A 70814-nucleotide genomic window follows, 5' to 3' on the forward strand; every position below is an offset into this window, starting at 1 on the left:
TAATGTATTATCTATTTTTCAGCTATAATATTAATAATACTAAATTTTTTTGTATTTTAAGTCACTCTAAGTTTCCATTAAGCAATAGTTTTTAAGCAACCGCTTTTAAAAGTAACTTTTAAGATAGTATTTTTTTTTTTTTTTTTTTTTTTTGACATTTAGATAGTATTTATAGTATTTGGTCTTTTCGCAATCATATTAGTATTTAGAGATTTGTTTAAATTATGAAATACTAATTCAGCTAATGATTTCTTGGAATGCGATTAAAATAACTAATTTTCCTATTCCACAGATGTTAAAACAGAAAATTCAATAAAATATTTTGTAAATAAATTAATTTTCAAAATAAACAAATTAGTTAAATTTTTATTTTATAATAACAATTATAAATTTTGCGTTTCACCTTACAAACAAATTCAAATTTAACGATCATCAGTTGAGAATTGACAAAAAGAGGAGTTTGCAGGTGAACTTACCACCAATAAGCCGGTTCTCGTAACCTTATATTCCAAACGCGGACATTTCTACAGCCAATGAATCCAACAAGCCGCGGTCTACATTCGTCTCCCAAACAAGCACCGGTCTGATTCCAACTCACCATTACATTCTTTATCTTATTAAATCTCTGCACAAACTTCAGCCCTTGCCCATCCACCACACCGCCGCCGGTGATCCCTACATCACTAGCGTTTTCCGCTAACACAACGTACCACCTCTCGAATTCCTTTGGATAGTCTTCCATCTTCGTGCCTCCTAATAAAGTGGCGCCTTTTTGAATGTTTAGAATGACTTTGGATTTTAGGCGGATGGTGGCGGTCAGGTAGGTTCCCGGGGGAAAGGTGACGTGGCAGGTGGTGGATGACGAGCAGGCATCGATAGTGGATTGGATGGCGAAAGTGTCGTAGTGGAGGCCATCGCCGGTTGCGCCAAAATCAGTAACGGAGAGGGTGGTGGTTTGGAAGGGAAGTTGAATAGTGGCGATTGGTGAAGGGCCAGGATGCGATTGGAGAAAAGGGAGTAGAATTAGGTGACTGATTAATTGGTAGAGTCGAATTGCCATTGTGGCGGAGAGTAAAGGAGCTTTAGCTTAGGCTTAAGCTTTTCTTTTTGGCTGTTTGTTTGACCTGTTAACTGTTATGGTTCTACTGTCTAAAACAGAATTTGGATAAATCAGTAATCTAATCAAACTTATATATGGCTACAGCCTACAAGCAACTGACAAACTATTTTCTTTTTTTAATTTCTTTTTGCATGGACAATTCTTTATTCTTTTTTCACACAATATTTCTAATTAATTACTATTTTATAGAATAATAATTGGTCACTCGTTCTATGATATTAAGGTTTCATATATTTGATAATTAATTTCTAAATCATAATAAAAAGAATTGAAATTGTGAAGTTTAAATTTGATAATATATGAATTCTCCATCTAGGTAAGTTTATGCGATTGTATTTCCTTTTTCCCATTTTAAAATTAAGAATATTTTTCAATCAGTATCTAATATAATAATTGGTTCATGCTTTTAATGTCTTTTAAGATCAAATATTTTTTATTTTTTTTTCCTTCAAAAAGAAAAAAGATCAATTATTTTTCATTTAAATATGAAAATTCTTAATGCAAATATTTTTCTTCACAAGAAGGTTCAGAGAGAGGGGGGTCAGGGCTTTAATTAACCAAAAGCAATAGACTTTGAGGAGAAATATTTGCAAACAGAAAAAAAAAGGCAACTTCAATAATAGTTGAGGGATGGATGATGAATCATTCCTGAGTCTGATTTTCTACAACATGAATCAATCAATCAGCCATCTCATAAACTGAAGAATTAGATTGAATGACTCTCAAAAGTTAGTATATATATAGAGAGATAGACATATATGCAGTGAATCATATTAAAATATATTTATATTTATATATAAATATAAGAATAAGATTGAAATTTCTCATCTCTATTTGAGAGAATTTCCGGATCTCCAACCCACTCTGTTAAATAGTTGTGGAAACCCGAGATGAATGTCGAGGCCTCCCCCTCTACTTGCTGCTAATTGCTAATATTTGATATATACATGCTATCGATAAAGCTTCATCTTGCCTTCATAGTTCCATTTTCAATTGATTCGAGTGCAGAGATGCTGCATCACGATCAGAATCTGCAGTTAGTCTTAAGGTTTCAACCCATTCATCAACGGGAAGAAATAAGAAAAAGAAAAACCAAATAGCTTTCTCATCCAACATTAGTCTGCATAAATGAATTGAAAATACAAAGTAATAGGTGATATGTAAAATTGGAAGCTAGCAAAGTCAACTACTTGTGCCATCCTTCACATCCAAATAAGGTTTTGTTTATTTCACATACAATTAAAAATATATAATTGAGATTTGGGAGAATTTCAAAGTTTGTACATTTGGACATCTGAACTGAATTCCTTTCGCATTCACAAGAATTCAGACGACAGAGAGAAAATAGAAGTAATAGCCATTTTTTTAGTACTTTCAGTAGAAAGAATTTGAGAATCAGCAAATTGCGATCTACCTGAATTGGCTGAGGAATCATAACTCAAAAGGGAGTTCTCAGGAGTAATGAAGTGATAGCTGTCTTCTCTTCCCCAACTTGGCTGATGAAGTGCATCAAAATGCCATTGCTGTTGATATTGTTGTCTGTTCCCATTAACTTGTACTTCAGGCCATGTGAAAGGCACAACCATGCTATGGAAATTACTGTCCATTAGAGATCCACTCTGCAAGTTTAAAAGGAAGACACAAGGTATCAGCAGCAAGTATAAACATGATCATCAGCAGTAATTATCTAATCTGATCAAGGAAATACAGAAGGGTTATTTCGCTACTATACTTGGTGGCCACATTGAACAACATGGGATCCTGTAATTAACCAACCACATTCATTTCCACCGAGTACCATCGTATTTTAAACTATTACGTATTTGTGGCATAATGTATTCTTCCTTCCCCTCTTTTTTTTTTTTTTTTTGCCTTGCATGAATGACATGACTATATATGATGGAATAGCACATAGATTGGTCACATATCTTTATCAAAGAGAGCCTTTAAACATGCATCCATAATTTGAGGACAAAAGGCCTTTCACTTGGTTGTCACCTTCATTCTAGAGAACAGATAAAAATTATGTAGGCAGATGGAATGGTGTGGCCAAATCAGAAATCTGCTTTGCACGTTGGTTATCAAAGGGAACTTTCCTTCTAAAAGAATGTACGGGAAATTCCAGTAGGAAAAATATTACTATAATAAAATGTTTGTATCAGCCTACACAATCAGGCACACACAATTGTACCCTCATAGGTAAATAATATAGACTTGCATATTAATCAAGTATAAAATAGCATTAGAACTGTATCAAGCAGATCTACTGGATCAGCCTCTCAAGGAACACAGCCCAACAAATAAATAGCTACAAATTGTCTCGATTTTGGCATACTTACAGCATGAACAAGAGGGAGAAGAAAAAGAAGCAGTAAATCTTAAATGTATCCTATCTACAACAAATATTAACAAAGTGAAAATGTATACTTACTTCTGCAGCCAATATACTGTCAAGATTGAAATCAATTCTTGGGTTAACTGCTGCAAGTCTCATTGATAACAACTGAAACAAAAGAAACATTGACCAGAATAAGATAGTAGCATTTTATTGTCACATTATAATCAGAAATTATTGAAGCTTGCCAAATTATCTTGCAACTTTTTCCAACCAGAGGAAGTTCTGTCATACACGATCTGTATCCATGGGTAGAGTGCGGCGAAAAAATGGATGCTATTTTCTTTTTAACAGACCAAATGGTACAGGAGACATCCAAAGAAATCACCAAATCAAATGGTCCAGAATTATCATGCAACATCTTTATTACTGTACCACTGCAACTCACAAGGTGCAGAAACACCCCCTTTACTTGAATGAACCATTATTCACAAATCCCAAACCAGGCTAAAAATCACCCATCTAAAATGGAAGTAGAACTTTCCTCAAATTCAAGACTTTTAAGTATTCTTATAAAATTAGAAAAAAGAAAAGTAAAGTTAATGCCTCAGATTGCAAGTCTGACCTCCACTTGGCTTTGTAGCGACTGTACATGGTTGATGATCTCATCCAATACCAATGCTGTACCAGAAATCTACAAAGGAAGAAAACCTTCTAAATCAACTTATAATTAAAAGCATATGCCGGGCATAGTTAATATTCAAAAGCTCTCAACAGAAAGACATCAGCAGAAAATCTTTCTTAACTAATCATACAAATGAAAAGGAATAGTTTGTGTCTGTAAAGGTTTCTCCATTGATAGTAATACAATAAGCCAGCTCCTTGTGTGACCAAAGATTCATTTTCAATTTAGTATTTGATATGAACATCACTCTTCAAAATTTCCCATGCTGGTCCACTTGGTATAACAGTTAATACTTAATCCAAATTTAAGAATGGCCAAAACTAGACCTCAATAACTGGATATCCGTTCATTGGACAAAATTTTTTGACAGCCTTACACTGGTGTAAGTTTCATGAAATTAAAGCTTCACTTTGTGTGTGCATGCATACATGCGTGAATGTGTGTGTGTGAGAGAAAAAGAGACCTTAAAGGAATATAAATATCAAACCCAAATTTCCAACCAAACCATAATTCTGACATATCCAGAATTTTACTCTCAGACTGGATACCATAAATGGTTATTAAAAATTGTTTAGGTACATCCAAAGTAAATCATAATATTTTTCCGATTGAAGAGACAACTCATGTTGAGCATTGAAAGGAAAGCCTCTAAGAATTCCTCCTAAATTAAGACCCAGTGTGGTTGCACTGCAATTCAAATAAATTCAGGTAGCCACCAAACAAATTTGAAGCCTCATATGCAGCAAGTAGCCAACTGAGTTGTATGTGCTCAAACTATCATGTAAATGCATAACCAATGCAATTTGAACTACATACCAATTAATATCAATAATATGCATAAATTACACCTGCATACATTTAAATGTTTGTGAAATTATTTAGAGGTCCCAAAAAGGAAATAACTTCAGTCTTAGCTTTGATCACTTTTGCAGAATTTAATAAATGAAAATTACACGCCTGTCTCTCTGTGAATTTCCTTGCTATAATGAGCTAAAAGGACATTGTGAAGGCAACCATCAGATTTGTGTTTGCACTCAGTTACATTAATCTGTTGATCAATGAGAACATTTGAAGTTAGGTCTATGAATTTGGCATATGAATTTGTTAGGGCCAATCTCATTTTGCCTCAACCTTTTTTTGTCATCATCAAATATGGATACCAAACTTGTAAGAGAAGCGTACTAAGCACCTTTCCAGTTGAGATCATAGTTTTCCTGTCTATGCGATGGGCCCCCAAACATTTGATTAACACAGACAGAATAACAAATGTTCCAAGGCACATCCAGCTAGCATTTCCCCACCAAAAATTTTAATGGGATTAGGCCATGAAGGGTATTCTTGCCATTTTACAGTAAAGCCTTAATTTCAAGCTTCCAATGCTTTATTCTTTCAGATAATTTCCAGTCCAAAAGTCAATGGATAGATAATTATAATATTTAATTAAAATTAAAAGGAAAAAATGTTACAAAAATAGCAGCATCTGCAGGAAAAAAAAGAGTCATTAAAGAGCTAGTCATAAACAATAACCAAGTATAAGAATGGTGATTGTGTCAAGGCACTACTACTACCTACCATGTGCGGTTTTATGGGTTAAAACCAACCTCAATTTAGCTTTGTAAGTTTTTGAAAAATAACTTCTAAATGAAATTTTGAGAAAAATGTTTTTCTTAGAAAATATTTTCTAAATAACTCATATTCTGTGAGCTGATTGCAACATTGAAAAATAGTTAAAAAGCATTAAAATTCTTAATTTAGACAACTATATAAACGTTTAAAATCAGAAAAACTTCATATTTATAAAATTTTATTTTAAATTAGAAAAAAACACATAAAAGTAGTAAATTGCGGTAGTTGCCAGCAACCAACTGTACTAGCTGGTGGTAGCCAATGACCAGTGTTTAATGACAGTAGTTGACAATAATGACTACAGGTAATCTGTGGATTAACAAGTGTGTGTTTATAAACTTCTTCCTTTGTTATAATAATATCAAAGTACAAAAAATACATTTCTCTCTTTAAAGTGAATTTTATTATTTTTAAAATGGCTTAATTTTCCTTTAATCATAAGAAAAATCCTCTGATGACTAATAATTTTTCCTAAGTATCTCAAGGATAAGAAAATACTTTCCATTTTCTGAAAACATACGGAGCTTTAAATTGCAATTAAGCTGGTTTTTATTTTAAGCCAATTTTAGTGGATTCCCCAATACCAAAATCACCAAGGGCAGTACTTTATTAAAAAGAAGAAGCAGTAACCTCAAATGACAAAACTGTCCTCAAAAAAGACCAATCAAACTAAAACAAAGTATCTCCATCAAAAGGCGAAAAAAGAAACTGCAAAGACAATGAAATTACAAAACTGCCACCCACCAGACACCTCCGCTCGCTCAAGACTTTTCTTGGTAGAAAAGCAAGAGCCACTTTCATGAAAAAGAAGATGGTGACAGAACCGTTAATTAACCCACATAATCCAAAAATGTAATTGCAACCTTTTAATGATAATTTTGGACAGATACCCACTATAATCTAACCCCTAAAGATCTCAATCCAATGATTAATTAATCAATTACCTAAATGACAACTAACCTTGTTGCAGCCTGGGACCAGTTCTTGAAGTAGCTTCATCCTTGCATTGATCTTCTCCCTCCTCGCCTGACAGTGACCCAAAATCAATGTCACAATCAGCTTTAATTCTTATAATTACTCATTATAAAGGTTAATTAACTATTAATTAAGTTGTTAATTATGGGATTATGAGATTACTCTCTCTGCTAGGCTATGGCTATCTGTGGCTTGACCACGACGAGCTCGAACATGAACATAAGGAAGCTTCTCTGCATCTTCAGAGTTCTCATTTGCAGAATTTTTACTCTTCTTTGTTGAGCCTTTGCCCTACAATATCCTCAATTTAAGAGATCAATTAGTAAAATAATAATTTAAGGTTGCTTGAAAGGGGGAAAACGTTGAAACCCTAATTTTGACTACCTTCTTTTCTCGCTCCTTCCTCTTCACTGTTCTCTGGTTCTGCGCCCCGTTGACCATCCTCGTTGGATCAGAAACCAACGGTGGTGATGGATTCAGGTATGATTCGGCCTCCGCGGGTTCACTCTTAACGACTTTCTCGAGATTTGCACTTGAATTTGACGGTACTGAGCTTGTCTCCGGCGAGTTATTGCTAATATTGTTCAAATTCTCGCCAGCGAAAACCGAGAATCTCGCGGCTCGCTCTATCAAACCACTGTTAGTAGGAAAAGTCAAATTTGCAGCATTGAAGTGTGGCTGTAGATACTGCTTCTGGTGATGGCAGTCGATAACCGGTCGGGTTCTGAGACTCGAATCGGGCGAGTGGAGAAGCTCCATGGCTTGAGTGGCCGGCAATTCGAGAAGAGCAGTGAAAGAGCTAGCATTTTCCGGCGGCGCAGTGATTAAGTGTTGAATATCTTCACCAAATTGAAGAGAATCGAGTCCAGTCTCGTCCGGTTCGGGTCCCGTGGGGCTGGATCCAGGTACAGGTCGAATGAGTGGATCCATAACCGGAGCAAAACTAGTTGAAAAGGGCACAAAATTCAATCAAACCGAGTGATAGAAAACAAAATTGGAACTGGGTTTCCAAAAGGGCAGTTGAAGTGGAAGGAGAAGTGGGGTGAGATGTTTAAGCTTTAGAAGAGGTTCTTCAATGGCTGTCAAATGATTCTGTTTTGCTGTAGTTGCTGTGCGTTTTCGCTTGCTGTATATGTGTATGTTTATTTGTGCGTTGGTTTCTCTCTATAAAGAGACTACTTATCAACCATTTGAAGTACATGGAAAGCAACGTCTATGTCTGTGGGGGAGGCTGGCTGTTTAATTATACGGGAATTTTTGAGAGAGAGGAAGAAGACTTGCCATGTACTGTTCCTCTTGCAGAGTTTGTTTGTTGAGATGAAAGGGAACGGGGAAAAGGTCGTTTGGGACCCACCCGAAAAATTTTTTACAGAGAATCAACAACTATCTCTATGAGGTCAAAAGTGAAAATAAAATAAAAGAGAACTTAGGATTAAAAAAAGAAAGAAATATATATATATATATATATATATATATATATATATATATATATATATTCAGAAAATGTACTGTAATAATACAGATAATAATACATGTGTTTGCTCTTTCCCTGATTGAGTTGTCGTTGCTTCTCTTTTGTAAAAAGTTTTGGTTTTGTTTTCTACATTAATAATAGTTGATGGGTTTCTTGGAGAATGATTTGATTTGTAAAAAGTTAAAATTATGGTACCACTAAGCTTTTCTTAATTTATATTATTTTTTCTCCAACTTATAAATATAAATGTAAAATACAATTTAGATAAATAATATATATATATATATGTATATTATCTTAAATAACACTGCTTATTAAGTACAAATTTTATATGAAATTTTAAATAATAATTAATATATAATGTATTTATTAATTAATTTATCTAATTTGTAGTCATTGTTTTCCAATATGTAATTCATGACTTAATTTTTATATTAAGGTTAATTTCATCTAGTAATTTGTATTTGTATTGAAGTAATCCAAAACTTTGATTTTTGTGCTTTTGTAAAATTCTATTATCATGTAAAGTTACAATCAATTGGTTTTAAAGTACTGTAACCTAAATTATTTCATATAAATCTAGTGATATGTAAACTTTATATTCGATAAAGATTTCAAAATTTTAGATTGAAAGTAGATAATTCTCTTAAAGGCTAAAAAGAGAGAGAATAAAATTTAAAATAAAAAAATCATGCCAACAAAAGTTCTGTACTAGTGCAGAAATTTTGGATTCTGCACTGAAGCAAAATCCTTAAACTAAAGTTTATTTTTAATTTTAAAGTAGAAAATAATTATGTTAAGTAACAACTAGAATGAAATTTACTCAAAAAAAAAAAAAAAAAAGAATGAAATAAATATTTTAAATCTGACCCTTTTCTCCAAGGATTTTGTAAGTTACCTACTCCAGTATTATTGCCACCTTCCTCTCAATGCACGACTTGGTAGAAGCAACTTCCTTAATCCTTAGTAAGGACTCTTGTTTTGGATTCCATCACCCAAACAAGACTCTAAATAAACATTCATTTCAATTTGGAAATTCTTATATATATATACATAATCATAATCTTGTTGTTATATTTGTAAAAGGTAACTACTTCATTTTTCATTTTGAAAAATGACTTTTTTTTAATTTATTAGAGGTTTTTATGAGCAGAAATAACACTATGGACTACACAATAGATAATCTTCCTCTTGTCTCACCAAATTGATAAAGCTAACCAAATTGATAAAACTAATTGAACAAGGTAATTCTTTTTTTAGTTCACCAAATTAATGAAAATAACTGTAGTCGAAAGGACCCGAATTCGAAACTTTCGACTCCTCACACAAGTGAAATGACTAACAATATCACTGCTTGATTGGCTAAAAAATGACTAGTTTATCTTCATCTTTTCTACCATTATATATTATTGTCCTTCTATTCAAAAAAATACATTTTTATTGTTAAAGTGTTCTTAAAAAAAAAAAAAAAGAAATATCCTTAAACTCTACTCAGGTTCAAATCTCTATCATTCTTATCACTGAAGCCTACCGTTGTTACTCAACCCCCTAGCATTGCAACCTTCATCTCCACTAATGGCAGCTCAAGCTTTTGTCGTAACCTCTTTGAGGGATAAAATGGTTGAAAAATACAGAAGGATTAGGGGTGTTTATGTCATTACAAGACACTTAAAAACAAATTTTAATTTTTTTTTTACATATAAGGATAATAGTGTATAACGAGAGAAAATATGGGATAAAGTAGTTTATTTTTCAAAAAACATAGACAAAGCAGTAACTTCTAACAAATTATGAAAAAAAAATATTATATTTTTTCCAAATATTATCAACAACAATATATATATGTGTGTGTGTGTGTATGGGGCTTGTAGACACCACCTCAGTTTCCAAATTATCGGTTTTTCAGTTCAGTTTTAATTTGAAAATAGAATTAAATATTTCTTCCAATTTTTTTTTTTAAATTTATTTAGAAAGAATTGAGGGAAGTAATCTACATTTTAAATATTCATATTTATGCGATAGATAAAAAAAAAAAAATGTTAGAATTTTCTCGAAGTCAATTTTAAAAAGGATACTCGATTTCAAAAAGAGATTAAAGTTAGATGCATCAAATCTATCTCTCTAGAAGGAAAATCTTCTAATTACTCTTAACAAAGAGAAAACACAGCAATTGTATATAAATTTGCACACTAAGCCGAATATCCTTTATGCCAATAAGACTGGCATCTTTCAATCATGGAGAATAGTACAAGAATTAGGAATGTGAGGAAAAATGTCAAAGTGTGTGAGCCTAAAAAATCATTTTGATCTTGGTTAGACTTTTTTTTATTACATAATTATATTACATAATTGATAATATTGTTTGGTTAGACTTTTTTTTTTTAACACTGTAATATAATTGAGATTACATATGTAATTTTTATTACTTAAATTGATATAATATTCATTATATAAAAATATATATGTAAAGCCAGTTACATTCCTCAAAGCTCATACCTGTTATTAACCACTATCACTACCACCACCTCCACCACTACAACCATATTATTATTATTATTATTATTATTATTATTATTATTATTATTATTATTATTATTATTATTTTGTGGGTGGTGGTGTGGTGATAGAATGGTGGTGATTGTTTGTAGTAGCGGTATTATAATTACATTTCATATTTACAAATAAATATAAAAATGGAATGATAATGTATTTCATAAATTTTTTTCAATTATATTTCATTACATTATATTTTTAATTGCATTATATTATATTACATCCAACCAAACATAACCTTAGCAAATTACGAGGAGTTAGAATTAATAAGAAGAAGAATTATGGTTTTATAAAAAACAAGGAAAAATTCTGCAATTGAAAGATGGTTAGTGGAAACTTACTCATTTATCTAATTCTTGTATGAAGATAATAATGAACTAATGGGTCAAACCACTGGTATCTAGAACTAAATAAGTTTACTTAAAATCATACAATTTTCTTTAAAAAATTATAACAAAATAAAAATAAATTGATAATTTTATTAATAATCTTCAATTTTATAATTCTTTCTTCTTTTTCACGGTTTCAAATTGAAATCGTTAATTTCACACAAATTATCTGTTTTAATTCTAAAAAATGAAGAATCTAAACTGAAACGTAAACATATAGTTTCAGTTATAATTTAAAAGAGAGAATTGTTAGCCACGGTTTGGTTATAGTTTTATTGATTCAATTTCATTTTTCTTCTTATTGATAACTAAACCGTAATCATCTCTAGTTACTTGAAAACCCGGTTAGTGAGACGCGGGACAAAGCTAATTTAATTTAGTTTTCAAATAATATTGCTACATGAAATATGTATATTTAAATATTTTAATTGTTTTTCTAGAAAAATTTAAATACATCTTTAACGTCCTAATTATAAGAGTAAAATATTTGTATTGCAGAAATACTATTAGCATAATGAAATGATGTTTCATGACATCAATCTAGTTGTGATTAATAAAGTAAAATTTGGCATAATTATTTTCCAAATAAAGAAATAAAAAGTACTAATAATGAAAAAATGATGAAACCTAAACAGTAAACCACTAAATTACATGTTAATAATACCGTAATCCATACTTAATTACAATCATAATATTATCAATCAGTATAAATTAAATAAATTATACTCCTTTTTAGTATCAACTACTTTTCTATTGACAATTCCATTTCAACAAGTTTAGTATTTCGAAAACCGGACCACATGTATTAAACCGCAAATGCAACAAACCGAGCCGTTGAATGTACGGACCGTGGGCCGCAAGTAACTCTTCCTTCGGGGACCGGACGCGAACCAAGGCCCGACACAGTTTTTATTAGTTGAAGATGACTTGTCCGTTTCTTGTATTTATACTCAAAACAAAAGAAATAATAATATTGTTTTTCATTTTTTTTTCCTCTCTAGTTCCTTTTGTCCATATTTATAGAAAACCTAAATTAATTACCATATAATCAATCTAAAAGGCATCTAGTTCAGCCGTTTGATATAGTTGATTCATACCTTAACGGTGCGAGATTGTAGGATATGTTTGGTAAGCTTTTTAATGAGTTCATAGTTGATAAAAGTCCTAATCAAAATCTGATTTCATCAATTATGTTTTAGAATTTTTTTATATGGATTATTAGGTAATCTGTATTTATATTATATTTTTTTAAACTTTATTGAAAGTTTTTATTGGCCGAAATAACAATATGGGCTACACAACATGGGATAGCCATTCTCTTGGCTCTCCAACTTGATGAAAACAATTATAGTCGAGAGGATTTTCGAACGTGAGACCTCTCACTCACATAAGTGAGTGGTATATTGATTGCTTTAATAGCCAATCCAAAATTTCTAGTTATCAATTTTGTGTAAATCATACTACTTTTTTTTTTTTTTTTTGAATATAATCATATTTACATACTACCTTTTTTTTTTTTTTTTTTTTTTTTTGAATATAATCATATTACCTAATTGAAAGCTTGGGTTCAGAGTATATTGATTGACATTTTCAGTACTGAAAATTAGTATTTATATTTTCCAATTATTAAAAAAAGATAAAGGCTGACTTGGAGAAATGGTTAATTGTCATATTGCGGATCAAGTTGGATTCTGATGGAGATATATCGAACCTTATTTTTAATATATAAGTCTTTTTTTTTTTTTTTTTTACTGGTTTTAAGTCTAAATTTAGCCTAATTTGATCATGTGACTTATTCTTTTTCTAAATCTAAATTTGTGAAAGATTTTAAAAGTCTATCTGCCTAAATATTTGATATATTGTTTCTAATATTTCAATTATATTATAAATAATTCTTATTTAATTATAGTTTTTTAATTCTTTTATTTCAATTAGAGAATAGAAGTATATTTGACCCTTTAATTATAAATCTTGATGTATTACTATTCTAAGTATACTAAATATACTTTTAATTCATAAATGAAGATTTCATCTTGTCATTCAATAATAGTACTACTAATTTAAGCCTGAGGTTACACTTATATAAAATTCTTTGAATAAAATAATATGATGAACTACACAAAAGGGTAATCCTCTTCTTAATTCACCAAGATATTCAAACTCGAGATATTCAACTTCTCGCACTAGTAAGAAGACCGATTAAACTACAATCAATTACATTACTTTATATTTCAAAAAATCATACAAGACCCAACATGGTGAAAAAAGGTAAATGATTTTTCAAAATTTTGATATTTTTCAAGTTTAAGAGAAGCACATAAATAGGTATTAACAAATAATACAAATTTAGAATGGGAATAAGCATTTATTCCAATATTAAATCTTATATATAGGTAAGTATTCCAAGTGTATATGAACCAAAAAGATTTGAATGTAGTGATTTAAAGAGCATTTAAGTAAAAATATGCAAGAGCTAGAAAAGTTTAGGCACCAAACAAGTGTCAAAAAAGAGTAGTTAGATTGCTAGATTAAGCAAGTCCAAACAAGTGCAGTAAAAATGGTTGGCTGGTCCAATTTGAAGAAAGGCAGGTTCTGTAAATTAACCAAATTGTATCATAATTGTACCAAACTCAAAAGATGAGAAAAGAAAAAAGTGTAGACACAATAACACACCCACTGTCCAAGCCAGAGTTCATTATATAGTATTAATTGTAGGCAGGAAGGGGACCATTCTTATTTCTTTCCTCTGCTCTAATGGCTACTAGATGTAATGTAAGCTATGATTTGGTATTATTGGGCTCAACCACAGCCAGCGTACTGCTCATATTAATATTTCAGGAACGCTAAATTGAGAGGTACCAAGAAGAAACCAATCAAAACATCAGCAGACATGATATTCAATTAATTGTTATGGGGATTCCCCCATTGGAGTACTAAAGAAAACCTACCACAGATGTAGGATTTTTATTTTTTTGGTTACATCACAAGTGTCCTCGCTCTGCCTGTTTGTTGTTGCCGCATCAGATTTTTAAGGGAGGAAGTGCTCTCACCAAAGAGTTTCTCGGTACACAAACATTGTAAACTCGACTTCTTATTTAAATAATCTTAGTCTTTTCCACTTAGATAAATTCTCCTAGGTACATTTATAGGATTTTGACGATAAATTATTACATAGGATCAAAGTTTGTATTAGGAAAAATGCCAATGCCTCAACATACTAGCAGAGAGAATGACTACATTCCCATTTACAACCTTTATTTATTTGTAAGATTTTCTTTTAATTGTTTTTAAAACAAGAGGGAATGCCGTATGTGTGTATATGTACACATATCCGCTCTCACCTATGTGACTCGAATATTTCAGTTGCTTAGGTTCGTAAACGAACTAATTTATGAGGCTTATTCACCTGCCAGAGCTTTCTATAAGAATATTTATTTTAAGATTTAATGTAATATCTGCATTAGATGAAGTGTTAACTTGAGATGTTAGCTTACCTTAGGTGAATGCCGTGTCGGACAAATACAAAGTAAAAGTGATATATACATGAATGGACAAGCTTTGAAATAGTAAAAGGCCTTTTGAGGGTGATGGATTGTCACTCTTAGGAACAAATCATACAGGCTGCCCAAAAACAGATATCATAATATTTAATTATGATTAAATATTAGTTAACCATACATGTAAGTACCATATCAACCAAAAATGATGATTAGCTTCTATTAGAGTTTAAGAAGCTTCTAAAATTTTTCGTATCTTTTGTATAGTTGAAGGTGAGTTATGACTTAGGTTGCACATACATGAAGTGTGGATATCCCACACAGAGTATAACATTGGTACATTAAATTTTTTAAAGTGTCTGTACATTCAAAATTATGACAACTCACCTCAAAAAGGCGATAAAAATCAGAAAAAAAAAAAGTTTTAATATAATATTAGAAATTCAACTGTAATACGAAAATTTAAGCTCTAATGTTAACTTATAAAAATATCCCAAAAAATCTTTGTTCAATCATGTTAAATTTAGAAATTAAAGATTCATTTTCAGAAGGAAATTTGTTTACAGCAAACGTGGGATTTAAAGCCATCACCAAACCCACACTGGGCTTTGGATATGGATGTGATGCATCAGCAATAATATCCTTTATACTAACCTCAAAATAAGAGAGATAGCATGATTATCATTATGTCTAATTAATATTATCAAAATAGCACACCAAGGCATAGCCTGGTAGTAAATATATATACGATTTGGCAATAGATCCAGATTCGAATCTTTCGTTCCCTCGATCTCAGAAAAATTTTTTTTGTCAAAGTACAACCTGATTATGCTTACAACTATACTATATCTAAGGACTATCCAATTTTTAAAGAAGAAAAAAAGGTCAAAGATAAGCCATTAAAGCCCAGAAAAAGTTGCAGGTAATGGAGCTAAAACAAAGTGGGTGGTAAGTTAACCATTTTTTTCACCATCATACGAGAAGGTATTCAATATCTTAAATATAGGGTAGGACCAAAATAAATAAATAAGATATGAGTATTTTTTTACTGAGTCTATATCTTGGCATCTAGATCCTGGCAACGTTGTACTGCTTCTATCTTTAACAAGGAAAATTCAGACATTGAAAAGGATAAAAAGCTATTTTGGACCATTCCAATCCAGTGAAGAAGAAGAAGAAGAAGAAGAAGAAGAAGAAGAAGAAGAAGATAGTTGTAATATTCTATCCTGTACGTATATTTTTAATATTCTAACTGTGTATCTACAGTTTTTGCATACAAATCCAGTGAAGGTTTGTTTGGAAGATTATAAAAAAAATCTTGAAAGTTGATATTTTTAACTATAAGCATTTGACCTTCCAACTATTAATAATTAACTACGACGGCTAAATCAATAAATTCTTAGTAAATGAAAAGGGTTGATCGTGATATCACCTTATTTTACCATTAAACTGAAAGAAAAAAATCTATATATCGTGATTAATCACTCATAAATTTACTTAATTATCTAAATTTTTTTCCCATTTTCAAACATAAAACATATACAAAAATCTTAAAGAATATTTTTATGTCTTTTTTGGTGATAGAGGATATCTCTTTGGCTAAGGTATCCATGTCTCTAACCTGGGTACAATTTCAGAAAAATGATAGAATCAAAATATTCTGCAGAAACAAACAAATAAAAGAGAAAATATGAAATTTTAAGATGAGCAATGTGGTAGAAAATGCATGGAGATGGATAGGCTAAGGCCAATGATGGGGCGGTCACTTACTCATCAGCCCCACAGCCGCTAGAGACATTGATGATCTGCGGTGCATGGATCACGTTATTTGACAGTACCAAAAATAATTTATCCGAAAAAATATTTTTTTCAGATTTTTTTTTCTTTTTATGTTTGAACTGTTTAAAAGAATCATTTAATGGAAAATAATTTTTCGTAAGATTGTATAAAAAATTCAAATTTCTTTCGGGACAGAGAAAAAAGATGTAGGGTCGTTTGTCTATTTGGCTAGTTAAACATGGGCTAGGGTTCTGAGGTAAGCTTTGGCTAAACCTGACCAATGAACAAGTTCGTTAATCAATATTCCATTTTTCATCAATTCTGTAAGAGCTAAATTCTTGGATTTTCTTTTTGATGAACTGTACAGAAAATGAAATCATTTTTTTTTTTTAAAAAAGATAATTTTTCTTATTAAAAAATTAAAACATTTTCAGAATATTGTCAAACTTATTATAAACTTATAAACACATATTTATAAATCTTTCATTCGCAGTCATTATTAATAATAAAAGCTAATTAACACCGTCATCAATTATTAATATTAATCCTCAGTCATCACGATACGATGAGTATCACAATTTTATCATTTTTATATATTTTTTTCTCCCCTATAATAATGTTTCTTCCTATATACATACACACACACTCAAATGTCAAGGATTTAATTAATTTAACGAACATTTTGTTATTAAATGAAAAAGAAGTCACATCATTTGATATGAACTCAATATTGAAAAAAAATTTCTGCAATAAAAACCCATAGAAGAGCGAACGATATGGTTGGGGAAAATGGCTTTGGACATTGAAAATTGGTCATACATTCCTCAACTAGATTGGATAGATATTTAAAAAATAATAATAATTCGGACCACTAAAAGATTTTGTCCAAACCCCAAAATCCACACGATGAGGACTAGGAGAATATCCACTTGTGTGGGCCTTACTCAGCGTGTCATGCACGTGATTGTGGCCCATTAGTCCATTTAGAGATTAATTACATGTTTCCCTTTTTTTTATTTTAATCATCTCAATTTCTAGACTAATTTGGATTCGTGCCGGCAAATTCGCAAAGAGAGCAAAACATTCCCCTTCGAGTGTACATTTGGTTAAGAAAAAATAGATTTTTGATCTACATCTCACTTATTGGGTTTTCATTTTTCCCTTTGAAACAAATATTTATTTTTATTTCAAGGGAGGGAGGGGGGGGGGGGGTGAGTTTGGGGATTAGGACACTTGAAAATTGACATAAAGCCTGTTAAGGGGCAAGTGTCCATGTCATGGTTTATTAGGGCCCACAAAGGAGGACATTTTTCTCACCTCTTCAAGTTGGCTATGGAAGTCAAGTGAACAATAACAACACATTCCAAAAGGCATATTTGTAAGCAAGCAATGGGCAATAGGGTTGGCGTTAGCTGCCCTCTTTTGATCTTTTAAAGCTATGGTTATTATGTGCTAGGAAATGGTTATGGTGCATCAAAATTTGACCAATGAAAATCTATTTTAGACCCAAACAAATTGGTGAAGGGGATGTTTGAAAGTGGAAGCTACCCACCATTGTTTTGTGGAGCTCAAAGCTGCTTCTGCTTCACGTACTAGCAGAAAAACTATGCCTGCTTTCAGTGTCATTTTTGTGTTGTAAATTCAATATATGATTATTAGGGTTGGTCCCGTGATTATTGCGCCCCGGTGGTGATGATAACGCCAATAGTACTAATATTGTTGCAATAATGATTGATATTGTGTGTATTATTTTCTCTTAACAAGATTTTTAATTATCGAAATCTTGCAAAAAATGTAATTTGAAAAAATTATAATCCTAATATTTATATGGTTTAGAGTTCTGTATTTCAATAAAGTTTAATTTTCGAATAATTAGGCTTTATTTCTACTTTTCTATCTACACAAGAAATTAATTTCTCATCTCAAAAAGTGGAAAAATTAAATTCTATATGAAAAAAAAAATAATATTAATACCCTTAATTGTCTTATTTTTCTGAAAATTTTTTATTTTCACCTAAACATGGTAATTTAACATTCCATACTTACTTTCCCACAAAAAGGATTTGATTATATAAGAAGTAAATCATTGTTTATTCTAAACTCTTCAATTTGAGTATAATTTTGAATGAATACAAAATGAGCTTAAAATTAAGACAATTCACTTTCAACGATTGAGATGTAGTAGGTCTAAATATATAAATTTACCTCTCAATTTATTAATTTAATTTTATGACATTCTCAATTTTTAATTTGATCTATCAAATGCTTCAATTATATAATTATACGTATTAAATATTTTAATTTATAAAATTAAATCAATTAAACATTACTAAATAATTGAAAAAATGTAAAATTTATTGTTTTAAAAGTTATGTTACCAGATAGCTACACATCATTGTTTTTCTCGTGAAAATGTATATAATGTTATAAAAAAAAAATTCAAGTTCAAATATATAATAGATCATTTACGAAATTTAAAGTGTGACAAATGAAAATTACAAAATTGATAGATGAATTCATGCATTTCACCTGTTTAATATCAATAAAAGATTATGTCTCTTCTAATTTAGCAACATAGGTGTGTGTGATAAATAATCTTTGGATAGGGTTTTTCCCTACGAATAATGATTAGGACATCATTTAAGGTCGAAGACATCTTAGTTGGAGACCACCTCATTCATTTATTGACATGATAGTTATACGGTCTAGCTTTCAATTTTTGGAAGAAAACTATGGCACTACGTGGCGGGAATGATAATTTTACCCGATTCCAATGGTATCTAATCCGGTTCAACGATTTTAATGAGTTTGAATATTGAATAAATGAGTTGGAAATGAGTTTGGATTGTACTTTTATTATTCACATCAAGTTTTGATTGAATTCGATTCAACAACGGAAATCCGCTACCCATCATCTATTTAATTAATATTTTAAAAATATTTAAAATAATTATTATTCTTAAAAGAAAATTATATATATACACCTATATTATAATTAAAACTATAATTACATCTAATATAGATATTATATTTTTATTAAGTCAAAATATAAGTTTATATAATTTTTACTTATTTTTTACTCTACAAAATAAAAAATATATATTTTTAATGTTAAACATGTATTTAAATAGATTTGGGTATTTAAACATGTAATTATAATTGGGTTCGTAACACACTCGGATGATAAAAGTGAATTTCTAAAATAATTCGGAACGGAGTTGAGTACCGAATTTGTAATTGGATCTAGGTTTGAATATTAAATTTTAAACGGATATCTTACTCATTACCATCCTTACTACGTAATCTCATTTTCTATTTTTCTGTTATTTAGAATTAAATTGAAATTCTATCTCTCTCTTGTATTATCAGATGGATAATAGACTATTAAATTATAAATCGAGAGATATACTAACTATTATGACTAAATAATGATGAGATAATTATCAAATATAATAAACTATCCATTCTAAAAAAAAAAAAGAAAGTTAAAATTTGAATTGCTTGGTCTCTTATATTATGAAATAAGTATTTTGATTCCTATACTTCAGTTTTACCAAAGAAAAAAAAAATACTATATTAAAAATATAAATTAAAAGTCAGTTGATATTCATTTTCAAATGTAAATTTCACAATAAAAGATTTGAAAATTATTATTTTTTCTAACATTCAAAATAGTGTTTTCCAAAAAACTCTTTCATATTAATCTCAATATCTAATACTTAGAGAAAAAGAGAAAAGAGAAAATTAAAAAAAAAAAAAAAAAGAGGTTATTTTCCTTCTTGTGTTTGGATATAGAAGTACTTTGTTTTAGCTTTTTCTATTATCCTTCTAATTTAGAGAAAAAATTTTGAAATTTGTTTTTATCCCTCTTTATTTTCTTTCCTATTTTCAAACAATGGAAATTTTTCATTACTAGTTTCTTTAATAATAGTTTTTCTTTCCAAGCATAAGCTAAATCATTGAATCACTATTCTATTTCACACGAAAGCATTTATAGCACCCTATATTTTATGTTGAACCTATTGTTTTCTAAAGTTATATATGTTGATAATATCTCACACATCCCTATATTAGCAATAATAATAATATTTTGGTAATTTTATTTATATGTAAAAAATTAATTTAATGTGTGATTATTATAACTGTTGTAATAAAACTATATAAAATATAATGGAAAAGTAATTCATTTTGACAAAAATATAAAAATAAAATAATAATTTTTCCTTTGACAAATAACAAAGTTGTTAAGGGAAGCCACTTGTTCCTATAGGAGATAGATATTTTCTATTTTCACAACCAAGTCTCCCTCATGAAAGAAGCTTCTAGGCTCTAAGCATAGATATAGCAATTTCCTGTCTTTTGATGCGAAAGGAGCTATGATTTTCTTGCTCCTGGACAGCATACCACGATTGGGAAGAGAAAGCCCCATACCATAAACATTGCAGTCTCAGACTCTGAGGACTGAGTAGGCAACCCTTAACAACAGCAAAAGACACTACCTGTAACAAGTGGGGCTCTCTTCTCTCTAATTCAATCCCTTCCCTTCTTATCACTTTCTTCACTTTTCCTTAAAGATTAATTTTCTGTGGCTACATCCAACGGTCAGTCCATTTCCCTGGCCCTACATTGATAGTGACCCCACTTGTTATAGCCAAAACCAGACCTCTGACGGTGTTTGGGCCCCACAAGATGAAATGCGGAAGACAAACTCCGGTCAAGTCTCAGGGCCCGAAAACGACCCAACATTGCCGCACAGTCGATTGGTTAATTGGCGTAGGGTCAACACACCTCTATCAATCCAGTGGTTAAATATTTCACATCAGGAGTTGGGCCCTCTGCAACTGAGAAAGAAGGGTAATATGTGGGCTCCCCATGGGCCTAGATAATGTTTGCATATGGGCCCAATCGACCATTATTGGAATTTTTTTTGATTGTACAAAGAAAGGCAAGCTGTTGTCAAGCTGCCTACAGTATGTCGGGTCTGCCAACCTGTTGAGCATAGGACACTGGTGAAGACAAAACGGGCCCACTTTCTTTTTCTTTCAATGGACCTGGTAGTTTTCCAGCCCAACTTTTTACAGTATAAGATTATCAATCACTTTATCACAGAATTTTTTTTTACCAACTTTTTAGTTGACTTACAGGTAGGCCCAACTAAGCCCATCAAGAAATCTGAGTAATGAAGATCCCAAGTAGAGAAACAAAGTCTATTTCGACTTAGAGCTTATCCAGTAAATGAGTTTGCAGAAGAATACATACACCCCCTGGTTTTGAGGTACTACTAATAGCTAATAGCTATATTTGAAAATGGGCATGCAAGAATAACATAAAGGATTATACCAATAAATTGGAGAACAAACAAACGGGATATGATGTTCTAAAAAAAATAATAGAAAAAAGAAAAATCATAAACATTACCAATATCATTAACCTGGATCGTAGTGTTTGAAACACAATTTTCTTCAACCTATTCCTTGCAGAAACATTAGGTTGCCTGTTTGCACTACTTTCATTCGGCTTACGCCCTAGGCATTAAATTTCAACACGGTACTCAGACAAAAATAGGTAAAACATATGACACAAGCAGTTCAAATATTCAAATTAAATGTTTTCTGAACCAGACCCTCGCTGCCAGGGAGAGCAGAGGCAACACACAATCTCAGTGAGATGAGCTAAGCAAACAGAAAATATAGCTCAATTAGCAATCTATATTTCGCATAGTAGCAAAGTAGTACTCTAACCAAAGAAATGTATTTCCATTAAAGCTGATACATGTTCTTTCTATGATGTCAATCTTTCTTTTAACTACCTAATTATAAATCTCAGCCTATAAGCAATCTCTTCCCTACGAATCAGTGGAACAGTTAATATGTCAAAACTAGCCCCGTGACAAAACAGTATGATGAAATTCATCCTACAATGGAAGTCTGAAAGTACCCAATTCTGTATACTAAAATTCACTTCCTTTCAAACGGATCAGGGATTTAAAACCCAATTACATGCAGCTATCACACTCCTGCAGCATGGTGCCAAAACACACGAAAGTCACCATTCGTCGTCTTCATTTCTTATAAACAAGAAAGCGATCAATGTAATCCTGCAAGTTAGGATATTATTATCAGGAGCTGGAGAGAGAGAACAGATGGCAGGTGAGGTCCTTCTCCAGGAGGCAGATCAATACCATCTTTAAATAAGAGGAAACAAAATAATAAACACCCCTTTTTTTCTACCCACAAAAAAAAACAAAATCTTGCTTTATATTATACATAGACAAATATATATTCTATTAAGAATTTCAAACCTAAAATGAGAAATTACATTCTTATGCAAACCTCAAATGCAACCTAGAAAAACAGCATAATTTCAATATGGACTCTGGACCAGGTAGGTACAGAATCACTCTCCGAGATCTCATCAATACAAAAAGAGGAAGAAACAGGAACCCCTCCTTCCAACCAGCACATGAAAAATAAACAACTATCCACAAGCAAAATGATTCTTGGACTACAAGTATTTGAATGCTCATGTCATTCTTAGAGATTCTAAAAGACTCCAAAATCTCCCTGACACTTAAAATGTCCAGGGCTTGCTAGATCTATAGGGAACACCATCATCATTAATCATGGTTGATTAAAAATAGAACCCACAACTCATACTCTCTTCAAAACAATACTCATCCCAGAGCTTTATCTTTGATACATTCCCTCGCAGAATTTTCTTCAATAATTCCTATGTAATCTTTATCTTTTTCATGACGTTAGGGAAAACAGGAAGGATTTATTCGAGAATCAGATAAAAGAAGATAGCCTAAAATTACTAAGGGTTACTGTTCTTTTTGAATGAAGGGTGGAGCTTGTCTTCTGTATGATGCGCAAATTCTTTCTTTCATTATATAGGTCTAACCTTAGGCCAATATCTGCAACAGAAGACAAACTGATAGATGCTATTGGACTAACCATTAGCTCCTTTTTCTGCCATGTTAGCAGTGCCCATTACAAAATTCATATGTAGATTTCAGTAGATTTTACCTTTTTTAAAGTTAAAATCCAACCAAAGACAATGATCATGTAGCTAAGCCTGAGTCATTATACATGTACAAGAGAAATAATGATCAAATTTAATAAAATGATCAGAATGCTACTAGCAACCTATACAAACCTACATGCAGAGATCATTGGAAATAAAAAGACTGCTCAAGCACTTTAAATGAGCAAATTTTTTTTTCTTGGACGAATCTGGAAAAAAAAAAAAAAAGGCATAAATTTTTAAAATTTTCACAGGATCTAACGCTTATCTATTTCAAATCAAGGGGAGATTAGCATTAACTATTTAGAATACAAGATAAGATGAACGATAGTCTAATGCTCCAGAGCTGTAAATTGATAAGCTGCCTGCAATAATTCTATATCCAAATAGTTTCAAAACCCTTGATTAGAATAAGTGAATGAACTCAAGACTTAAAAGATTGAAATATAAATGAAGTAAAAGTCTTAAACAAGAAACCAGAATAACTATGTTCGGAGAGTTGAACAAACCTGAACATGAACAAGGCGAAGAAAAACAAGTAGATACCGAGCTTTATGAACCTATACTTCTTCTCAGAATTAAGATTTCTGAAAACTTCAGTGATGTCAATAAGATGCTCTCGTTTCATAAACCTGAATTGTTTAAATGGAACAGCTATATTTCAGAGATTATTGAATTTAGACAGCTTGAACAAAACAGAACCATATTCATACTTACAAAGAAATTTCCTGCATAATTCATTTTCTACTTCTTTCTACAGTTATTCTCATTGAAAAGTGAGAATATAATAACATTTCAACATAAAATATCATCAAATCATCAATAGACATTAAGAAGATGAACACTACACTAGCTATGCACTAGTTAGTTGTTACATATCCATTGCGAATACATTTTATGTGGAATCATCAATAATGTCACAGTTGATGGTAAGATTTTGGATTCTGACTTCTAAGTATTCCTATTGAATGGCTAAAGAACTATACTAATCCAAAACTTTTACATTGTATGATATGTTTTACTTACAGCAGCACATGATAGCAAGTAAGAGGAGCTTCCATAAGAAATATGACCCAGTGACCAGTCAACAGCAATAGAACGCAGATTACCCCTTGCAAAATGAATTCAGGCAGAATCCACTTGTTGATGCAAGCTGTTGCTTCGAAGGGATTCAACTGGTCAGCCTCCAAGTCTGTTAAGCACAAAAGCTACCCAAAAAGAAATTACTCACAGATTTTAATCACAAAAAACTAAAAAGCATAATCTCTCTGCCTCTTGTATAATGCTAACATGTGAAGGCACAACCCTGGAGATTCCTACAAATTGATGAAAGCCCAAATATGTTTCTTTACCTAATAATTGATGTCAATCTTATTGTCATTATATACAAATGTCACAGTGACATATGTCAAAGTTCAGAATGAATAACAAGCACCTGAATATGAGATTAAATTTGAACTTAAAAAAACAAACAACAAAGTGCAAGAAACAAAAAATTGGTTGATCCATATTCAAGCCTCGCGAATCCAATCATGGAACATAAAATACAGATAGACTGTGAAAACAAATTCAAAATGCACAAGCCATTCTAGAATTTGCTAAAAAAAGATCAGCATTCCATATATATTGTAATGTTTATTTTAAATTATTTGTTTTACATCCAGTCACATTTTCCTAAATTTACCTCTGCTTCCTCAGCATCCAAGTAGTTAAATGATGTATCAGTGTCATTGTTATCTTAGAGCTAATAATTCACAATGGTAATAGTCCTAGAACAAAAATTGATAGGAAATGAATAACGCAAATTTTGTGTAATTTTACAGCTACATTGTCAGTGCTAACAAAGTGAACGAAAACAAGATTCGAAACCTTATGAATTCGGCTTTATCATTCGGTAATCAACCTAAGCCGAATATGTAGCCGGCTTGAAGTAATTCAAATCCATCATAAAAAAGCAGTAAATGAATTAACAAACAAGAGAAACAAAAAATCAGAAATTAAACACATGAAATCTCTATTTTCGTCACTTTTCCCTTTTTTTCAGGAACCAAACAAGTATTGTTAGGGTTTAAAAGCAAATAGTAAAGACGAAACAGAAAAGTTGTCTAGAAAAAAAAAAAAAAAAGAAAAAGAATATTAACGGTTGTAATGATAATACCTCATAAAAGAGCATAGCGAGAAGGCCAAAGTTGGTGCATAAACAGAGAAACCAGAACAACAACTCCCACGCCATTTTCAACTTCGCACTAAGATAAAATGTGAAAGAGATAATAGAAAAAAAAAAAAAAAAAGGCTAAAAATGGAGCAGAATCAGGAGTAATAGTACTGCTACTTGATGTAGTAGCAGCTGCAGTGGCGACTCCGACGAGATGTCGATCCGGAAGCAGAATTATTATTACTACTATCACTTTTTCTATTTTTTCTGCCGAACGGACCTCAGATAAAATATGGAGAGTTACCGTAGACGCACAGGAAAACAGTGCGCTAACAACGCATAGCAATTGTCTTTCGGTCTGTAGGATTATAATTAAAAATATTTTAATATTAAAAATGGAGGCTAAATCATATGAAAAATTATTAATTTTGCGATTTGCAATTATTATATCTCAAAATAAATTTAATCACTTGGATACTTCGGTTTTAACTTTGTATTGCATTTGAAATACAAATTCAAATGGGTCAAAATTACAAAATAAAAAGTAAATATGGATCCCACATTTAATGTTTGAGTTAGCTAACCGAAGGAATTGGCTGGCTAAAACACATTGTTTCACTTAATAGAAACAATTCTCTCATCCTCTCATCTCCAGCTCAGCAATTCTCTCTCCTCAATGTCTCATAGAAACCCGATGTTGAGAGAGAATAATTTCTATGAACTGAAACGATTACGTAGCTCAAACTTAAAAAAATATATATATTTATTTAGTACTATTTATTATTGTCTCACATCCTTTTTGAAGCCGAGTCTAATTTATAATTTTGAAGTTCATCAGTACCCGTTCCATAAGTTACCACATTTATCCTTTGCTATTTTGTTTACAAATGCCACTTTAATATTGATTAATACTAGATATAGATGTTCTTTATTTTGTCTTATTAGTAGTTTATTAAATATTCAACATATTTATTTAAATAATAATAAAATAAATCTATTTGCTTAAACTTGAGCAATAAGTTATCTATTTAATCTTCTTTTGATGGTAAAACGTAAAAGTTTTTGAAATTTCCATTAAGTTGGTTTTCCGAAATTAAACTTTCACCTTATAAAAATTGAAGTTACTTACTGTTACAAGTAATATTTTATTGATTTAATAAGTTGTTTATTCATATAACTTATTAAGTGAAAAGATAAAATTGCTCTTGAAAATTATAAAATGACATCATATGCTACTTTTTAATTATTCAATAATTAATTTTAATATAAATTTTTAATCATTCAACTCAATAAATTGTTAATTCGCATTCAATATTTAGAATTTAATTCAAATAAACAACTCATAAACTTTAAATTATTCTATTTAATAAACATAAATTAAACTTTTTAACTTGAAAATATTTTAAAAAATAATAAAAAATTACGATTTTATTAATTATTTTTTAAAACTTTTAGAACGAGATAAATGGATGATAGACTCAAACTCCACGTTTATATTCTAAATTGGCTAAATTCATTTTAGATCGAATTGAATATTTAGTAAAAATTCGAGGGTTAAATTGAATATTTATAGAAAAAACAGGTCGGTCTTTTCAAAAGTGAAAAAGAAATTGTTCCAAGACGATGGCGTTTCTTTATAAACTCAGAGAGTCGAACGGTGGGACAGTGAGCTCTTAGCTCAGCGACAGAAATGGTAAAGAACCCAAAAATGGAGTGCTTATTTAACAATCTAAACCGGAATCGAAAACGTTGATTCTCATTATCCGTTACTTCTCTGCTATAATTTTCTTTTGGGTCCAAAGCAGGTATAATTCTTTGCTTATATACGCTCCTTTTCTCTCTTCTTCTATAATCTACATAAAACCTTTATTGATTGATTTCACGTGTTTCTCTCTTTGGGTTTTAAAATTTGCTTGACACTGTTCTCAAAATCCAAAATTTATTCACAGTTGTTTTCTTGCCAATTGTAGAGGTTATTTCCTTTATCCTTTCCATTTCTATATCATCTTTTTCTTTTCTTGTACATTTTGTAGTTATATAGCTTTTATATGCTAATGTGGTTATTGTGTTACTATGTAGATCATTCAAAAATGAAAACCCAGTTATATGTCTTTTCCTCTGTCTTGCAGTTTTCTCTTTTTTCTTTTCTGTGTTTTAGTTGATTTTTTTTTTTTTTTTTTTTTTTTTTTGAGGGTAATGTTTTAGTTGATATTTAGAATGGTAACCTTGATTGAAATTGAAATCTCTGATTAGACTTTATAAGTGAAGCAAAAGAATTGCAACTTTCATCTATTTGTTGAAGGCAATTAGAGATTTCCTGGCGCTCTCTTTGATTTTATTCATGGAATTGATGAAGGCTTTGTAGGCAATAGGCATTATTCTCTACTTTTTGCTGTCGATTCTGATTAATTATTGTCCCTTACTGAAACGTAAATGAGAGTTTGATTGTTGTCAAGACTTTCCATATAAGATAATTGCTCCCTGATGGTGTTGATTATAATGCAGCTTATGAAGTGTATGTTTCTAGTGATAAATTCATGAACCCTAAAATGGCATTGGTCAACTGCATTAAACCCATGTTTGGTTTAGATGAGTTTGATGTACAGATTATAGAATTCATTGGTATATGGCAAATTTTGATTTAGTTATGTTGAATTCCATAAAATTGAATGCATGGGCATTTTGTTTTATATGAAATATTAAAACTCGGAATTCCAAATGGATTCCACAAAACTTTGTGGAATTCCTTTACCAAACAAGGCCTGAAGATCACATAGAATCTTATAGATACAAATGGAAAATGTTGATGTTGCTGGAGCTAGCTAGGATCTCTGTTTTAGATTATGTATATGGGTTCATCATGATCCTTCATTATATTTGTAGTATGTGCGGCATGTTTTGAGTAAAAAACCAATGAATTTCCAGTTTACTGAATGCTAAAAGTTTCTGTGGCTTTTAAACAATATTTTGGAATGTAAGTTCATAGTGCTGTAAATTTATTGATTAGCTCTTGACCTTTTGTGCTGTTGAGTCAACTTTAGGGCAGTTTATGATCATAAGAGTACTAATAGATGCTCGGTAGTCATATTTCTTGTGTGATCTAAAAAGAGAGCTAGGGAAGTCAGATTCATAGCCTTCAATTGTGAAGGAATCCTAATAGATTCTATTAATGTTACAATCACATAGTTCCATAAGATAGTGAAATTGTTGCTTGGGCCTTGGGCACATACCTAACATGGTTGCTTATGATGTCAAAACTATTTGTCTAAAATTAGATGACTCTGAGAAAGTGCAATTGGTGTTAAAATGTATGACAAAAGAATGATGTGAGTTTTGCAGATTAATGTTTGGAAAGTCTAACCTTGAATTTATCATTTGATTTCTTATCCCTCCTTATATATGCTTCACTGCAACCCTAAAGATGTCAACTAAAGCTGTAATTTCTTTCACTGTGAAATTGGCCAAGGGTGAATGTTGGGGTAGTATATAATACTACCTTAAGATTTGTCTTCTTTTTTTTTTTTTTCTCTAGTGTTGGGGATAGCTGGGCTCTTCTTATTCTTTGCATTGGCATCAAACCTTAAACAAATGAAAGCAGCATGCTCCCTATCAAGAATTTTTACATGAACTGGCCCAACTCAAAACCCATTCAGATTCAGGTGTTATTAGAATTAAAGTCAGTAGAAATTTAACATGTTGGCATAAATGAATGTTACCCAAATATCCCTTCTGAATTTCTTTTTTGAAATGTTTAAGAGAGCAGAAGGATAAATTGATAATTTAGGAGACCATACTTGAGATTGGCTCTCGTTTCAACTGAACTCAAGTGAGTCAAATACAGAAGTATTATAAAATTTTTGGTTTGTCAAACAATTTCTAGAATCTTATTCTAGAATTTACATTGCACTTCCATTTTACAAAGCAACGCAAACCAACAACTCTTGGAGGAGCATGTCACATAATTATGTTGTATCTCCATCTCATGATTGAAGCAGTTCCAGAAGAAGGGATGAAGAAGTTATCTTTTGATTTATTACATAAAGGAATATGAATACCAAAATTTGAGTGCATGGCTTTATATATTTTTTCATTATATATTTCCATCCGGAGGAAAAGGTTTTCTCTTTGTATGAACTCAAAGGAAAACTGCAAATGTTTAATGTATAGTGTGTATGGATTGATATCCACTCGAATATATATTTCCTTAGGAATTAAAGGATTTATGATTTACCTATTCACAATTTTTTATGCATTTTGATGACCATCTTAAGCTAATATCTAATGTATGATGCCCTTATATGTTTCTTTCTTAATAGTGATATTTGTTTATATGAGTTGGTTACTTAAAATGTCTCACATTGTGCCTTCTGCCTCAGGCTATGCCAGCATGATAGTTTTCTCTCCTATCAGCACATGCGCAAGAAATGTTGTCTACCTGAGAGGGCGTGTTCAACATATGGGCAGCAATATTTTGAATTTGGTTTCCAGAGGACAATCAACTTCATGTTGTTCCTGTTTGAACCTTGCAAATTCCAGGGAAAATTATGCTCGTTTGTCTGTTTCAAAGAGATCCTCTATACCATCTGTTACTACCTTCCACACTTCGAATAAAAGTTGTTTTTGTTCTAGTTCGTCCAAGGAGAGTGGCAGTTTGCAGTCCTTTACTGTGAAAAGTTTATTTAATGCTAGAAGCTCTTTGAAGAAAAACTTCAATATTTCTCTGGCATATCAAAATCTGATTATTAGGCTTTCACTGTCAAAACGAGGAACGCTCTCAAAAATTAAGGGTAATGTGGGATCTATATCTTGGTCGCAAGAATTTACAACTGGCTTAATTTTTGGCCTCTTGGTTTGTTATTCAAGTTCTGAGCCAACATATGCTGAAGCAGCTGCTGAGAAAAAGGATGGGGATGATTCTGACTTACCATATGTTAAATTCTCCCATGGGAAGAAGGTCTACACTGACTATTCCATTACTGGTGAGTACCAATATTTTGTTCAAAATATTTACAGGTTACCTAATGTTATATTTATATATTATTTGTTTATGCATTCTGGACACCTAATATCATTACTTGTGTTTTGACATGTCAGTCTCCTTCAATGCAGGAATACCAGGAGATGGGAGGTGTTTGTTCCGCTCTGTGGCTCATGGGGCTTGTTTGCGGGCTGGGAAGCCAGCTCCAAGTGAAAGTGTTCAGAGAGAATTAGCAGATGACTTGCGGATTAGAGTATCTTTCTTATGCCTCTTCTATAATTGATTCTGAAATTTGGTTTGTGGAAACCATGTACAGGCCGAGATTAACCTATATGCAACAAGCAATGTTCACTGTTATCTTCAATAGAGTAAAACAAGCAATGCAGGCTCCAATTCTTTGCATTATGTTTCCATAAACAAAGACCTCTTGACTCTGATTTCTGTTGCTTTGTTAAATTTGTCAGGTTGCTGATGAGTTTATCAACAGGAGGCAAGAGACTGAATGGTAAGAAATTTAGTTGCACTCTTTTACCATTTTTTTGACTGCTTTTCTAACAATTCTGTATGTGCTTATTTGGGCACTAGACTATCAAACAGAACCATTGCATATCTTTCACAACCAATTAAAAAGGAAAAAAAAAATCAATTGTTTATATGCTTATTTGGGCATTAACACTATCAAACAGACCTAGTGCATATCTTTCACAACCAATTAAAAGGAAAAAAGAAGCTCCTGGTATACAAATCATGAATGCTGGTTTACTGAAACCCAAGTTACCCAATGCCACTTTTTGAATGAACAACCGAGGGATGGCATATGAAAGTCTTCTATAGGTCCTAGTCATATTTTCAGTCACGACGTACATTTATGCCTGGAATTTGAAGAACTTGTGCTAGTTTTGAGTGAATATGATAGTATATTCAAGGAGGATCTTGTTCAGGTTTTACTTATAAACTTCTTCTAATGATTTTGCTGTTCTGACAGGTTTGTAGAAGGTGATTTTGACACCTATGTGGCAAATATGAGAAAGCCCCATGTATGGGGGGGTGAGCCTGAGTTGTTCATGGCTTCACATGTTCTAAAGTAAAACTCTAGTCTCTCTCAATTTTGTTGAGGCTAACTTGGTATTTTTGGAAAAAGAAATTATGTACTTCTTTTTCTCTTCAGTTTTTTTCAGTCCTTAGAAAATTGCATTGGAAGGCACTATATTAATGGATGACATGGTCCTGTTAAATGCAGGATGCCAATCACTGTGTACATGTATGACCAAACTGCTGGTGGCCTTATATCTATTGCTGAGTACGGTCAAGAATATGGCAAGGAAAATCCAATTAGAGTTCTTTATCATGGTTTTGGTCATTATGATGCATTACAAATTCCTGGAAAAGGTGCCAAATCAAGACTCTAGTTACCTTTTTTTGCTTGAAAGGAGTCTTAATATTTGTACCAGTAAATTAACTATGAAAACTATCATATAACTGCTTGCAAGATTCAGCTGGATTTGCAAACTTAGAATCTACTAGAGTGACATAAAGGGTTCAAAGGGAAGAAAGGACAGTAACTCAACTTCTGTTTATAACATCATCTGAAAAATGAGTTTAAAGAAAATTCTATAATCTTTCCCATCTGATTTAATATTAGTATTTATATAACTATAATATTTGATTACATAGTTATATTTGTTTTATATAAATAGACTATACAATTTATATACCATCTATAGAAATATTATGATCATTTTAGTAGAACACATAATAATGTAATTGAATAGATTAAGAGAAATAATAATGTAAAAAAAAAAGAAACAAGAAACGAAAAGAAAAGGAAAAAGCTCCTATATTTCTTCATCATCTTCTTTCGAAAGGCTTTGTAGTTTTTACTTATTACTTACTAGGATGTTTCGTTAGAAAATGTTATTTCTTCAATTCAAACTTGCTCGTTTGGGAAATTTCCCTTTTTTTTTTTTTTTTTCTTTTGTTGAATTTCTAATAATTAAGTACATAACTTATGTGAAATTTCTTCACTTGTCCAATTCTAATAAATTAGTACAGGTGATGTTACGTTCTCCTTTATCCTTTCCTCTCTAATAAATTAGTATATGCTTATTTGGGCACGGAAAAAACAGCATGCGACCTAAAAAAAAAATTTACAAAACAAAAAACAATTAAAAAGAACGTTTTTTTATTTACCATGGATGAGTTCACCGGACCTATACACAATATGCAACATAAATACTACTGGTCAGTAAACTATAATTTGGGAATTTATAATTTTCTAAGCTTTTATCAAAATATAATTTATCAAAATAAAAAAAATTCTAAAAAACTAAAAATATAAAAGCAGCAAAGAAAAGGTTAAAATCTTTATTCAAAATATAAGACTCGGCAATTATCCTTCTCTTGAATTAACTTTTGGAATTGAGTTAATGCCGGTCCATTCTATAATAGAGAGGGGAAAATTATACATTTTGAACTAAAGTTCAAGAGTAAACTTTGAAAACCAATTGCAATAATCTTGAACTTAACTTGCAAATCCTAAAAAGACAAACTTTTATTTCCACTACAGTTTTATCTTTTCGTTAATTTTTTATACTTTTTGGGTTAATAAATAATTATTTTATCTCTATCTTTTATCAAAATTAACTAATTTATCCTTAAATTTATTAACTAATTTGTTCCTTTATTTTTCTAAAATTAACTAATGTCTATGTATTTAATGGAAAAATAAAAAAAACTTAATAAAATGGTTCAACAGTGCAACATAAGCCAAAAAAAAAAGAAAGGACGAGACCATGTAATTCTAAAAATGTAAGAGCAAATTCATGTATTTTGATAAAATACAAAGGTAAAAATTTTCTCAATTTAAATTAACAGACAAAGCTTTTAACATCAGAATAAGAAAAACAAAATGATTAAAGTTGATAGAAATTGAGTTTAAATTTTGAAAAATGTGCACTTAATTTCTATGCTTGAAAATATCATCAAAAAAATCACAACATATCATTAGTTTTAGACTGAAGAAAAAAAGTGTTGAACAAAAGAAGTGAAAAATAGGTAGTGAAGTCCAGTTGCCAATGGAGACAAAACCTTCTACTCTTTCAATCTTTAAAAACAAGAGTTTGGAGAGTAGAGGAAAACTGGGAAACTCGCAAGACTCTCCGAAGAGAAGAGAAAGACAAGTACAAATCTTGAAAGATATCAAAATAAAAAATAAAATTAAAAAATTCATGGGGATCAGATTAGTAATTCCTTTGAAGTTTTATTAAGACACCTTGAACTTAAATTTTACCGCACAAAGCCAATTGTACAAGTCACCAAATGAATATTTGTTTTCTTGTGTATTGATATTATATGCTACCGTAAGTAAATTTTGTGGCTCAATGCACTAATAAATTTATCTTTTAATTCACTGCAATATAGATTGTTTGATATTATATATTTCTCCTTGCAGGTAGGGGTGGCCATATACCGGTTCCGGGAACCGGAACCGGAGATTTTCGGTTCGGTTCCGGTTCCATTATTGTTGGAATTGTAAACCGGCGGTTCCACAAACCGGTCGGAACAAGATGGAACCGCCGATTCTAGCAGTTAGAAACTGTCTGATTTATTTATTTTTTTTATTTTATTGTGAAATCTCTTAATTTTTTGATTCCTCTAAACCCTTAGAGGATACGTAAGGAACTTATTATTTTTTTTAAAAAAAAATAAGTTCAAACCCTTTAAAAAAAAAAAAAAAGTTCAAGCCCTTTTTTTTTTTAAATTATGTTCAAACTTTGTTAAACAAAAAATAAATTCAGTTGAAGACTTTTTTTTTTTTAAAAAAATTAAGTTCAAGTCTTTAAAAAAATAAATTTAATTGAAGCATTTTTAATTTTTTAGGTGTATTTTTTTTTAGAAATAACTTTCACAAATTTTTTAAAATTTGAAAACCGGTCTTCAAAATTTAAAATTTAAAATTATGTGATTTGCAGAAAAATCGGTCGGAAAACCGATCGGAACCGTCGGTTTTGCAACCGTTAAGGAACCGGAACCAGCCGTGGCCACCCTTACCTGCAAGTGCGTTTAGACCCAGATCGCATTGTCGTTTGAGCTACAACCCGTAGTTTTACTTTTTCATTATTAATTCTAATACATTTTGTTTATAGATGCTTCCTATATTGTCTATTTCTACAAATCTACTTGTAGAGCACCATTATTTTAAATTGTTTAAGTACAAACATTCCAAGATTCCAAAGAGGCAAACACCAAATTTGAAATGTCTAATTAATGGTAGGTAAATCACAATTATCAATGAATCCCAAGGTTCCATTGTCCCATCCCATCCCATACTTTGGCTTGTTATGATCTTAAACTTGAATTAATTAATTAATTAATTAATTATTAAATCTTCTAATAAAAATTAATCTTTTAGCTATTTTATTTTTAACCACTTGGTTAAGGTAAATGAAAAAACATATATACTCTCTTAAAAAAATGAGCAGAAATGATTGGGGGGTACAAATTTCTACTTTCTGTAGTTGTCTGTTTCCTATGGGTTTTTTGAATCTTACTGATTACTGTGAAAATGACCAAACTGGCCTTGGCGCCTTGCTAGTGGAAACTGAAAAAGCAAACTTACAAGCATGTCTGCATGTTGTCCTTTGCTTGAATGATATTCTGACACAAAAATTAAATTGACTTGTAAAGACCACATTTACAATGCTGTCCCTATCAACTATCAAGTATCAAGCACTACAGCAACAACTTTATTCTCTTACCTGTAACCTTCAGGGTTTACTCCCATACAGTACAGAAAAATAAACATTTTTAACATCTTTCTTTACAGAAAATCTTTTAAAATAACAAACTTTAGAATTTGAAATTTTAAGTTTCTTCATCATATTATAAAATATAAATCTAAATTATCAAATGTAAATAATTTATATTTTGACATTTTTTAAAAGAAATCATAAACTGAAAATTACATAGAAAAAAAAAAAAGATTAAGATACCCACATCCATTATTGTTACTAGATAAATAAGAGAATCTAGTACATATTTAAAGAGTTGATAATTTAAATTTCTATTAAGATCTATTTTAGTAATTCAATTTATATAATAATAATAATTATTAAAAAGATTAAGAACCTCCATTTTTCAATTTTGAGAGAGAATCGAGTAATATTTAAAGTGAAAATTCTCATTCTATAATCTCTTGTTATTGATATTTGTTAAAGACAATTTATTTTGATTAGGAATTTTAAATTTCAAATCTCTTATTATGAAAATAATCCATAATATTATAGAATTAATTATATATTGGTAAATATTAAGAAGGTGTATTATAGATAAATTATCCAATTTTAATTGTAAAATTATCAATTCAAAGTTTTTAGAAAGTTTGATAAATATTATTGCATAAATTGTATTAATGGATTTGTGATTGGGTTTATGAAATTAAATCCTCATATATATATTTTAGAAATTAAAAAAAAATGAATCTAAGATGTAATAAATAACTCTAAATTTCATTAAATAAAATTATTTTTAACTATGATTAAAGAAAGTTAATTCACATAAAAAATATAATGAAATAATTATAGAATTATAATTCCTCAAAGTATCCAATTACCAAATAATCATCCAACATCTTTCTCATATAATGATTGTTATTATTACTAACATGAAATACATATCTCCTTTTTACCTTTGTCAAAATTGAGAAGCATAATTGCTAGTACTACATATTGGTTGTGCTATATTCTTTCACTTGGATTTTCCTACTAACTACCTAAGACTTTTCCCTCAAAATTATAAGCACCATCAAATTGTCATCATGCTTCATGCACCTAACACATGCTATCATTCATCTCCATTTGATCTATTTCCCTCTTTTGGACAATCAAATCATTTTGCCTTTCATGATAATTGATTCAACTTTTTATCTAAAATAATTAAAATTATAAATTTACTATTACTATAAAACTAAAATTTGTGATGGAATAATCAACTATTTTACTATAAGTGTTGTAGCGACACTAATTGGAAAAGAAGAGAAATTGACTGCATTAATTAAATTACTCTCTGAGTAAGTTCGTTTAATATCTAAAAACTGCTCAACAACAGTCAGACAAATAGACAATAATGGGTTGAACTAGGAAAATTTGGGTAAAGTTGAATCCAAATGAACAAATTGAATAGTTATTATCTCAAAAATTAATTTTTTTATGTCAAAATTATTTCTGAACAAAAGATTTTAATTATTTATATTTGTATTTTTTATTTCTTTCATAAGAATGAAGTTTATGATATATTTGTATTATTAAAAATATGTAGATGTATAATAAGAAATAGAAAATCATTTTAAAATTTCAATTGAAATGCTTCAATAAAGTAATTTTGAACTTCAAATTATTATTATTTTAAAATTACAATTTTAATTAAAACTGACGCAAACATTTTATCGTCCCAAAGGAAAAATTAGTTATTTAATTTTTAAATAATTCCAACTGAGCCTATTATATTTGCAGTCACAAGAATTCAAATTTTGCTTAGCTACAGCCTACAGCCATGTTTGGTGTTTCATCGCCACCTCGATATCCCAAACTAAGTTCAAACCTTTCAAATCTCTTCTTCACTTCTCTTCTGCTTCTTCTTCGTCCATAGCCAGAAACTGCTCTCGTTCCTCTGCAACTCCTCGTTGCTTGCTTTATCTAATTTTTTCTCTCAAATGAGCCACTAGCGAGTCTTCCTTACTTATCAAACTGAGCTACAAAAGAAATGATACTAAAATCACTTCAGATCATTACTCCATTTCTTCTTCTTCTCCTCCTTTTTATTACTCCATTCTCTTTCTCTCTTACTACTGATGGACTCGCTCTTTTAGCTCTCAAAGCTGCAATAACAACTGATCCGACTCAAGTTCTTGCCTCTTGGGCCGACTCCGACTTGACACCATGCCATTGGCATGGAGTCACTTGTATTAATCATCGAGTCATCTCTCTAATTCTTCCCAACAGAAGCTTTACTGGTTACCTTCCTTCTGAACTCGGTCTTCTTGACTCGTTAACTCGACTCACTCTTTCTCACAATAATTTTTCTAAAATTATTCCTTCAAATCTTTTCAATGCTACAAGTCTACGCTCTCTCGATTTGTCTCATAACTCTCTCTCTGGTCCTATTCCAGCCGAAATTAAATCCTTAAAAGCTTTAACCCATTTAGATTTATCTTCTAATTTTTTAAATGGGTCTCTCCCTGAATTTCTCGTCGAGATCGAAAGCCTCACCGGAACTCTAAATTTGTCGTATAATTCATTTTCCGGCGAGATTCCGGAATCGTACGGAAAACTTCCGGTGATGGTCAGTTTAGATTTAAGGCACAATAATCTTACCGGGAAAGTTCCTCTGGTGGGATCACTGGTGAGCCAAGGGCCCACTGCATTTGCAGGAAATCCTGGTCTTTGTGGGTTTCCATTGCGGACTCCATGTCCAGAAGCTATAAACGCTACTAGCAGCGAAACCCTTGAAAATCCTGAAAACCCTAAAGACTCTAACCCGAGTTTTGCCGCTGAAAGTGATGACAAACAGAAGGAGAAAAATGGTTCGGTGACTGTTCCTTTAATATCTGGTGTTTCGGTGGTTATCGGTGCCGTTTCAATCTCAGTGTGGCTATTCCGGAAGAAATGGGGTTCTGCTGAGAAGGGCAAAATGGGAAAAGAAGAGAATATAGGGAACAATGTTGACTGTATCGAGGAGGGGCAAAAGGGTAAATTCGCTATCATAGACGAGGGTTTTAATTTGGAATTGGAGGATTTGTTAAGGGCATCAGCTTACGTAGTGGGAAAGAGCAGGAATGGGATAGTCTATAAGGTGGTAGTGGGTGAGAGAGGCTCTGGTGCGGTAGTGCCTACTGTTGTTGCAGTGAGGAGATTGAATGAGGGAGATGCCACGTGGAGATTTAAGGAGTTTGAGTCTGAGGTAGAGGCAATTGGGAGGTTGCACCATCCCAATATCGTACGGTTAAGAGCCTATTACTATGCTAATGATGAGAAACTGCTGATCTCTGATTTCATACGCAATGGGAGCTTGTACACAGCGCTGCATGGTAATATTCCTCTCCATCAATTTTTAATTTTTCTTTGTAAAAAGTTAAATTGTGAATTTTAATTTTCTTTGGTATTATTTAAAAGATAATAAGAATTATCAGAATTTAAAATTTTGGCCTTTTGCATGATGAGAAGGCATTGAATCACTAGATTAATTATTTATTTTTTTTTAAAAAAATTTAGTTTAGTGGTAATGCAGAAGTTCCATTCACATTTGAAATTTGAAATCTAATTAGAGCTTAATTATTTTTTTTAAAATAAAACTGTGAATGATCCTTTATTTCTTTTTTGATAAATGTGGTAATTTTGTTTTCTTTTTTTTGATAAATGTGTATAGTGTGTGCTATTAAATGAAATGTTTGTTTTCTTGTTGACCATAGCATACTTACTTGACATTCTATGGGTCCTACTATTAATCAAGTGGGGTTCTGGAGATTTAAGTCGATAGATGGGTCTGTTTTATTAGAGCCCGCCTCTATCTTTCTCTCTCCTAAATCCTAATGTTTAAGAGCGCATCGCAGAAATTTATTTTTGACCGTTCATCAGGCAAACAACAGTAACATCGAATGTAGATAATCTTATCTAATAAATTAATATAAACATTTTATAGATTTAATCAGACTTTAATTGTTTTATTAATCGATAAATTCCATTTATTTTGGAAAAGAGTTGAGAAGTTCTCAGTTATATATTTTTTTATTAATAATGAAATTTAAAGTACTTAATTTTATTTCAAATATACATTTTAAAAATCATTAGACTTTATTTTCCAATCAAAAAAATACAATTTGTAGCATAAGTTGGCTTAAATTGTGAAAAAATCTTACTCATGGGTTGCTTTCTGTAACTTCCCAATTTTGCTAGTCTTTGTAGCATTGTCCTTTTGAAGTAGATTCTATATGTATGAATAGAACTTTATAATTGTTCATAGATAACTTCCATGGAAGCACAATTTCAAACTGATAATAACTACTTACTGTAGCTATCGAATTTCATTATCATTGTTAATTCTAAGATTTCTTTTCATGAAAACAAATAGAAGATTTGCTGCTAACAAATCTTATCTCCCATAGATAAAGTCCAATAGCTATAGACAGATAGGAGAGCTCCCTGATCTAATTTAGCTACTGAGTGTTGCAAAACAAAGGAAAAATGGTATGGTGGGGCCAACGGGTGTGTCGATGGGGACCCTGCGATGAGTGTGGGAAGAGCACTGAGAAAGATGAGGGGAAAGGAGTATGAATATATACATAATTACATATATATTTGTAAATACTGAATTAGTAAATATAATAGAATTTTTCAATCCTATATGTACAGGCTTATTCACAAATCAGTAGTACTACTTTTTTTTCTCTGTTCTTTTAGATGATTATATTTCTGGAAAGTTTTTTAGGCCAGATTGAATGTGAATTTTGTCTCTGTTCGACTAGTGTTGTCTTCTTTTCCCCAGTAATAAGTTCTGATGCTTCTGTACATCTTTCCCTTTGTTTTCTTCCCCACAGAGATTTATAGTATTTGTCTCACATATGGTTTCATCAAGAACAAGAATAATGGTAATATATATATGGAATGTCTTGTGGTCCTCCTAAAAAACAACTACTAAGCTCTTTAAAGAATAAATACAAATACCTGAAAAATTTTAAATAGGCCCCTCAAGAATGATTGTCAAAAACTGGGTTTTCCATGATGTTGAACCAATAATGGACCACTGAGCGGACTGCTTGTCTTATTGTTACTATTAAAAATTACATTACAGAGGCCCAAAGGAGACATCTCAGTGCAAGAGATTTCGAGTTCAAATCCGAGCGGATATGAAGTGATAGGGATCGTAGGACAGTATCAGCCTCGAAAGACTATAGGATAGGAGGTCTTAAGTGTGAATTATGAAATTTCTGTAGTATACTACATGCATTGTTATTAGTATACAAATACCTGAAAAATTTTAAATAGGCCCCTCAAGAGTGATTGTCAAAAACTGGGTTTTCCATGATGTTGAACCAATAATGGACCACTGAGCGGACTGCTTGTCTTATTGTTACTATCAAAAATTACATTACAGAGGCCCAAAGGAGACATCTCAGTGCAAGAGATTTCGAGTTCAAATCCGAGCGGATATGAAGTGATAGGGATCGTAGGACAGTATCAGCCTCGAAAGACTATAGGATAGGAGGTCTTAAGTGTGAATTATGAAATTTCTGTAGTATACTACATGCATTGTTATTAGTATACAAATACCTGAAAAATTTTAAATAGGCCCCTCAAGAGTGATTGTCAAAAACTGGGTTTTCCATGATGTTGAACCAATAATGGACCACTGAGCGGACTGCTTGTCTTATTGTTACTATTAAAAATTACATTACAGAGGCCCAAAGGAGACATCTCAGTGCAAGAGATTTCGAGTTCAAATCCGAGCGGATATGAAGTGATAGGGATCGTAGGACAGTATCAGCCTCGAAAGACTATAGGATAGGAGGTCTTAAGTGTGAATTATGAAATTTCTGTAGTATACTACATGCATTGTTATTAGTGTTTTCCCTCCAAACCCTTATGAGACCTTTTAGTCAGGAAAGAGTTAAAGGATTCCTCTGTTCAAATTCTGATGAAAAACTAATATTTCTTAAAAGCATTTAATAAATCATTTTTTTAATGAAAAATTCAAGGAAGAACATACATTCTTGTGATTTATATCAAAGAGTCAACTAGAAAATGAAAAATTGGATATGAGCAATTTTGACATACTTTTCTTTCACTATAATGTTTTAATCATTGCAGGAGGACCTTCAAACACTTCGCCACCTCTCTCATGGACAGCGAGGTTGAAAATTGCGCAAGGAACTGCAAGGGGATTAATGTATATACATGAATACAGCCCTAGGAAATATGTTCATGGCAACTTAAAATCAACAAAAATCCTACTTGATGATGAACTCCAGCCTTACATCTCAAGTTTTGGACTCGTTCGTCTTGTCTCAGGCACTTCAAAATTCACAACAGCAGCATCGAAAAAGCAGTATCTGAACCAAACCATTGTAACCTCTGCAATTGGCTCAAAAATTTCAACTCCGTCTAACTTTTACTTGGCACCGGAGGCACGAGCATTCAGCAGCAAGTTCAGTCAGAAATGTGATGTATACTCCTTTGGAATTATACTAATGGAACTTCTAACAGGCCAGCTACCTGATGCAGGACCAGAAAATGATGGTAAGGGGCTAGAAAGTCTCGTAAGGAAGGTCTTTCGAGAAGAACGTCCATTGTCTGAGATTATAGACCCAGCATTGTTGAGTGAGGTGTATGCAAAGAAGCAGGTTATTGCAATGTTTCATATTGCACTAAACTGCACAGAATTAGACTCAGAGGTGCGTCCAAGGATGAGAATGGTGTCTGAGAGTCTCGATCGCATCAAATTACAATGAAGGAAAGAAAGGATTGCTCTTGTAAAGTTTTGTTTGCTGCTACTGACTTGTGATGCTGAAGTTGGTTTTGCTTCAGAATCATTTTGTGTAAGTTTTTTAAGACGAACGTCTAAGTTCCAATTGTTATTATTGGGTTTGGTTAGTATGGTTCGTTCTTATATAATGTCGAGCTTACATAACCTTCACCCTTTATTGTTTATCTCATTGTGGGACTAGATACATGTCTTGTTAGGAGTACTATGTTAATGTATTCTCTTCTAATATGTTTATGCTTTATTTATTGTCTACCATATTGACCTTACTATTTTTTTTTTAACTTTTTTTTTTTAAAAATTGTTCTATAATTACCGTCATTGATAAAGAAACCATAGACTATAAGCACACACCACACACCATTGCGATTTGAATCTTAGATATATATATATATATATATATATATATAGTCTTAATAATGTAACATTTAATTCCTTCCCCTTACTTGCCTCTAATGGGCTTTGTAATGGAATTTATTGTCCCTAACGAGCTTTCAAATTATTATAATTACTGCCGACAGTGCAGAGTGTAAAAATTTTTGGGGTTGCTTCTGCTCTCACGCATCATCACGAAGAATGCAATAGACAAATTATTTACAAATACACACATTATGTTATTGTATTTCATTTGGCAAATAATAATATAAAAGCAGGGTATTTCATAAGCAACAACAGACATGGTAAATGGATCGATTTTAGTGAAGCCATAATAAATTAAAAGCATTTAACTACAGAGAGCCAATCAAAAAACTAATTTAATAATTGATGAGTCCTTTTTGAAGATTTTTCTTTTTTTATGCATAAAGGTTGTAACTATGGTTTGATGAGATTGACATTTTGTCATTATTATTATTATTATTTGTTTCAACTTTTATTTAAAATCATACAACCTCTAATTATTTTTATTTATATATTACTATTATTAGTATTTTTATTAATAAATATTAAAGATGGCCCAGATTATCATATGGGCCCGTTTTATTTCCCAGACAACTTGGGGCATAAAAAGTCTTTGAGAATTGGCCCAAGCAATTGGTGCGTGACGTAATTAGAATTCATGTAACATCTTAATATTTTCTTTATGCCACTTGTTGATTTGATTCCTATTAAAATTATTTTCTTTTCTTTTTCTTTTGGTGCTTGAATTTTTTTGAACAGTAATTTAGCGAGGATATAAATCAATTTTGCAAAATAAATTTTCCATTTAAAGCAATTCTAAGAGCCCGGGTAGAACAAAACTCCTGGCTAGTTTATAGGATGTTACACTAGCTATGGGTAGTAGAATGCGGGACACATGAATGAATCGGATCATATATCGAAAAGGAGGAAACTAGTCATCAAATACGCTTTTTGGTGGAATTGGCTTAATCCAAAACAGAAAATGCTTTTGGTGGTTGGAGTCGAACGTTACAATATTAGACCTTTAATTAATTTAATAATAATAACAATAACTTGGTCAGTTTAATATTATTAAAAAATACTTTTTACTCTGATATTAATAAAATATGCTCTGAAAATGATGATACCGTTGATCAATCATTATATGTAGAAGTTAGAAAAAGCTCATCTCAAATTGATCATTTGTTTTTTTTTTTTTTTTTTAAATTACAAATTTTTGAATTTGTAATGGCATGTGCATCATTAAAGAAAACTTCTGACTTTTCATTTCATTCATGTCAATTAATATAATACTTAAGAGTCTTATTAATTTTTTTAATTTTTGAAAACTTAATGTAGATTTTTGATATTGAATTATTTATACATTTATGTTTTTTATGAATAATTAATTTGTTTTGTACCAAATAAGAGTAGCTTCCAAAATTATTGAGACTTCAGAATCTTTTTATTATGGGATTCTCTCAGTGCAACTGCCAGACATTTCAGTTATATATATTTTTTGTTTTCAGAATCTTTTAATATGATATTCTCAAGTCATATGATCTCCATTTTGCTTTGCTTCTTTAAATCTTTTAAATCTTTGTATCCATACATCTCATAGTTATTACTCTCTCTCTTCCTCTCTTTTTATACCTAAAAAGCTTAATAAATTAAAAAATTGTTTGAGGGATTCAATTTATATTTTCTTAAAATCCAAAAATGAAGGCATATCATGTGGGTTATTTAAAAAAAAAAATTTGGTAATCCAAAAATGTGATTCAATAGATCATATACCGTGAGTTGGCTTTACTCTTAACTCGTTAAATTGGTAAGCATATCGTAATTCGAGATTTTATTTTTCGCCTTAAAATATTACATAGAAGAGGATTAGGGTAATCTTATTTTAATTAGTATTGGTTATGGTCTAGGGTCCCACAATTTATTTATTAATAAAAAGAAAACCATAAAAAAAGGGTTACACAAACACTCACACCCATAAAAAAAAGCCCTTTCTTTTTTTCACTTACCCTTTGTGATAAAAAGCCCAAAAGAGAAATGATTAAAAAAAAATACTAAAAAAGAAGGGAAAAGCATGAGCATTGAAGAAATAGCAAGGTCACGTGCCCTTGTTTCCCTCCACACAAAGCCATAAATAAACCTTTGTTTTCTTTAATGGGAGCTCTGCATTGTCTTGTATCTCTCACTATTATTATTTTCATTTTTTACTTTATTGTTTACAACTTTACTTTTAGCCCTTTTTCCACAGGTACCACGACCCCATCAAAGGTGGAGACAACGGATGACACGTGACCTTGCTTTTTTTTTTTTTTCTTTTTATTATTAAACCAATTTTTATTAAATTGTATTTTTTTAAAAAAATTACAGTACATTTTGCTATGGCTCGTTACATTAAGTGAAATTATATTCAAATGCAAATTTATCTGTATTGAAAGAATCATCAAATTTTATTGATGGTTGTATGCTTTCAAGTGAGAATAAATTGATCCTCGCTTTTTTATTATTCACTTTTTTATTATTTTTTTATTATAATAATTATTATTTATTAATATGATGCATTTGAAGATTAGGAATTATTCTTAATAATAATGTCAACACTGCAAAATTCTTTGGCTATAAGATGAAAAATAGACATCTCAAAAAAAGAAAAAAAAAAGATGAAAAAGGATTGACAAAAGCATGCCAAATCCAAATCAAAATAATATAGTAGTATTACTTTCTTCTAATGGCAACATTGCAAATATGGGAAAAAGCAGTGGTATTTGATGAAATGGAAAGACGGCGCCCTAATGAGGATTGCGAAAACAAGGACGAGAATCGGATGCCGCACGAATCTGGTTCTAAACGGATCTAACGGTGACGTCAGAGCATTTAACTGGCCAATAGTTATTAAGTCTGGTTTGTGACTTTGTTGATTATGCCTTATCTCAGGCAGGCATCGGTTCCACAGGTGGACTAGGTCAGCGAGGATACCATTCCCGAGGTATAACGCCGTCTAACTTCTTTTTGATTCTCCGTTTCTATCTGACCTCACTTTTATCACTTACCCTCTTGTATTATTATTAAAAGAATATATAAATAATACTAAAAATGTCACTATCCGGGTAGATATTTGGGAAGCTTATTATATTTTGTAGGATATGAAATTATGAATAATTAACGTTTTAATAAGTTCTGAATCTGATCTACGTGGATGCACAGTTATTCTTGAATTTTAATATTATTAATTTATTTATTTTTCTAAAAATATTATGGATATATATATATATATATATATATATATATATTTATTTATGTAATAGAGCAGCTTCATTCTTTAATTCACATTTTACTTCATGATGATAAAATAGGAACTATTTCGCTTAGAGAAGTTTGAATATTGGGGTTTTATTTATCTTAAAATGGACGAAATTATGTCTGATCTATATGAATATGAATAGATTCACAATCTTTGAAATTTTAATATTATTAATTGATTTATTTTTTCTAAAAATAATTATTCACGTGCATGAGATTTTCACACTTAAATTTAAAAATATATTCATGAAATCATAAAGAATGTAATAAAATTTTAAACAACTGGTACAAAGATGAAAACTAAATTATTTCAATTGAACTTGGAGATAATTAAAAATTAAAGGGCAAAAAACCATATCCAAAAATTAAATCCTACACTAAAGCATAACTAATGATAAATGCATATACGATTTAACAATAGATTCGAATTCTAATCTCCTTCCTCTAATGTATATTTCTTATTTTTTTTTATTTTTTAGTTTTATTACAAGTATCTCATCTTATTTTAAATGTGAAACAACACTCTCTCCGTCCCATTTTGTTTGCATGGTTTGATAAAACACGCATATCAAGAATTTAGTCAACAAAAAGTTATTTTGCGATTTTTTACTTTTAACTTATTAAGATATTGATAAAAATCCTTCATTTAATAAACAATCATTAAGATTATTATGAGAAAAAAAATAATTAATAACATATTTAAATTTAAAAACCTTGCAAATATTTTAGAACATTGAAAAACGGAATAATAAGTAAATAAAATGGAATGGACGAATTTCATTTTTTTTTTTTGCTAATCCTTTCTTTTTTTTTTTTGAATTAAATTAAACTTAGGATAACCAAAGTAACGAAGGAACTATTCCCTTCTCTTTTTTTTGCATGAAATTAATAATTTTGCATTCTTTTTAACTCTTATGTGGTGTCATGCAAGGTGGTTCTAATTTGGGCAAAGGAAGCATTTCCTCTTTCAAACATTGACAAAAAGTCCCATGGTTTGCTTTACATGCTTTTGTCCAAAAACAGAAACAAATATGAAGCACTTAAATTTTTGCAAAACAGGGGAAGGGCATTTTAGTACACCAACAAAAGGACATGAACTTGATTAGAGTGGAGAAAGAAAGAGATATATATAACTTTGATTGCTCTCTGAACTTTCTCATGGGCTTCTTCTTTGCACAAAACAGAAAAAAAATTGTTTCTTTCTCTCCCCCTCTGCGTCTCTCCCATCTTTAAGCCCTCAAGATCTTCCTTGCTTTCGGTGCTGTGAAAAGCAAATCTGAGGCTTGAGTCTTGTTTATCCTTCTTTAAGGTTTCTGCTCTGTTTTTACAAATTCGTTTATTTCTCTCTCAATCTTTTCTCTTACTACAATCTTCTACACAACAGAAGTCTCTTTGGTTCCATTTATTAACGGTTTCTATTATCTTCTTATTAGGGTTTTTCGTGTTCCTTGAATCTTTTATATGTTCCCCTAAAGGTCTTGAACTTTTCTTGAGTTGCTTCCTCTTCAAGATCTTATCTTATTCTGCTTAAAAAATAAGCAGAAAGAAAAAAAAATATATATTTTTCTTTAAGAAAGTGATGCGAAAATATTCCTGGAATTTTCAAGGAAATAAATTGGTATTAAGGTATGTGTAATAGTTCCCTAGCATCAAATTTCTGGAGTCAGAGCTTGCAGTTTTAGGAAGGAAACAGAGTAAAACAGAACATTTGTTCATGGATTCAAGTAATGATAATAGTTTTCACCACCAGAACAACCAAACTTGTTCTGGGTTATTGAGGTTTCGGTCTGCTCCAAGTTCTCTACTTGCAAATTTCAATGATGATGGAGTTGGCAATGATCCTGTTTTGAGTTTTCAAGAATTTGAGGATAAATCTGCAATCAGAGTGAGAGAGGCAGCTTTGAATTATACGAACTCGCCACAAAGTTACTCTGGTTTGCCTCCTCATTACCCTAGACAGAGTTCTGCCACAAGTTCTTCAGCTATGGATAGCTCATACGGTTTGATTGGTTCAATGGCAATGGGTCACCATGAACAAGCCAAAAGGGTTGATTCAAGTCTTGCTAGACAGAACAGCTCTCCTGCTGGACTTTTTGGAAATCTCTCTGTACAAAATGGTATTTTTCTTGCTCTCATTTTTAAATGATGCTTTTTTAGCATTTTGTTTACTGTTTAATTAGATTTGTACGTTTGAAAGTTTCTTTAGTCAAATATAGAATTGGCTGGCTGTACTTTTAAATTTGCTTGTTTTTTTGAGACGTGTTAGAGAAATTGGGATGAGTTTCCTCAGAGAGTGGAATATTCAGTATATTATTGATATTTGTGTTGTATGGATGTGTTTGAGCAATTGATGGAGCTCAGATGCGATTGAACTTGTTGAGAGATGGAGAAATTAAAAAGATAAACTTCATATATTTTATGGTGCTAGCTGTGCAGTAAGTGGTTCAGAATTTTCAATCTAGGGAAATAAGATTTTTAAATTGGAAAAACTTCTAATGGACCATCAAATCTTCATAAATGTTTCATTTGAAATAAGCTGCTAGTAGTCTCCTTTCAAAGGAATGAAACATTTTGTATTTGTATAGGTTAAGATGGGTTAATGTTGTAACAAAGAAATAAAGAATTTGTTTCTGTCATTTCCATTTTAATTTTTTATTGAAACCGCATACATTTTGTGACACAATTGCGTTTGAAATCCCTCATTATTTATAGTGAGAGTAATATTTATACATTTACACACACCCGCACAAACGCGCATATATATATATAGTAGAAGGAAAGATTGAAGATCTTCCAGTAAATTGCAGGCCATGCCACCATGAAATGTATGGGAAACTACGCTGGGGTGAATGGTACTAATGGAGAAGTAAGTCCAAGATTGAAGACTCAACTTAGCTTCTCATCAAGAGTACCTTCTTCCTTGGGCATGCTATCACAGATTTCAGAAATTGAGAGTGATAACATGGATGCAGCCAGTCCTGATAGTGGAAAGCTTGGAAATAGCAACTGCCATAATCGCTTTTATAGCAGTACAACTGGGATCTCATATGGTTCTTGGAATGATTCACATTTAGTAGGGAATTTTAATGGCATGAAAAGAGATACAGATGATAACGGAAAGCTATTTTCTAATATTCAGGTAGAGTTTGTGCATTAAGTGTATTATGTAGTTCTTTACGTTGGTTGATCGAATTCTAATCTGAAATAATTTTACAAAATTAGAACGGAGAGCTTGGAAATCGGTTTCATGTATTATCACATCACTTAAGCTTACCAAGGACATCAGTCGATATGGTTGCCATGGAAAAATTCCTTCATTTCCAAGATTCTGTTCCTTGTAAAATTAGGGCGAAGCGTGGTTGTGCTACTCATCCTCGAAGTATTGCAGAAAGGGTAAGACTTTTATCTGTATAACAGTAAGCATCTGCAAAATGTCATTGTACTGATATTCTTGGTCTTAATGCTTTTTGACTATGAAATGTTTGTAGTTTAAATTTAAATTGGTTGATTCTGCAAATTCAAGACTTTTGTTTAAGAGGCTATATGGGTATTCATTGCATTTTCAGGTAAGAAGGACCCGGATTAGTGAAAGAATGAGGAAATTACAAGAGCTTGTACCAAACATGGAGAAGGTAGTATTTTTTTTTTCCCACACATTCTAGACTCAAAAGTATTATCTTTTTGTTTTTTTCATTAATTAGGTTCAAACTCGCAGCCTCGCAGCCCATAGATGACTTTAGTTCTATCGATTCATAGCTCATGAATACGAAAGCATAATCTTTAACAACTTATGATGTTTGTTTTTATTTTGATTCTTGGCAGCAAACAAACACAGCAGACATGCTAGATTTGGCTGTTGAGTACATTAAAGATCTTCAAAAGCAGTACAAGGTATTGAAGAAGAAAGAATAAAAAAACTTAACAATTTGGCAATAAATTTTATCATTTTTTAGTGACAGAAACTGTTTGTTGTGTGCAGACTCTAAGTGACATCCGAGCAAATTGCAAGTGTTTGAGTAAGCAGAAGCCAATGCAAAACCAAATTGCTTGATTTGCTTTTGTACAGAAAATAAGGGAAGTGGATAGGAACCAGTTCTTAGTTATTATCTTTTTTCTGTGCAATGAACAAGCATCTAAAAGCAAATGTATTTTCTTTTTTTATTTTATTTCTAATGGGCAAGCAATATCATATAGTAAGTTTTAGCAAAAATTTCACTGCAAAATCATGTGGAAGCTAACAGAGCTTCCATTACACAAATACCTGTAATAATAACGAGAGAAATGTACAGGATATGTTCTTGTAGGGCATTAATTCCTTGTTATATGTAATTTCTTTGCAGAAGTTTTTTTGAAGATGGAGAGAGATGAAATAACAATGATGAAGGATAATCCTCTCCTTAACTTATCAAATTTGTAAAAATTATTATGATTGAAAAGACTCGAAAGGTAGTGATTTAGGCTAATCTAATTGAATATGCAAAATTATTTATTTATATTAAAACTATTAGATTATATTACATTAAGTCATTCGATAAACTTTATTCATCTAAACTGAACCATATTCATCTAAATTATATCTAATTGATTATGTAAAATTATTTATTTACATTAAAATTATCGGATCATATTACATTACGTCATCCGATGAACTTTATCCATTCAATACGTATTTAAGGGACAAGATGGATGACCAATTGAAACATTACTGGTTAGGTGTGACGAAACTTCGTTCAATTTCCTTTTCGTTTTTTCACCTATGAGTATTTTCATGCTTTGTATGCTCAACATATATATTGTATCTCAATTAATATATATATATGTACAATTTCAATATATATATATATATATATATATATATATATATATATATATAATCCAATATTTTAGGAACAAAAATAAACTGGTTTTTCATTTAATCCAAGATTTTAAATATAAAAATGTATTATATTCTTTTGAATAAAAATTGAATTCGTTATAATAATAATAATAAAAAAAATCAGGTGCAACATTAGAGTAAATCTTTTATGCCTTGGAGAAAAAAAAAATCATATGGACCAATTCGGCCTTGAAGCCTATAGCTACCAAAACCGTTAAATAACAAATCATGGGTAGGTCCCGTACTGCCCGTTGGTCTACTCTCCCTCCATCCATCTCCCAAACACTTCTCTGCAACAAACCAAAAAACAAGAAGAAAAAGAAAAGAAAAGAAAGAAAAGTTCACCGTTTCCAAAACTTCTCAATCATCCCTCTATCACCCTTTGCCCTAATTTAGATTTCCAGGAAAAAAGGAATAATCTTCTGTGAAAACACCCATGTTGGAACCTGAGAATTCTATTCATTTCCTTGAGTCATGAGAAAGGTTAATAGATAGATCTCTTTTGTTTTCTTACATGTTAAAAATTGAAGATTTGAAAGAGGGATTTGATTTGTTTTGACAATGTCAAACTATGTAGATTTTAATCAAAAGATTGATTATGTATTTAAGATTGTATTGATCGGAGATTCAGCTGTTGGGAAATCTCAGCTTTTGGCACGGTTTGCGCGAAATGAGTTTTGTGTGGATTCTAAAGCCACAATTGGGGTTGAATTCCAAACCAAAACGCTTTCTATTGATAACAAGACTGTCAAGGCACAAATTTGGGATACTGCTGGCCAAGAAAGGTGACTATTTTCACTTCCTTTGCAATTCCCTTTTCTTTTTCTTTAAATATTTGAATTGAAACTTTCAAATTCTCCTGACTTTTTGCATTTTTATTAAGGATGATATATAAAATTAAAGATCAATGACATTCAAATTATATAGTTATCCATGTCGATTGATTCATAGTTTTCATATTTGTAAATGGGGTTTTGTAGTTGTATATTGATCCAACTTTAAATTTACACTTTTAGCTATAACATGGGAAAAACTAATTTGGCCTTAGAACTTATTAGCTTACTATTTCATCATCATCACTTTTTTCATGGTATGAATATAATATGGACCTTTTCTTCTCTTCCTTTTTATTTTAATTATGCAAAAAACCTTTCCATCTATATATCATCATTCCTTCCTTATGTGGATTTGGATGAATGGCATTTGATGCCGCTTTATGTTTTGAAGAATTTCTTTCTTGTCTAAAGGAATTAATCTAAGTTGTATGTGGGGCATTCTAGTTGTCTTTCTAAACATCCTGACCTGCATATTCTCTTTTTATTATACAATATAGATGCATTCATTATATGTCTTACAGGGAATTTCCTTACAACACAACTTTGACTAAGATTTCCCTTTCTATAGTCCTTTTTGTTTTCGCATCTTAGAGGATAACATCTTTTATGTTAAATGCTATCCTATGCCAAAAATTATTACTGCTTTGTTGAAGATATTGGCTACTATGTATGGAGGCCTAAAAGCTGTGGTCAATTTTCTTGCAGCCTTAACCCTACTGATTTTTTGTTGAAAAGTTCCATAGTTTCTTAAGCAAAGCAGTTCATTCAAAGTTGTTAATCTTTGCTTTTTTAATCTTAGAATTTTTTAATTCCCAATCTTGATTAAAAATTTCTCTTTATTCTTTTAGCTTGAGCCTGTTAAAGAGTAACACCTTTTATATAGGAAATGCTACATTGAATCGCTGATCCTGTATTGTACAAAACAATGCATTGTTCTGCTTTCTTAAATGCAATGGCGAAAAAAGAGAGAGTTCTAATAGCAGTATATGTAGAAACTCAAGAAATGGCTTCTAAGACATTGGTTTTATTTTTATTACACAAAAAGCTCATTGATTTCTCAATAAGATAAAATATATAGTCTTTTGTTCTCACTGGCAGAACTAGGAGTGCTGGGGTCACTGGCCCACCCCTTAGCTCCAAAATTTTGTTGAAATTCTTTACAAATAGTGCATTCTTGTTTCTGATTTGGCCTCCTAAGTTCCGCAATTGTTTTCAGGTACAGGGCAGTGACTAGCGCATATTATCGAGGAGCAGTAGGCGCAATGTTAGTTTATGACATGACAAAGCGTCAATCTTTCGATCATATGGCAAGATGGCTAGAGGAACTGAGAGGGCATGCTGATAAGAACATTGTAGTAATGCTAATTGGCAACAAATGTGACTTAGGAAGTCTTCGAGCGGTGCCTGTAGAAGATGCACAGGAATTTGCTCAAAGAGAGAATCTCTTCTTTATGGAAACATCAGCTTTAGAGGCAACTAATGTTGAAACTGCATTTTTGACTGTATTAACAGAGATATATCGAGTAATAAGCAAGAAAACTCTTTCTGCAAATGATGAACAGGATCCTAATGGAATTTCAGGCCTTTTAAAAGGAACAAGGATCATAGTTCCTAGAGAAGAACAAAATCTTGCTAAGAGTTCTGGTGGTGGTTGTTGCTAAGAGTGCATGTAATCCTAATCTTTTTATAATTAACAATTTTCTTTTCTGGAAATTAATTAATTAATTAATTTTGTTCATTTAGGATTAATCCATTGTTTTGAACAAATTCATGTAATTGTTTAGAAAGTGGGTATTATTGTATTATTGTTGGATTATAGGGTAAGGCTGTTTATATGTTATTGACATATATGATGATCATCAATTGAATGAAATTTTAGTTATCATTATGATTCATGAAAAGTCACTTTTCCCTTTTCTTTTTTCTTGGATTAGAAGACCTATCAAATAGAGTTCTCGTTATATTTATAGATCGAACAAATACTCATTACGAGCACTTTAGTTTAACTGCAGGGTCAATACTTAATATAAAATAAAAAAAGAAAGAAATAAAGTTCTCATTATCAATAAGTGGACTGGATTTATCTGTGGGTTAATACCAGAAAAAGAAATAGAGTTTTCATTATCAAGTGTCATCTTTATATACACTGGGGTGATCTAGAATAAAAAAAGAATAAAAAATTAAAAGGGGTAAATTAATTTTTTTTTCATTATCTTATAAAGCCAATATGAAAAAAAAAAAAAAAAAATGCTGGAAATGCGAACCATGAGATCTATGACTTTCCAGGCATTGTTTATTTAATCGAAGTGCAACTCCTTATGGATTAAGAAATAGGATTTTAGTAATAATACTATAATATTTTTAATTATCATTAACTAAGCACATTAAAAAATTGTCTACAATATCCTCATTAAATTTTATTTTATTTTCAATAACTCTCATTAATTATTAATTATTATTCCAATAATAATTGATCATGTGTTATTTTAGATGAACATAATAGAAAAATTATATGAATAAAATTATCTTCTAATGATATTTTTTAACAAAATGGAAAATGGATTACTTGTTTGGTACGGAGAGAGTATAATATTTTTAATTATCCATAATTAAGCACATTAAAATTTGGGCTTTTTATCCAATAAAATAATAATAATTAAAAATTGGAAATCCAACGTCTGTCCTCTGTGACCTGATATATGGGTTAAGGGCAAAAAAATAATTTCCGGTGGAGTAAACGAGCGCCTTGAGGAAAAATTTGAATTTTGAACCCTACACACGAACGTCCCACACGTGCCAGAAGCTTCCAAATTTTTGCTATAGTACCGCCCAAATCCATTTTGAAAAGTTGCCCCATTTTGCTTCTACCAAATCTCTTCTTCCTCCTTTTATCATCTGCAGTGAAACTCTTCCATCTCTCGCTAATCGACCAATCAGCATCAAATTGTAAAGGTAACGAATCCATACATCTCTTTTCTGTTCTTCATTCGATCTTATCTGCTCAGTATCGCAAGATTTAATAGTACCATAACAAATCCATTTTCCTGAGAGAATATGATTCATTTTCAAGATTTGTCTAATATATTTATTTTTATCGTTTTCTCAGTTGAATACTGTTCATAATGACGGAATCAAGAGATAGATTGTCAAGGGCTATTGACATTGCCGCCGTGTTTTCTCGTAGACGGTCAGGGGCTCTTGGATTTTATCTAGACCAACCCGACCTTGAATCTGCCTTGTCTCCGATTCGTCGACCAATTGCAGCGGCTCGAACGGTTACAGTGGGTGCGAGTCCTATTAGCCGTGGAAGGGGCGGGTTAGGAACTCCAAGGATTCGAAATACGCACGGAACGTTGGTCAGAGAGAACACTCCAGTTGCGAGTCTGAGGCGGGGGAACGGAAATGGAAGAGGTCGTATCTTACCTTCTTGGTATCCTAGAACGCCTCTTCGAGATATCACTGCTGTTGTTAGGGTAACGCTCTTTCTCTGTAACTCCGTTTTTATGGTGTTTGTTTAGTCATCTGATCTTGATCGGTCTTCATTAAATGTTTCTTTGGTCACTTTTGAGCTTAATTTTCAGGTTTATCTCTGTGTTCGGTTTTTTCTGGTGTTTTGGTTTAAATTATTTTGATATAAATTGGAAGAGTTAGAGTATATAATGGATTGCTTGGACGTTTAGGATTATCTGTTATTCTCTAGTTTGATAATGTCAATTGCATAAACTGTGATGGATTTGTATTATTTGTTTGGTTTTGGGTCTTGTTATGTTTTTTGGATCATGCTTTGAAACTTGAGTTGCACATTTTGAATCTGTAAGTTGTTAGCTTTAAATGATACTGTGGAATTTCTCTCACCATGGTTTATTTTAGATTGTCGACAAACCTTCAACTTATAATGTCCAGCATAAAGTTAATCAGTATTCAGTTACAATTCCTTTATTCATGAACTGATCCTTTTTCTAGTGCTCTGTTTAACCTTTTACTCTTCTGGTTCTTGTGGTATAATTGAGTTGAGTAGACCCTTTTGCCTTGGTTTCTTATCCATGATTTTGATCCTTCAGTTTGCTTTAGTAAGTTTAGAGACTTGGTTATGTTCATTACGAAGTACAGATTATGCACGAAATTTTATTAGTATATGGTTGATGGTTATGTTGTATCATTTCTCAGTTAGTCATAGTAATGGATATTAAAAACTAAAAAGATGCTGGAAATGTCTAATACCTATCCTTAGCTGAGTTATCCTTTAATTTAGTTAGAAACAAACAAATCGAGCATGAGTTGACTTTCTTGTACCTGCCTCTTGCTTGCGTATGCTAATGTAACCTTTGAAAAACACATGCCTTGGGATTATTCTTTACACTATGTGGATATCATTTCTAATCCTAGAAATTTAGTTGAATCAGAAGCTTGTGTGACTAGATTTCAAGCAATTTTCTTTTCATTTGTCGATCTTTTTATGATTTCTTATTATGTGACTAATTGTAGTTTTTCTTCTGGTTAGGTGGATGGCTATTATTCCTGTAAATGTCATGTGGTTTCAAATTCTTTCTTTTTTTTTTCCTTTGGGTGTGTGTTTTCTTTTCTTTATGCGTAGTCTTGTGTAATTTACTCATTCCGTCTTATCATTTATGATTTTCAATTCAGTTCAATTGTTTTTTATTTTTTCTACTGCGGGTAAATTTGTTGATTCCTGATTTTCCTATTTCGGCTCATATATTTTGTATGGTACCTTGCTACTGTGTTTTTTCATAGCCATTGATGCTATTTACTTGAACTTTTTCATGACTCTGATTTAGTGACTAGAAAATAATGCTAAGCATGAGCCTGATTTAAAATATTGTGGTATTTCTGGTCAATACATTTAAGGACATTGATGAACTGTTTTGGGATCTGCATCCTGAGCTCATAACGCAACAGTGTCTGCCTTTTGTTCTAGTGTTACTTGACCTTGATGAATTTTCTTAAGCAAGGTGGTGTTCAACTCGAGCACCCAAACCAAATGGCTGTCAAATAGACTCTCATAATGCCTATTTGTCGAGTTCAATATCTGTGCCTAGTACAATCCTGAGTTTCAAACCACATTGGTATCATGTCCCAGTATTCATTTTTGCTAATTTTACTAGTGCTCTTATTCTGGAGTAACTATTTCGCCAGGCAATTGAAAGGAGAAGAGAGCATTTGGGAGTTGGCAGGGCCCAGGAAATTGAGAGCCCAGTGCCCCACGCTTATGGGGTTCATGACTCTTCACCATCACCAGTTGCTGCTCATCTCGAGCACGGTAACACTATAATGTCTCCAATTCCAAGTCTTGAAGTTAAACGCTGTCCTCCAACTGTGGGCAAAGTTCCAAAAATTCTGCTTGATATTACAAATCAAGCTACAGAAGATTCAGAGTTTCTAACACCTCAGAAGAAGCTACTGAACTCAATTGACACAGTTGAAAAGGAAGTAATGGAGGAATTGCGGAAACTGAAAAGGACTGCAAGTGCTAAAAAGGCAGTGAGGGACAAAAAAGTTCGAACTCTTATGTCATTAAGATGATCACTAATCTCCTAATGATAGCACTGATTCTTCAGATCAGAAAATGTGGAATAGGGAGGCAGGGCCCTAATGACATACCTGTGCAATGAGAATGATCATCTACTGGTGATACCTTATGCACGTTGAGACTAATCATCTCCTGATGATATCTTTTGAAGAGTCTTGAACTTGGAACTTGGTACAGAGCTCTTAATTTTTTGATTGTCTTAGTAGGCTGCCTTGACTTCTCGCTTAAGGCCTCGGCGTAGGGTATGGTAGCAATTTTCCTAGTAACAGGCATTGCTGAAGGACTTCTAGTGTAGGATTGTTTGCAAAATTTTGTGCATTCTCTTGTTGGTTTCCTTTGATAGTTGCCTGCATTCTTTTAAGTGAGTGTAGGGTAGTTCCCTAGTATTTTTTGTCAGATGTACATAAAATCTAGATTGTTGACACTTGGCAACCGAAAAATGTTGAATTCAGAATATATTTTGCGTATGTACTAACACTTTTCAAGGATGATATGGTAACATTTGTTCTGACCAGTTGCATTTTCTTTCAGAAGTTAGTCTTGTGAGGGAAGATATAAATTTTTCGTATGATGCTATAATCCAATCCAATTCATAGTTTTGAAAATCTTTATTGGTTTTGAAACTGTCCAAGATATTGTTTTCTTGTCTTGGTTTTGGACTATGAAAATATTGTTGCAGATTGTCTAACAAATTTGTAAGAACTATTATTTATAGGATTGGGTGTGAGATTTAAATCACCCAAACTTAAACTAAAGAAATATCAACCGAAACAGATGATTTGTATGAGTAGGAACTGTTGAGGACTTGGCAATACGTGAGCAGTTTGAGCTAATTAGAAGTAATAAGCCAGATGTGATTTTTTTCTAATTGAAACTTTAGTCCCTTTTAGATAAAGTAGAAGAAGATATTTGAAGACAGGTTAGTTAAGTTAGATGTTTTTCAGTTGATCACATTGGGAGAAATGGTGGGTGATATAGCCTTTCTTTCTGTGAAAGAATAAATATTTGGTTCGTAATAACCACATTGATTTGATTGTGTCTCCTCCCATTTTTATGGTTTTTCATAAAGGAACAGGAGATGAGGCTCCTGCAATTTTCTTATTGCTCTTTCAAGGTTGTCTAATGCCTATTCCACAATTTAAAGTTCTATCTCTATTAATTGTAATGTTCGGTAACATAATATATTAATATTTATAATAACTTTTAGAGATCGATGGAACTTATTTTTATCAAAGGTTAAATTAGGCATGGCCATATTGCGGTTCCGGGAACCGGAACCGTCGGTTCGAACCGGCCCGGAACCGCAACCGGAACCGGTGAGAACCGGAACCGGGACGAACCGGAACCGGAACCGGAAAATTCCGGTTCGGTTCCGGTTCCAGCAAATGTGGAACCAGAACCGGCGGTTCCATAGAACCGGTCGGAACCGGAATGGAACCGCCGGTTCGAACCGGCGGTTCTAGCCGTTGTAACTGTCAGATTTTTGTTTTTTTTTTTTTTTTTTTTTTTTTTTAAATTTGTTGTTAAATGTCTTAATTACCCCTCCCAACTGTCATAAACGGCTAGTTTGAAGGGTATTTTTGGAAAAATGAATTTTTGGATTTATTATAAATACCTCATTTTATTTACAAATTCATTACAAAAAAAATCTCAACTCTCTCTACTTACTCTCTCTACAATATACTACACTCTCTACTTACTCTCTCTACAATATACTACACTCTACTCTATATTATTCATTTATTTTTCTCTACTCAACATTTATCTCTTATTAAGGTAATTATTCTCTCTAATTTTTTTTATTCAATTTTCCAAATTATATTTTATTATCATATAATGGCAAGTGGAGGAAACTCAAATTCGGGTAAGGGCAAGGGAAAAATTGGAGAATCATCTATCCCTACAAACGACATCTATGATATGATTCCCGACCAATTTAATTTTGAGGGTTTTCCAAATGAAAATTTGGATATTCCAACTCAAGAATCCGAATTTAATGAGCAATTTCAAGAAGATGAAGAGCAAGAGCAAGAGCAACGAGCAAAAATTGTTACAAGAGCAAGACAAAGTTCCGACATATTCTCCATTCATTTCACAAAAAAATTCAAAGGTGAGAAAATGTATGATGTAATTTGCAATTATTGTGGAAAATCTTATAAATTTAAACAAGCGGGCGGCTATGGATCATTTTGGAAGCATTTGGAGGCAAAACATCCAACAAAAATAGGAGTTGATCGGTCTCAACAACAAATTTCCGGGTACACTTCTAACCTTTCTTTATTTAAATATTCTGAAAAAAATACAAAAAGAAGAATTAGCAAAAATGATTTCTATGGAACATTTATCTTTTAGTTTTGGTGAAAAAGTAGGTTTTAATAATTATTGTCAAAAAGCTTTAAATCCTTGTGCTAAAAGAGTACCAAGAAATACAGTAAAACGAACTATTATTTCTTTGTATAATAAAGGAAAAAAAGAATTAGAGCTTTTATTTTCTCAATTGAAAATTCGTGTTTCAATTTGTTGTGATGTTTGGAGTGATCATTGGCAAATGCATTCTTATATGGGTATTACATGTCATTGGATTGATGATGATTGGAAAATTCAAAAAAGAATTATTGGTTTTCGTGTTTTTGATGATAAACATACTGCAAATAATATTTATAGAGTAATTGTTTCAATTTTAGATGAATATAAGTTGAAAAAAAAATTTTTTTCAATTTCATTTGATAATGCTTCTGCAAATACTAGATCTATTATTGAACTTAAAAGAATTTGTGAACCAAATATTGGTGGTAAATTTTTTCATATAAGATGTGCATGCCATGTTTTAAATTTATGTGTACAAGATGGTTTAAAAATTCTTGATTGTTTTATTTCTCCAATTAAAAAAGCTATTTCATATTTATGGACACATCCTCAAGTAATGAAAAGTTGGGCTAAATTTTGTAAAGAAAATAATAAAAGACCAAAACGTTTTCCAAGGGATGTCCCAACTCGTTGGAATTCAACATATGAATTACTAAACGAGTCTTTTTCTTATAAAGAATTATTATGTTTTTTTGTTACTAATAATATTGAGGATATTAATTTATATCCACAAAATTGGGAGATTTGTGCAAAAATTTTAGATATTTTAAAAATTTTTAATGATGCTACCTATAAATTTAGTGGGGTTTATTATCCCACATCTAATTTATTTTTACCTATGTGTATTAATATTGTTACTGCACTCCAAGAATTTCAAAATGATGATTTATTAAAAGATTGTATTTTTTCAATGAAAAAAAAATGGTTATCTTATTTTAAAAATATACCACCTCTTTATCTTGTTGCTATTGTATTTGATCCTAGATGTAGAATGGATGTATTATGTGATTATTTGACTATTTATTATGATGTATTAAATCTTGATGTAGAAGATAATGTTAATATAAATGTAGTAATGCATGAAGTTAAACAAAATATTATGCAATTATATAATGAATTTATTCAAGTTTCTAGTTCATCTACATCTACTTCTATTTCTACTTCTTCTCAATCTAATATTCCACAATTTTCAACACAAAGGGTAAGTGGTGTTGGTGTTGCCCAACAAGTTTTATTGCAAAGACAAAAAAGAACAAGGGAATCCAATTCTATTTCAGAATTTGATAATTATCTAACAACTTCTTTTGAGTTTGGTGATGATTATGCAGATGCAGATTTTCCAATTTTAGATTGGTGGAGTCGTCACGCAAATACTTTTCCAATTCTTTCTTTACTTGCAAAACAAATTTTAGCAGTTCCGGTCTCCACTGTTGCGGTTGAACAAGCTTTTAGTCAAGGAGGTAACATACTTGATGAAACACGATCTCGTATGACACCCGATTCATTAGAAGCACAAGCGTGCGTGGATGATTGGACCAAAGCCGAACTAAGAGCCCAAGAAAATCCAAACGAAAATGAAGATTTATTTGATTTATACGATGGGTCCTCAACGGGAACATCAACCGGTGGTGCAAATAGCGATTAAGGTAAAAGGGGTGACATTGATATAAGGTAAGTAAGAACTACGTGGGCTTTGATTCCTCTAAACCCCAAGAGGATACGTAGGCAACTTAATTTTTTTTTTTTTTAAAAAAATTAAGTTCAAGCCCATTTTTTTTTTTTTCAAATTATGTTCAAACTTAAAAAAAAAAAAATTCAGTTCAAATTTTTTTTAAAAAAAATCATTATGTTCAAACTTAAAAAAAAAAAAATCAATTCAAATTTTTTTTAAAAAAAAATCATTATGTTCAAACTTAAAAAAAAAAAAATCAGTTCAAATTTTTTTTTAAACCGGTCTTAAAAATTTGAAATTTTTTAGGTGTATTTTTAAATTTTTTATGTTCAAATAATTTTTTTTTAGTTGGTCTTGATATTTTAAAATTTTTTAACAGTATTTTTAAATTTTTTATGTTAATATAATTTTTTTTTTTTAAACCGGTATTAAAAATTTAAAATTTCAAATTATGCGATTCGCCGGAAAACCAATCGGAACCGTCGGTTTTGTAATCGGATCGGAACCGGAACCGGAACCGGAACCGGACGGTTCCAAACCGGAACCGGAACCGGCCAATTTCGGTTCGGTTCCGGTTCCAGCTTTTCTGGAACCGGAACCGCCGGTTCCGGAACCGTGGCCATGCCTAGGTTAAATACTTGTTTCATTCAAATTAATTAAATTTTTTTGACCTAGTCATGCCCTTTATTTTTTTCATCCTGAAATTTCATAAATTAAAAAGTTAATATCTTTTTTTATTATCTTAAATTAAATAATTATTTCTACCGTACACTCCTAATTTGAATTGTTTAAAAGCTACAACAGAGCTAATAATTAGTAAAACAACCAATATTGTATGGTAGACCTTAAGGGCTTGCATTTGAGATCATAATGAACTCTCTAATCCTTAAGGCCTTGATTTTAGTAAAAATGAAAATTTAAAAACTTAATGTCAACAAAATAAAAAAATTCAAAAATTTAATGGATAAAAAATTCGATAAATTAGGTTAAATCTTAAATATGCAAAACTTGTGTAATTAAGAAAATGAAACATTAGGTGGTTTAGATTCGAGTGATGAAATTTAAATAATTCATGAATTTAATAAATTTTTTTATTTGGTTGAAAGAATGTAACCGATATAATTGATTAATTTCATCATGTCCTCAATTTTATTATTCCTTTGTTCTAAAATATGAATCATTTTATGTTGATTGTTTTGTCTTAAAATATAAGACGTTTTGAGTGTTTTAAGAAATAGTTTTTTTTTTTTTCTAATTTTATCCTTATATTAAGTATAAAAATCATCTTCTCAAGTCACTTTAGTTTTATTATAATTCAAGAGAGTTGATAGCTTTTTTAATCTCGTACAAAAATCTTAAACGATTTATATTTTTGAACAAAGAGAATATTTTGAAAGAGAGTTCGTACCTGAAATGTGAATTTCAACGTTTTATATTAATAATAAAATTTAAAATATTTAATTTTCATTTTAAAAAATAACATTACAATCCCTATATTTTATTTTTCAACCAAATTATGAATTGTGAGATTTTGCGAATTTTACGATTTATGAACTTTACATTTTATAGATTTTGTGAAGTTCACGAGTTTCACGTTCAATCGATACAAATAATAAAACAATTAAATAAAACATCAAAACGCATTTTTCAAAAAGATTTTAAAACTCAATCCTAATTAATATATGGCCACACCCTACAAACGCATGAGCACATCATTTGTACTCTTTGAAGTTTCATATTTAGCCAATTATTTTCCTTTATATATTTATTTTATATAATGTATGAACTATGAACTTTCATAGGCTGATGTTTCACTGTCATGATTATATATAATCATGCATTCTATCCTATCTTCAATAATGCAGAGACTACATCACACACCACACAAAAATATCAGGTGGTCCTTGAAGATTTTGTAATATGTCATCAATCATTATTAAGGACAGTGGCAAGAACAAAAAATTTATTTAACTAAATATTAAAAATTGGAATTTCTATTAATTAAACCCATCCTTTCTAATTATGAAATTTAGTGTTGTTTGTTTTCATGATTAAGACCCAAAATAATCAAATGGCAACCCCCACTTCCATCTGTTGTCATCTGTTTTCTAATTGAAAAAGTGTAAGGACCAATTCAATATTTTAACATCTTCTAAAAATTATTTTTAATTATAGTAATAAAATTGAAATGAATCAAATTATTCTAAACAGAGTGCTAATAGTTTTGTAACAAAATAATCTCACTTTATTTCTTTTTCTTTTTACCAAGAGATTATTTTCGTTTTTGGGGATTTGTGACGGTCATTTTTGTAGAGATCATCCGGTGAATTCAAGTATGTTTTACCAATTGAATACTCCTCGTGATAAAAATCATATCGCTTTTGATATTGATTTCAATTACTTTCATAGTTATTTATTTTTAATTTCAAAAAAAATTATATGTAATTTTTAAATATAGGAATCAACCAAGACTTGAATTTTAGAAGTTTCCAAACACACTCCGACAGAAAGAAAATATTTGAAAATGATGTTCTAACAAGTAAGTAAAAAGCAAAGCATATACCTATTTGCCAATTTCCCATCCCAACTCAATATAAAAGCATTTGCTATAACCTTCATATCTAACAAACCAAAACCAAGTATTATCTAGAGTCCTCTCTTGAATTATCCATGGCCCTGGGTGACATGTCGTTTTATTATCCTCTCTTTCTTATTTGGTTCATCACTGCTTTTCTAGTCCACTTGTTCATCAAATCATTCAAACCTCCTACCCAAATCCACGCACCACCAAGCCCACCGGCTCTTCCACTTATCGGCCACCTCCACCTTATTGGCTCCGTCCTACCCAAATCTTTCCAAGAGCTAGCTGGCCGGTATGGTCCACTGATGGAGATTCGCTTAGGTGCATCAACTTGTGTTGTTGCCTCTAATGCTACAGTAGCTAAAGAAATATTCAAAACCCATGACCTAAATTTCTCGTCTAGACCTGAATTTGGTTCTTCTGAATATTTCATTTACAGAGGTTCAAGATTCGTCACTGCCCAATATGGCGATTATTGGAGATTCATGAAAAAGTTAAGTATGACCAAACTCCTTTCTGTGCCTCAGCTTGATAAGTTCACTGACGTATGTGACAAAGAAAAAGTCAAACTTGTAGAATCAGTGATAAGATTAGCAAAAGAAGGAAAAGTATGCGATTTAAGTAAAGAACTTACTGCTTTAACGAATAACACTATTTGCAGAATGGCTATGAGCACACGATGCTCCGGCAGCAATAACGAGGCGGAGGAGATTGAAGAGTTGGTCAAGACTTGTTTAAAGCTTACAGGGAAATTAAGTTTAGGTGATGTTTTAGGTCCTTTAAAGATTTTTGATTTTTCAGGGACAGGAAAGAAGTTGGTTGGGGCATTGACGAAATATGATAGGCTGGTGGAGAGGATAATGAAGGAACATGAAGAGAAGGCTAAGAAAGGTCTTGTAGGGGAAAAGAAGGATTTGCTGGATATATTATTGGAGATATATAATGATCCTGAAGCTGAAATTAGGTTGTCTAGAAATGACATCAAGTCTTTCTTGCTTGTGAGTTCAGAAATTACTATCATTCACCTCTAGATACATATATATCTGTCACCACATTTTATGTTTTCATATTCACTTTCTGTGGTGTCTATGTGTGCAGGACCTTTTCTTTGCAGGCACAGATACATCATCAGCAGCAATGCAATGGGCAATGGGGGAGCTCATAAATTGTCCAAGAGCATTCAACAAACTCAGGGAAGAAATCAACACAGTTGTGGGACCAAACAGGCTAATAAAAGAATCAGATGTGCAAAATCTCCCTTACCTTAGAGCAGTCATTAAAGAAACCCTAAGACTTCACCCATCAGCACCACTAATCATACGAGAATGTGCAGAAGATTGCAAAATCAATGGTTCAATCATTAAAGCCAAGACTCGAGTTCTTGTGAATGTCTTTGCAGTAATGAGAGACAAAGATTCTTGGGCAAACCCAGGTGAATTCTTGCCTGAAAGATTCATGGAAAGTTCAAAAGAGAAAATTGGAGAGCATCAAATGGAATTTAAAGGACAGAATTTTAGGTATCTTCCATTTGGGAGTGGAAGAAGAGGGTGTCCTGGTGCTTCACTTGCTATGTTAGTTATGCATGCAGCTGTTGGAGCACTGGTTCAGTGTTTTGACTGGAAAGTTGAAGATGGTGATAAGGTTGATTTGAGACTTGGGTCTGGATTCGCTGCGGAAATGGCCAAACCACTTGTGTGCTACCCTATTAAAGTTCTGAATATATGAGTGCGTCCTGTCCCAACCAAAGTGAGGTACTTAATCTATGATAGAATCAATTAAGTTGTAATAAAATGTGGATAAGCAACTGGCTAAATTGCTAGTTGTTTTTAGTCTGTGTTGTTGAAGAATTGTGTTGATGATTGAAGAGTTGTGAAGAATCAAGACAAAATGTAATTATCTTTGCATTAATTTGCTTGTTTCTTTTTTTTTCTTCATATATATATATATATATATATATATATATATATATATATATAAAAATTAAATAAATAATAGTTAATTAGTATTAACTCTGTGTATAAGCATATAATTTCAAGAAGTTTTGACTATATTAATTGATTAATTTGCCAATGTTGATGAGTTTTTTTTGCTTGGAGACGAAGGGAGGTTGATGAATTTTACTGAGTATGTGTTCATTGAACTTGCACATTATTTAAATCTCTTTTTCAACTTGACAAGAGTACTAATGTCTCCCATCCTCACTACACTTCACAATGTAAAACGGATCCTCCTGATATGTTTGGGAAGTTATTATCCAGCTAATTATTTTTGTTTTGAAACTTATCCATGAGGTATTTATACTCTCGCAAGTCCGTATTTATTTAGCTGTCAAACCTAATTAATCTTTTCTTATGATCAATTTATCTACCAGATATTTCGATATATATCCATTTAATAGTTTACAAAATTTAATTAATTTTCATACGCCGAGTTAGATTAAGTGATAAAATAGTTTTAAAATCAAATATGCATTGTTTCCACATATATAAATATGTACATGTAAAGATTCAACTTGTGATATCATTTAAGTGATTAAAGACACACGTTGATTTATCAATAAATCAAGAGAGAATTGTGGGCATAGGACAACCAAATTGAATGTACCTAAATTAACTCAATATGATAATGTTTTATTAGGTGAAGATGTTATGAGCACGATCTTGTGTAAGAATAAATTTAACACTAGCCATTAAATAGCTTGTCATATAAGTAAAGACTTATAACAGTCAAAGCCTATTTTATTGGGCAGATTATTCACTGCATTTGGGGCATATTATAATCAATAATTTCCCAATAACTCAAAATTGCAAGATTTAAATGTGCCACCCCGGCAGCTCTTGCATCAATGGCTCCTTAACCTTTGGGCATGAACATTATTAGCCAACCCAAAGCATTATTTGTACTGTCTTTGAGCCGCAACTCCAGGCCCTAGATCCCTGGGGAGTCTTCCTAGTCAATACCTTAATCCAATTTCAGTACTCCATCTCATTTTTCAACTTCTTTCATTTTTTTTAGTACAATAATCTGGGATTTTAAAATGTAAAATTTCTTCAACCTTTGGAAAAAAATGTATTTCTTGAGAATGGAATTTGTATTCTCCATTCCAACTAAATATCTTATTGGTCAAGTTGTTTCAAAATTATTACACAAAGAATAACCAGTTTTATATCTCAACTTTCACATGGCCCTATGATTAATTAATTTCAACATGCTTCTAAAAAAAAAAAAAAAAAAATCAAAATGAACTTGCATGCAAATTTCCAAGCATAGATTAATTACTATATAAGTCCATCTTCAATATACTTCTCCAGAACAGAAAAATCTCCCTTCTACCTATGCCTTTCATTGCCATGTCCATTTACTATTACGCCTTCCTCTTCCTCTTTCCCCTACTTTCCACATTTTTACTTTGTTTTCTCATTAAAAAACACACAAACCGTAACGACAAAGTCCGACCACCGCCAAGCCCGCCGGCTCTACCCATTCTCGGCCACCTACATCTCCTCGGCACTGCATTTCCAAATTCTTTCCAAACGCTAGCCCGCCGCTATGGCCCTCTTATGCAGTTACGTATTGGCTTTTCAACTTTTGTTGTTGCTTCAAGTGCAGCCATTGCTAAAGAAATCTTCAAGACCCATGACCTTACTTTTTCTTCCAGGTTTGAAATGGGTCCAACGGATTACAATATATATAAAGGAACTGGATTCATTACAGGTCCATACGGTGCATATTGGAAGTTCATGAGAAAGCTCTGCATTACCGAGCTTTTCGCTGGAGCTCAATTTGATCGGTTCAAAGATATAAGAGAGCAAGAGACGATAAATCTCTTAAAATCGATAAATGAATCGGCCATTGAAGGAAATCCCTGCGATTTGAATGTGGAATTAGAGAATTTTACTAATAATATAATATGTAAAATGACAATGGGCAAGAAATTCAAGAATATTAATGGTGATGGTGAAGCTAAGAAGATGAGAAAGTTGGTTACCGAAATTATGGACAGCGGAGCCAAGTTAAGTGGTAACGAAGTGTTTGGAGTTCTGAAGAAAATTGATATTTTTGGACATGGAAGAAAGCTTAAAGAGGCACTTTGGGAGTATGATAAGGTAATTGAGGAGATTATGAAGGAATATGAAGAACATTTAGGGAATATTGGAGAAGATGAAGAGAAAGATGTAATGGATATTTTGTTGATGACTTACAGGGATATAAATGCTGAAGTGAAGTTAACAAGATGTCAAATCAAGCATTTCATTCTGGTAAGCATATATTTCCTCTGATAAATTTCAAGTGTTAATTTAGAAATTTTCATTTCGTTCTGATAAATAGTTACTTCTCCTGTTCTATTTCAAGTGTTACTTTAGAAAATTTTTTTAAAAATTAACCTACAGGAGCTATTTATGGCAAGCATTGACACTGAGTCAGCAGCAATACAATGGGCCATGGCAGAGTTAATAAACCATCCAAAGGTTTTCAAGAAGCTAAGAGATGAGATGGAGTCAACTGAGAGTGCAAACAAGAGACTAGTCAACGAATCAGACGTCCCAAACCTTCCCTACTTACAAGCCATAGTTAAAGAATCCCTAAGGCTACACACTCCATCACCAATCATATTTAGAGAAAGCACCAAGGCTTGCAAGATCAACGGCTATGATATAGAGTCAAAGACTAAACTTTTGATCAATGCCTATGCTATAATGAGAGATCCTGAGACGTGGCACGATCCTGATAAGTACAAGCCTGAAAGGTTTTTGGTGAAGTCAACAGGAGAGTTTGACCAATTTGAGATGGAAATGAAAAGGCATAATTTTAGTTATCTTCCATATGGAGGAGGAAGGAGAATGTGCCCTGGTTCAGCTTACGCTTATACACTTTTGTACGCAACCATTGGAGCTTTGGTTCAATGCTTTGATTGGAAAGTTAAGGATGGGGAAAAGATTGATATAAATGTTTCTACAGGCTATTCAGGAGCTATGGCTCCTTCTCTATTATGTTACCCAATCACACATTTTAATCCTTTCTAGATAAATAATTGGACTAGCCACACAATGTGATCTGTTTCTGTATTTTATAAACTTTTTCATTAATTAAATCTAATTAAAACCTTTTAATTGCTTATGAATATCGAATTATTATCATTATTTTTTTTATAAGCCGAGAACTTTATTAATAGTGAAGAGGAAAACAACTTGAGCTCAAGACAACTACACCTGAGCCAAATAGACTCACCAGGGCACATTCTTGTAATTGATTATGAATATCAAGTTTTTATTGCTAATAAAAAAAGGAAATTAGATATTATTTTCATGGACAATGTGTTATTTATAAGTGAAAATATAAATCTACTTATAAAGCATGCAAAAAAAAAAAAAAAGGAAGAAATTAGAATAAAGAACCCACCTGAAACGAACCCAGATTGCTGGATTCGAAGTCCAAAGTGCTAACCACTATGAGAAGGGAATCATCGCAAAGTACAAACCCACACAATCAGCACGTGAATATTAATTGTTAGGGTTAAAATAGCAATAAGGGAAAGAATTGATTGGGGAGCAATTAAGAAGGAATAAAAGTAATTAAATTACTCCAACTTGTTTCTCCTTTTTAATTTAAAACTTCAGAATACAATAGGTTGATTGCTTAAGATTTTGTTTGTTTCTTGATAAATTTTGAACTACTAGCCTTTCATAGCAACAAACTACATGCTTTTTACTTGATTAATCTTTTGATGATAATGATAATTAAGACAATAAGATATAGAGAAAGAGGCAACTTAAAATTTTATGTAACATATGGAGTTTATACTATTGGAAGGTTACCTGAGCATGTAGGCACCCGCGCAAATAAAAAAATACTGCCAAACATTCGTTATGCATTAATTTTAAGTTGGTGTATGACATAATTTTCGTATTTCAATTAATAATTAGACATGACATTATTGATTATTATTAGTCCTAAAGGGCAAATTGCGGTATAAATTTATTTTAGGGCTATAGGCTAATAATTTTATCATCTAGTGTCTTATAGCATAGAAAGAATCTTGTCAAGAATGACTATGAGAGAAAGGTGTTCCAATAAGGCTTATAAGACTATATTTGGTTTTGTAAGAACTTGGATTTGGAAGAAAGCTTGAGGAAGTTGAAACTGCATTTTGGCACCATGATGCAGAGGATCATACAAAGCAGAGCAAGAGATACAAGGAAGATAAAGAAGGAAACAAGTGAAGGAGATATCGAATGAAAGATTTGCCTGATAGTTTACTTCAGATAATGAAATTGACTAAAGAAAAACATCAAGGCTTTTACCCTGGTAATATATCATATCCTTAACTCATACGAGTGAAGGCTAAAAATCATTCAAACTTCCATTTCATTCTTTATCAGCAATCAATTGTACTTGAACCATTTCATTTCTTAGAAAATAAACACCTCTCAAAATACTATATTCCTATATTCAGCCTATACTCCTATGATGTATTTGGTATGATGTAGCTAAATGTCTATTTGGTGTTGAATAAATTAGAATAATAAAACTCTAATTTATCAAGAAGAAGAAAAACACTCTTAAGAACTATCTAACAAAATTGCAAAGAAGAAGAACACTTAAGAAAGCTTTCAAAACGCTTTTATTTAAGCTTTGATCCTTGGATAATAAAACTCAAATACAAGGGGGGTATTTATAGATTACAAGAATCAATCTACACCATTCATTAAAATAAACACAAACTAATCTAGACCATTGAGATTAAAGAAATACTACCTAATTTTCACCTAACTAAAATGATGTAGGCAATGACATCAAATTAATTTGGTGTCCTAACTTTGACCTAACTTTGAATTTCAACAATTGGGCTAATATTGATCTTTAACACTCCCCCTCAATGTTAGCCCCCCATTCTTTGAATTACGTCAAGTTGACAGCGGAAATGTTCAAACTTTCCAACATTCAAGCTTTTTGTAAGCAAGTCCGCAATTTGCTTATCTGTTTTGACTTGCCTCATCTCAATTTCTTCTTGCAGAACTTTCTCTCTAACAAAGTGATAATGTACTTCCACATGTTTAGTTCTAGCATGAAAAACTGGATTTTCCGCTAGACGAATTGCTGATTGGTTATCACAGTA

The 70814-nt window shown here is 31.5% G+C and overlaps 10 protein-coding genes across 16 annotated transcripts in view; 7 read left to right on the plus strand and 3 right to left on the minus strand.

The window, feature by feature from the left end:
- The window catches only part of LOC105634734 (Pectin lyase-like superfamily protein), a 4435-nt gene extending 3196 nt beyond the window's left edge, over nt 1-1239 (minus strand). Inside the window, exon 1 of the mRNA XM_012217641.4 lies at nt 477-1239. Coding sequence (XP_012073031.1) covers nt 477-1060 — 584 coding nt within the window. The 5' untranslated portion in view covers nt 1061-1239. The remainder of the gene's footprint in view (nt 1-476) is intronic.
- A 467-nt stretch (nt 1240-1706) lies between these two features.
- On the minus strand, nt 1707-8100 carry LOC105634733 (transcription factor bHLH48). Of its 2 annotated transcripts, none has more exons than XM_020679527.3 (7): nt 7126-8100; nt 6904-7032; nt 6727-6792; nt 4081-4149; nt 3552-3623; nt 2535-2739; nt 1707-2151 (listed from the first exon to the last, which is right to left on the minus strand). In XM_020679527.3, the coding sequence occupies exons 1-7, from the start codon at nt 7669-7671 to the stop codon at nt 2096-2098; spliced, it is 1143 nt and encodes a 380-aa protein (XP_020535186.1). In that variant the 5' UTR covers nt 7672-8100; the 3' UTR covers nt 1707-2095. The 2 variants fall into 2 exon arrangements, with proteins under 2 accessions (XP_020535186.1, XP_020535187.1); XM_020679528.3 differs by having other exon boundaries at nt 1707-2133; nt 7126-8093.
- Nucleotides 8101-22123: 14023 nt separating this feature from the next.
- LOC105634735 (Cornichon family protein) lies at nt 22124-26249 on the minus strand. 2 transcript variants are annotated; one of them, XM_012217642.4, is made up of 4 exons: nt 25618-25981; nt 24486-24667; nt 23969-24091; nt 22124-22530 (listed from the first exon to the last, which is right to left on the minus strand). In XM_012217642.4, the coding sequence occupies exons 1-4, from the start codon at nt 25690-25692 to the stop codon at nt 22479-22481; spliced, it is 432 nt and encodes a 143-aa protein (XP_012073032.1). In that variant the 5' UTR covers nt 25693-25981; the 3' UTR covers nt 22124-22478. The 2 variants fall into 2 exon arrangements, with proteins under 2 accessions (XP_012073032.1, XP_089574592.1); XM_089718466.1 differs by lacking the exon at nt 22124-22530 and adding an exon at nt 22537-23835 and having other exon boundaries at nt 25618-26249.
- Nucleotides 26250-27256: 1007 nt separating this feature from the next.
- Nucleotides 27257-32218, plus strand: LOC105634736 (Cysteine proteinases superfamily protein). 5 transcript variants are annotated; one of them, XM_012217646.4, is made up of 7 exons: nt 27257-27419; nt 29991-30401; nt 30504-30593; nt 30709-30845; nt 31057-31097; nt 31578-31676; nt 31833-32218. In XM_012217646.4, exons 2-7 carry the CDS (start codon nt 30002-30004, stop codon nt 31999-32001), a joined length of 936 nt encoding a protein of 311 aa, XP_012073036.1. In that variant the 5' UTR covers nt 27257-27419; nt 29991-30001; the 3' UTR covers nt 32002-32218. The 5 variants fall into 5 exon arrangements, with proteins under 5 accessions (XP_012073036.1, XP_012073033.1, XP_012073037.1 ...); XM_012217647.4 differs by having other exon boundaries at nt 27260-27419; nt 30724-30845; XM_012217643.4 differs by having other exon boundaries at nt 27258-27419; nt 29991-30593.
- Nucleotides 32219-37098: 4880 nt separating this feature from the next.
- On the plus strand, nt 37099-42368 carry LOC105634738 (Leucine-rich repeat protein kinase family protein). Its single transcript, XM_012217648.4, has 2 exons — nt 37099-38675; nt 41452-42368. The coding sequence occupies exons 1-2, from the start codon at nt 37352-37354 to the stop codon at nt 42090-42092; spliced, it is 1965 nt and encodes a 654-aa protein (XP_012073038.1). The 5' UTR covers nt 37099-37351; the 3' UTR covers nt 42093-42368.
- Nucleotides 42369-46932: 4564 nt separating this feature from the next.
- FBH4 (basic helix-loop-helix (bHLH) DNA-binding superfamily protein) lies at nt 46933-50146 on the plus strand. Its single transcript, XM_012217650.4, has 6 exons — nt 46933-47934; nt 48625-48956; nt 49040-49210; nt 49384-49449; nt 49640-49708; nt 49797-50146. The coding sequence occupies exons 1-6, from the start codon at nt 47532-47534 to the stop codon at nt 49866-49868; spliced, it is 1113 nt and encodes a 370-aa protein (XP_012073040.1). The 5' UTR covers nt 46933-47531; the 3' UTR covers nt 49869-50146.
- Nucleotides 50147-50935: 789 nt separating this feature from the next.
- On the plus strand, nt 50936-53331 carry LOC105634757 (ras-related protein RABA4d). The gene is given in 3 exon segments (XM_012217667.4): nt 50936-51478; nt 52746-53101; nt 53104-53331. Coding segments are annotated over 3 exon segments (621 nt in total). The 5' UTR covers nt 50936-51254; the 3' UTR covers nt 53145-53331.
- A 1026-nt stretch (nt 53332-54357) lies between these two features.
- LOC105634740 (protein POLYCHOME) lies at nt 54358-57202 on the plus strand. Its single transcript, XM_012217651.4, has 3 exons — nt 54358-54481; nt 54636-55002; nt 56684-57202. Exons 2-3 carry the CDS (start codon nt 54652-54654, stop codon nt 57068-57070), a joined length of 738 nt encoding a protein of 245 aa, XP_012073041.1. The 5' UTR covers nt 54358-54481; nt 54636-54651; the 3' UTR covers nt 57071-57202.
- A 6524-nt stretch (nt 57203-63726) lies between these two features.
- CYP712A1 (cytochrome P450, family 712, subfamily A, polypeptide 1) lies at nt 63727-65654 on the plus strand. Its single transcript, XM_089717478.1, has 2 exons — nt 63727-64695; nt 64796-65654. Exons 1-2 carry the CDS (start codon nt 63787-63789, stop codon nt 65420-65422), a joined length of 1536 nt encoding a protein of 511 aa, XP_089573604.1. The 5' UTR covers nt 63727-63786; the 3' UTR covers nt 65423-65654.
- Nucleotides 65655-66937: 1283 nt separating this feature from the next.
- Nucleotides 66938-68722, plus strand: LOC105634758 (3,9-dihydroxypterocarpan 6A-monooxygenase). The gene is made up of 2 exons (XM_012217668.3): nt 66938-67956; nt 68089-68722. The coding sequence occupies exons 1-2, from the start codon at nt 67033-67035 to the stop codon at nt 68719-68721; spliced, it is 1557 nt and encodes a 518-aa protein (XP_012073058.2). The 5' UTR covers nt 66938-67032; the 3' UTR covers nt 68722.
- The last annotated feature ends 2092 nt before the right edge of the window (nt 68723-70814 follow it).

This window comes from Jatropha curcas, chromosome 2, assembly GCF_041381405.1.
Source record: "Jatropha curcas cultivar XTBG-Jc1 chromosome 2, XTBG_Jcur_1.0, whole genome shotgun sequence".
In the NCBI taxonomy this organism is placed as follows: Eukaryota; Viridiplantae; Streptophyta; class Magnoliopsida; order Malpighiales; family Euphorbiaceae; genus Jatropha; species Jatropha curcas.

Coding starts and splice junctions, on each gene's coding strand:
- LOC105634740 (XM_012217651.4), top strand. CDS start 54,652: ATGACGGAATCAAGAGATAGATTGTCAAGGGCTATTGACATTGCCGCC. Junction 55,003..56,683: donor ATATCACTGCTGTTGTTAGG/GTAACGCTCTTT, acceptor CTATTTCGCCAG/GCAATTGAAAGGAGAAGAGA.
- FBH4 (XM_012217650.4), top strand. CDS start 47,532: ATGGATTCAAGTAATGATAATAGTTTTCACCACCAGAACAACCAAACT. Junction 49,450..49,639: donor TTGTACCAAACATGGAGAAG/GTAGTATTTTTT, acceptor GATTCTTGGCAG/CAAACAAACACAGCAGACAT. Junction 49,709..49,796: donor ATCTTCAAAAGCAGTACAAG/GTATTGAAGAAG, acceptor TGTTGTGTGCAG/ACTCTAAGTGACATCCGAGC.
- LOC105634733 (XM_020679527.3), bottom strand. CDS start 7,671: ATGGATCCACTCATTCGACCTGTACCTGGATCCAGCCCCACGGGACCC. Junction 2,740..3,551: donor ACAGTATATTGGCTGCAGAA/GTAAGTATACAT, acceptor TTAAACTTGCAG/AGTGGATCTCTAATGGACAG. Junction 2,152..2,534: donor TGATTCCTCAGCCAATTCAG/GTAGATCGCAAT, acceptor GACTAACTGCAG/ATTCTGATCGTGATGCAGCA.
- CYP712A1 (XM_089717478.1), top strand. CDS start 63,787: ATGGCCCTGGGTGACATGTCGTTTTATTATCCTCTCTTTCTTATTTGG. Junction 64,696..64,795: donor ACATCAAGTCTTTCTTGCTT/GTGAGTTCAGAA, acceptor CTATGTGTGCAG/GACCTTTTCTTTGCAGGCAC.
- LOC105634738 (XM_012217648.4), top strand. CDS start 37,352: ATGATACTAAAATCACTTCAGATCATTACTCCATTTCTTCTTCTTCTC. Junction 38,676..41,451: donor CTTGTACACAGCGCTGCATG/GTAATATTCCTC, acceptor TAATCATTGCAG/GAGGACCTTCAAACACTTCG.
- LOC105634758 (XM_012217668.3), top strand. CDS start 67,033: ATGCCTTTCATTGCCATGTCCATTTACTATTACGCCTTCCTCTTCCTC. Junction 67,957..68,088: donor AAATCAAGCATTTCATTCTG/GTAAGCATATAT, acceptor ATTAACCTACAG/GAGCTATTTATGGCAAGCAT.
- LOC105634735 (XM_089718466.1), bottom strand. CDS start 25,692: ATGGCGTGGGAGTTGTTGTTCTGGTTTCTCTGTTTATGCACCAACTTT. Junction 24,092..24,485: donor ACTTGCTATCATGTGCTGCT/GTAAGTAAAACA, acceptor TAAACAATTCAG/GTTTATGAAACGAGAGCATC. Junction 23,836..23,968: donor TTCGCCTTGTTCATGTTCAG/GTTTGTTCAACT, acceptor ATTTGGATATAG/AATTATTGCAGGCAGCTTAT.
- LOC105634736 (XM_012217643.4), top strand. CDS start 30,002: ATGATAGTTTTCTCTCCTATCAGCACATGCGCAAGAAATGTTGTCTAC. Junction 30,846..31,056: donor CAGATGACTTGCGGATTAGA/GTATCTTTCTTA, acceptor TAAATTTGTCAG/GTTGCTGATGAGTTTATCAA. Junction 31,677..31,832: donor ATGGCTTCACATGTTCTAAA/GTAAAACTCTAG, acceptor TGTTAAATGCAG/GATGCCAATCACTGTGTACA.